The 72,089-nt window shown below is 38.2% G+C and overlaps 3 protein-coding genes across 3 annotated transcripts; 1 reads left to right on the top strand and 2 right to left on the bottom strand.

The window, feature by feature from the left end:
• Positions 1-40,167: 40,167 nt before the first annotated feature.
• Positions 40,168-46,201, top strand: ccnd1 (cyclin D1). The gene is made up of 5 exons (XM_059537529.1): positions 40,168-40,623; positions 41,996-42,211; positions 42,595-42,754; positions 44,154-44,302; positions 44,387-46,201. Exons 1-5 carry the CDS (start codon positions 40,426-40,428, stop codon positions 44,540-44,542), a joined length of 879 nt encoding a protein of 292 aa, XP_059393512.1. The 5' UTR covers positions 40,168-40,425; the 3' UTR covers positions 44,543-46,201.
• Positions 46,202-54,034: 7,833 nt separating this feature from the next.
• On the bottom strand, positions 54,035-56,563 carry lto1 (LTO1 maturation factor of ABCE1). Its single transcript, XM_059523592.1, has 5 exons — positions 56,376-56,563; positions 56,118-56,223; positions 55,104-55,174; positions 54,882-54,999; positions 54,035-54,763 (listed from the first exon to the last, which is right to left on the bottom strand). Exons 1-5 carry the CDS (start codon positions 56,432-56,434, stop codon positions 54,692-54,694), a joined length of 426 nt encoding a protein of 141 aa, XP_059379575.1. The 5' UTR covers positions 56,435-56,563; the 3' UTR covers positions 54,035-54,691.
• Positions 56,564-57,311: 748 nt separating this feature from the next.
• Positions 57,312-60,403, bottom strand: LOC132115184 (fibroblast growth factor 19-like). The gene is made up of 3 exons (XM_059523582.1): positions 60,110-60,403; positions 59,308-59,411; positions 57,312-58,311 (listed from the first exon to the last, which is right to left on the bottom strand). Exons 1-3 carry the CDS (start codon positions 60,309-60,311, stop codon positions 57,997-57,999), a joined length of 621 nt encoding a protein of 206 aa, XP_059379565.1. The 5' UTR covers positions 60,312-60,403; the 3' UTR covers positions 57,312-57,996.
• Between the last annotated feature and the right edge of the window lie 11,686 nt (positions 60,404-72,089).

Below are 72,089 nucleotides of genomic sequence, written 5' to 3'. Positions count from 1 at the left end.
AATAATTAAACATCTAAGAGGAGAAAACGGCTTAATGCAAATATGTACCTTTGATTTTTTACACACATGCTCACCAAAAATTTAATTTAATTCTACATTTGTGATGATTCTACAATAATGCAACATGGGTAGTTTAATATTATTTTGCACTACATGTTCGTCAAAGCGTCATTTACTGTATATGCCATTAGCAAATCGCTCTAATTGTTGGTCAAAGTCTTTGAAAGTAGATAATATATCTCTACTAAGGAGCTGCTGATTGTGGTGCATAATTATTTTTGGACAGGTTAGACTCACTTGACATCAAGACTCAGATCCCAGACTCGCACAGTGCTATTGTCTAACCATCCTTGCTCGGGACTGTTGTAGGAAACGTGAAGTCCCTGATAAAGCCACCCACTTGGCTGATGCTTTTCACACAGCATCTCTCAGCTCTCCTCAGGTTTTGTGCACTGATCCCGGGCTCCCACTCTAAGGGGCCCAGGCACAGAGCCATTCATCACTATTGAACAGAAGAAATCAGCCTTGTTAGTTGTAGCAGGGCGGAAATGCTTAAAAATACAGTTTACAGTTTTCCTCGATCTTGTTTGTGAACAATAACAAAAGGACACTTCATTCTGATGACACTGATATGTTCATTGACATAAATACTTACTTTTAAGAGATAAACTAAAGATTTCTGAAGATTTCTTGATTAGCTGGATCAGGTGTGTTTTATTAGGGTTGGAGCTAGACTGTGCAGAGCTGTGGCCCTCCAGGAATTGAGTTTGAGACCAATGGAGTGGGGAATAGAGAAAGAAATGAAGGAAGAGGAAGAGTGGGAGGTTGAGAGAGAGAATGGAGAGGAGGAGGAGAAAGAGGAAGATGAGGAAAAGAAGGAGGAGGAGGAGAACAACAACATGGAAGAGAAAGAGAAAGGGCAAAGGCAAGAAGACAAGCAGTCTCAGATATTTTAGTTGATGCGTGCCAGGGTTGGATCAAGCATGCAAGAGGATTTAACCCCTGTTGCCTGGCCAGGGCCTATATCTGTGATTATTTTAGTTGTTGTTTGCTGTTTTGTAGTGTACTCTACAGTACCCTAAATTAAGGAATAAAACACTTGGGAAGTACACTTATTACTGGTTTTTGTAGTATTGTCTTGAATTTGTCTCATCAGTGAGTAAAACAGTGTTTTAGTGTGTGTGCGTTTTTGTCATGTCTGAGAGCAGCAAGATTGGGTTGTTTTGAGCAGAGAGCTTCATTTTGACCTGAATATAGGAAGTTTGGGGAATTGAGTTAAAAGTTATGGATTTGTGTTTAGAGTTTCGCAAAAAAAGGCATAATTTTTAAGGAACGTGTTTAATTAAGCAATCGAGAAAAGCTGTAATCCTAATTGTTCCAATATTTTAGGTAACCTTTACACAAAACAGAGAGGGATGACGGAGGACATACAAAGTCTAGCTTGATGGAAGTCACTAAATACTGATTAAAATAAATATTTAATAAAACATTAATGACAAAAATACCCATCTGTTATATTATGAAAACTAATACATTTAAGTCATGTTTATGTCATAAATTTGAATATCATTGCAGATCCTTTCTCTTCTCAGTTTCTTTTCTGTCCACCTGAGTGGCAAAAATCCAATAAATAAATAAATAAATAAAATATTAAATAAAATACAAAATATTTTTTTTTGTTTTGTAAACACTGAAGTCCTGTCAGATGGGGACTTGTTTTTCTCAAACTTTGAGCAATACTAAAAAGGGTTCTTGAATATTTTCACTTAAGTGTTTTTTTTATTATTATTATTACTGGGTTATTATAGTGAATTGAATAATAATAATATTTTGTCTATGTGTAAAGAAATAACTATTTTATGTAAAAACACAACAGGGTGTGTTGTGATTAGAAAAATGAAAAAAGAAAACATGACAACTTGAATAAATATTTTATATTTGTTCACATCTTATTTGTTTGTTTTTCTTTGTGCTTGTGAGGCAAGTTGGTGGGTAAGATGGCTAACATTTACATTATATATTGTGCATTTTTTAAAACACGTTTCCCATGCAACTTTAAAAACCTAATAAGCATAACGTTGTAATAAGCATAAAGGTGAAAACAGAGCGAAAGCATCACAGAGAAACATAGAGAAAGCATCTCACCACATGCAGCACATCAGGAAATTACATGCAGGTGTCTCATAAACCACAAGTCAAACAACTACTACAACAGGAATGCTGAAAACATGGCTAATTAGACTTCATAAAGGTACAACGTGGGTGATGCAGCAGTCGTCATGCTGTTCCTCAGAGGTGGGCTACCGGCGCTGTGATAGTTGCTAATGGATACACAATAACAACCGATGCATTCCCTCCTCCACCTACTGCCCCAAACTACAACACAAGCACAGGCCCTGCTCACGTGGTACCAATAAACGTCCCTTTAGTCCAGAACAAACGTACCAATATGATTCATCATACCTGAAACCATATGATTAATCTCAGGTGAGATTATTAATATAAAAAAGTAATGCATTATAACAGTCACATCACCTGTAAAGGAAAAAAGAAAAAAGAAAAGAAAACCTTAGAAAGTACAAAAATGAGATGGATTATACTAAATAAAAACTACAAGCAATCTATGAATTCCTCATTGCATAGAAACACTTTGCATTTATTAAAAGTATTTGGTTGAACATTAATTTGTCTAGTAACAGTTTCTTATATCTTGCCGTGCATCTTAACACAGAGATAATGACTCAGGAACCTAAGTCCGGATGTCAAAGCAACAGCAGATGCTGTAAGTTGGCAGGCAGCCCGGTGTCTAGCATTAGGTGATAAAACAAATAGTTTCAAGCAAAACTTAATTTTGAATCATCCATTTATTCTTTTAAAGGACACGAGAGTTAAGTAATGGTCTTTTAACAAGATTGTTCAATGTTCAACTTTGTAGCTGAAGCTTCCTTTGATGAATGAAGGGACCTGTACATATAAACAGTGTTTATTTAAGGTTTGCTGTGTAATTACTAACTTCTGTTGTACATGTATGTTATTTACTGGCTCTCTGTCCTGCATTTCAGTGCAAATAGCTTTAGTTCACCCACAAAAAAGAATTTCTGTCCGTTTTGTCATTCTCATGCTATTCCAACTTCCATTAATTAATAATTAACAATTATAGGCATTCAGGTATAAAATGAGTTTCCAGCACACATAACTTTTGCTATGTTTACAAAGACACTGAAACACAACTGCATTACACAAGCATTCTGACAAAAGAATCCTCATAGGGTCACTGAACATTAAATGAATTGAATTAATAGGATGAGTTTATGTTATTTAATAAATAGCATCATTAACTATGGTAAATGCCATCACAATAATAAAACACATTTCCATATTTCTCGTTTTAATAATAAGTACAAGGATCAGCTCTATTCATTCATTCATTCATGCATGCATTGGAACAATAGCTTAAAAATATCTGCAATTTATTTGTATATTATGTGTTATAGGAGCTCTTCTAAATATCTATATAATAGTTAAAAAATTATATATATATATATTATTATTATGTACTTATTTGTTTGTTTGTTTTTGCATGCTTGATGTGTATTGTTTATTGTTGTTCTTGAATTTGTCCTAAAAATGTACAAACAAATACTAATGAGATATGGCAGCTTTTCCATTCGGTGAATTCATTTTCTAAATTTCTCTTGTTCCACAAGAAAGTCGTACGGTTTGGAACAACATAAGGATAAGTGAATACATTTTTAAGTGATTTTTTTTTTATGGCAACTGAATTACAAGCAGTGCAGAATGAGCTTCGGATATTAAACGAGTTAGCAGGTGAAGATAAAAGGAGAGGAAAAAGCAGCTCAGTCTTGAAACAAACCTACTGTGGAGGCCAGCCACAAAACAACTGCATCGACCACATGTAACAAGCAGAAATTTACGGTCATTTAACTGCTCTTTCCTGTGAGGGCTGCTTTAGAAGCTGCACAGAGGCAGCAGGAAGAGGCTTGCAGCCTGCGAGGCAGTCAACTGTGTGTTTTCTCTCGAATGTCACTCTGCAGCACAAAGCAGATGAGTCCAGAGAGGGCAGAGAAAAACAGCGATAGATCAGGGGAAGAGGAAAGTTTGTCTATGTGGGTGTGCATGAATGTGCTCGCACTTTAGTTAAATGTTCTCAGAGGTAACTGCTGCATGCGCTCACTGTGTGGTCATCTAAGCAAGCTGTGATTGGCCAACAGCTACCCAATAGGAAGGCTGCACTTCAGAACCATTCATGAAAAACTGAGCAGATCTAAGTTGGAGTAGTTGAACAAACAGGATGTGCAATGAATGTGAAGGCTATCACACCCCATCATGCCTTCCTTCATTCAGCTCTACAGTACATCTTAGACTTCCTACTATTTGCTGCTGCACTTCTGCTTAATCTATTTATTTTTATGTATATTTTTCACACTTAAACCATAAAAGGGCAGACGAGTTTCTCTCTTCCTCTTTTTAGAAAATTATTTTTTATCTTTCACACCGTTTTTTTTCCTGCAGATTGAAATCATCTTTTTGCAGTTCCCCATTTGTTTAAACTTCACTCTTCTTTAATGTGTGCTACAGATGCTTCTTTTTTCTTTAACACTAAAACTTTTTTCTTTGCTAAGAAATATCCTTAAAAATCGTTCATTAAAATTCTTAATTAATACTTAATATGGTGTTTCTAGTCTAAAATGACCGGCCTTTTAAAAAGTGCTTGGAAATCTCACATTATGCAATACTGCCATCAAATCTTGCTCGGTCTGTTTGTCAACTTCTTTCTTTTTAAAAGCAGAGGTGTTGTATTTCTCTTTGAGTCTGTTTGGTCATAGGCCTCGTTGTTCTGAGCTCATGCATTATTTGTAGATCGTTTAACTCAAAAACTGAGGTGAAATAAGCACTGATCAATGAGGTCTATGACCAGTCAGTTTCAAAATGAAATGCAAACTTGTGATAACTGAAAGAAAACCAGTTGTTAGAAATATATAAATCCATAATTTGTAATAATGTAGAATAACTCTAAATTTATCAGCGCATTTTGGGGTTTCTGGGAACACTAAATAAAAAGGAGGAAGTTGTTATACCCTGTGTGAGCAAAGTCAGCCAGTTTTAGTACAATGTGATAACACTGAAAAAAATAAATACTCTTAGAGTCAATAAGACTGGACATGGAAGCTACGAAGAATTAGAATTTTGTATTGCGATTCGAACATGTGAGATATATTTTCACTAGCATTAGCTGACAAACTGACATATTGAATCTGTTTTTTTTTTTTTGTGTGTTTTGACAAAAACAAAACTTTCCACCCACGCCAGCGACAAGTGGCAAAGAAATGTGTTGCTACTAGTCTAGTGTTTCCCCGGAATCCTGCCATTATCCCTGGACAATAATCATTTCAATCATGCAGTTTAACACAATTGCGTCTTATGGTTGGCCTGGAGCTGTTTCTTAGGAAAGATTCATTCCAATATTTCTTTGAAAAAATTCTATGGAAATCAATGACGCCTTTTTTTCATGGATAAACCTGTCTGGGGTACATTCCAGTGTGAAAACTGCAGAGTCTCCGTGAAGGACACATGCTTCTTCAGTTCTTGGGTTCGAACATGCACCAGTATGAACAATGAGGTGAAGGCGTTATTCAGTTCTACTGATATCTAGAAACATATCTTGGATAATGTAACATTCCTGTCCGGTATAGCAACTCATTGCCCTGATTGCATTTTTGCCATTGTCTTTGTAATTCTCTCGACTGTTTATACTTCTCATTTGTGAGCTCTTCATTGTTTAGTATTTTATTTTTATTAGCTCCTTTTATTCAGTTCCTCCCCTGGAAATCCTGTAGACGTGTGGTGGATAAGTAGCAGGAATTTTTTTTTTTGGGGGGGACCCATGTTGTGCATGCATAAAAATGTTCACTCATAAAAATAACAGTTGGAGGTCTCAACAGGCAGTTTCCTGAAGATAAGATATGTAGTGTAAGGGATGTGGCTATATTACTGTGACATATATGTTTGTGACTATGCATATTATTATCTCACTTGCTCCTGAAGAACTGAAGCAAATTGCAATCTATGGCTTAGCATATGATTTTTTTAATGTTGCTAAAACTGAGCATAAACTATAGTAATTATTTATTATTAGCATCATTATTCGGTCTATATAAAACAGGCTTTCTAAAAAAACAAGTCACTGACTGACTGCCAGCCTTCACATTTCAGACACAGCCGTATTAAGAGACTTTCCCACAGAAGCAGATTTTGTAATTGGACCACTGTTCAAGAGTTCCATCACATTCTAGTTTCCAGTTCTGCATATTTGACCAAAACAGATGGTGCAGATGAACCCTTACCAACATCCAAATGGTTAAAACACATTTTTTTTTTTCAGAGCAAGAAATCAGTTGTTCTAAACGGATGTTGTCTTTGCTTGAGGTCCAGTGGTCGTTAGTTGGTCTGGATGGTGAAACATGGTTGTCATTCACCTGTCAGACTGAGTCACTGCTCAGCAGCGCTGATGGCAGGAACGAGGTAGACGTCTGAGGGAGTGGGGTGGGCACTTTAGGGGGAACAGGGGTCACATTTACCATCAGGATCGGACACAGTCTTGCATACTGAATTGACCTCTGCTGGGGGAGCAGTTGCAACATGCTCCTCGATCCGTAAATTTTGGACCCTTGTCTATTGTTTCCAAACTAGGTCAAGGGCCTGTGCTATCAAAATCAATTTGAGCTGCAGATTGATTGAAAAAGGAGGGGCAGAGTGGTTAAAAACATGGCTAAGCAAATAGCCTGAAAATCCCAAGGTGCTATAGTTAATCTGTATCTAGGGATGCAATTAGTGATGGTGGGCATATGGACCTTAACATTATGAAACTGTATGGCAACCCCTGGGAAACAATATAGACTCGCCACTGAATTGTATGGAAAATGGAGACCATTGTGTTAAAGCTCTCAAATGAAAAATCAGGAAACAAAAGGTGATCGCTAACATGATACATTTACATACATATATTTAGACACACATTGATAAAAGTACCCAAACATGTAAACGACATGCCAGCTCTAAAACAGACATAACCCTATGCACAGCTTCAAAGACCCTATATAATGCATTGTTTTCTGAACAAAGAAAAATGGGTTGTATTTAATTCCAATAGATGAGGTTATATTTTTTGTATTTCTTTAAATGTGAGAAAAACATATTTTATTTTATTTTATTTTACTTTATTTTCACAATCTATATCAGAATCTTTGGATGAGATAATATTTAGTATTTCTTTAAATGTGAGACAACATTTAAAATTTAATTTAATTTAATTTAATTTAATTTAATTTAATTTAATTTAATTTAATTTAATTTAATTTAATTTAATTTAATAATTGAGCTTTTATTTTATTCTTTTATTTAATTTTATCACAGCAATCTGACGTAGAGCTTGGTTTATTGGGTTGTATTTGATTTCACTGGATGAGATTATTTTTTGTACTTCTTTAAATTTGAGAAAATGTATTTAAAATGTAATTTAAATTCATTTTAATCTTTTTTTATTTTGTTTTGTGACAGCATATGGAATAGAGCTTGGCAGTCCAAAAATATTGGGTTCTATTTATTTTAATTGGATTTTATTTTTTATTATATATTTATTTTTTGTTTGTTGTTTTCACAGCTATATGACATAGAGTTTGTGTACTGGGTGATTAATTGTTTTGCTGAGAATCATAATATTTAGGATTCTGGCAATGATAAGAGGTGACAGTAAAAGTATATGCAACTCATAAAGATGTTATTTTCCCTTCAAATAACATGATGACCATAAACGTACAACAGACCCAAAGCCCAGCCTACCCATAACCCCCATTTTCTAGTCTGCTCCTAATCTTGAACTGAGATAATCAAAGAATAAAACTGTATTTGTTTGCTTTTGTTTTAGCAAACACATAATCTCTCTAAACCTTGTCCATTCAATACCCCACTTTACCTCATGATCCCAGATTAGTGTGACTATAGGAGGCGCGTCCTGCAGGATATTAAGGAGTTAATTGATAGACGTGTGATAATCAATAAGTCTGGCATCTGTGTATTGGGATTAGTTTTAGAGGACCAAATGTAATGATATGGATTGCGATGAGCCAGTAAGCAATGAGCACATATTTCTAATTAAATCATCAATGTGGCTGACAGCCATAGAGCCTGTAGTAAAATACTTAAACCTCCCTCAGTGAACACTTTAATGCGCTTTAATTGATTCCTGCCAATAATATAATTAGTTAAGCCAAGGCCTGCTCTGCAAGAAGAAGGGAAAAAATGCCTCTGGGTTCAGCAAAATCTACTTGCTTATTAAAAACATGAGTAACTTAAAGGTCCCATTTTTCGTGCTTTTTTGAAGCTTTGATTGTGTTTACAGTGTGCAATATAACATGTGTTCATGTTTCGCGCGTAAAAAAACACAGTATTTTTCACACAATTCACTTATCTGTATATCGGCTGATGACTTCCTTGTTCTATAAAGTCCCTCCTTCAGAAATACGTAACGAGTTCTGATTGTATCAGCGGTTCCTCTGTTGTGATTCGACAGCAGCTGAGCGCACGCTGCCCTCCTGGAAACGCGATTGGGCTAGTTCTGGACTAGTTTTGAGAAGCAAGTGGGCAGGATTTGTTTTGAAAACCTGGCAATCCTGATCTGAACGCACGTGCTGGAGATGTACTTCTAATCACAGGAGCGTTTTTACTGACGAGATGCGCATGAAAATCACATATGATTTTTTTGCACAGCCCTACCATGTGGTTAACAAAGCTAAACAGCGTTGCCCTTTGTGTAATAAGTTACAGAAACTATTAAACGCACCAACTTAAATAATAAAATACACTTACCGGTTGTGGTCCATAAACAACGCCTTCTCCAGACAAAGAGGGAACTGGTCCATCTTTCAAGAATAATCTTTGTGTGAATCCGGCATCAAACTGATTGAGATTGAGGAAGCTGTACTCAGCAAAATGTGCTGCACATAGTTTTACATGTGGATTATAATTTTCGGGAACCGAGTTAAACATAAATTGTAACCCCTGATCTCGAAGTACAGCGTCCCTGGGAAAGCCAAGCAAAGGTGATTGGACTCCGAGATGAAAATAACACCGTTTCGACGACATGGCGACAAACACAAACGCAACTCTTCCTCTTCTCCGTCGGAGCACAACAAGACCACGCCCCCTTTTTTGTGTATTCATGTGGGGGGAGGTTAGTCAAAAAACGGTTTTAGTGACATCATTCCTGCAGGAACTAGAGGGATGTAGTCCAAACGGGTCGTTCGTTGTAGGCAAATTCTGTTAAATAAAATATCTCGCTTGGCATTGAACTTTGAGCTTTAGAATTTTACAGATATTATTTATACTCTAACAACAACCTTACACACTAACTCAATTTTAAACATGGGATCGTGAAGAACGGGACCTTTAAGTGAGTTTTGTTTTATTATTACAGCTTACAGTTTCACATTGGTTAGTGCTGTGTATGTTTATTATCTCTACTATGCAAGGATGTAAAGGAAAGTAAACGATGTGCACTGCCTTTGTATTGTAACTAAGACTCCACCAAAGTATGAAACCCAGTGCTAAAATTATTGTTACAGTCCCTCATATCTAACACAGCAGAAACAATGAGCTGACTTGGGCTCTATTTCTGGAAGAGCATATTTTTATTACACACATCATAATCTAAATATATTATTCTTTGTTCTTTGTTGTTGCAGTGGCATGCTGTGTTATATCAGTCAGTTTTCAGTAGTGTGTAAATCATTACAAATTCTCAAAGCACAGAATTGTTCCCCAGTACCATTGTTGAACTGTTTAAAAATAATCTATGATCTTAAATATGTGCTATGAGGGGGGAAAAGGAAAAAATAGACTGTTAAAAGTTAAAATATCTTAACAATGGAAGTTGGATCATGGTGCAACTAAAACAGACTTTGCAAGACTGACAGGAGTAGTGTGAAAATACTTTAGATAACCCGGTGTCGATAAATGCGAATAGATCAGCTGATGCTAAACTTATAATATGTCTCTGTAACATAAGAAAGGCTGGGGTAAGAGGAAGACAAGACATTATTACTGTCCAAAGAGCATGAAACATTATCTCGTCCCCTCCCTTCCTTTTTTTGTATGACACGTCGGCTCTTTCTGAAGTTGGTGCTTGCACAACAGATGATATTGAGGTGGCCATCTTTATTAATCATAAATGTATGGAGGAAGTCATAAGACAAGATCTTTCACCTTCCTTTGATTGTCAGCTTGGTATTGTTGGAACATTTGGACATAAACAAACAGTCCAAAAAGTCCAAGCCCAAATGAATTCTGATTCTTATGTAAGAACACAACATTACATCACTATTAAGACACAGGACTTTATTCTTGCTTGCCTGTGCACAAAATTGTGAAGGTAACCCTTACGACAAAGAAGTTTATCCAAGTGTGCTATTTGTATACTTCTTTTAAACTATAAATAGCAAAGTATGCTTTTAGTTTACTTTTTATGTACTTCTCAGAAATGGGCTTTATCCTCAGAAATATACTTAAAATGACATTTAAGTATACTTGACTTATACTTACAAAAAGTCTAAATATATCTGAGCTATACTTGTGCTCCTAGAATCTGTGTTTTAATTATTATATGGTAGAAGAAAAAAGAAACAGATTAAGGTTGTTTAAGGTTATTTAAAAGCCAAAAATGAATGTCCTTTTATTATTATTATTGTTATTATATTCCTCAATATTTCGACATAATACACTAGAACAGGTACATTTAGAATAACTACTACAAAAATGCTCTAATTTACATAACTAGGTAGGAAACAGCACAGGAACTCGACTTGGTTAATAAATTTTGTGAATCTGTCCATTGAAACTAATCATTCTAATGAACTAATTCACTAGATGTATCAGAAGACAGAGTAAACCATATAAACAAGAGTTTATTTGATTACCCCATAAGCTCAGATATTAAAATCAGCGATTTGAGTGTTTAGTCACGCTACACTACGTTGGATCATTAGATAAAGTAACTTGTTAATGGTAAAGCTACAGTATTGTGAACTAGCATTACTTTTATTGTCTTCCTAGAACATCATTTTTATTAAACAAGAGGATGGTTTCTGCTGTCCTGTGTTTCAATGGGTGTCTTAAAGGTGTGTTTGATAATGATTGAGTGTGGCTCAGCTACTTTAGACTAGTTTAGGCTGCCCTGCCATTACTTTAAGTTCTCATGAAGTTATTCTAGTTTGATGGAGGCCTTTGTAAGTTGTGCCCTTGTGGCTAAAGAGATGTAGACTTTTGAATCACTCCCTGCTGAGAGTATGGTGCCATCATTAACGTTGGCCAGTCCATTGAAGACAACGGTCTGAGGGGGTCTCTAAAAAGGCCAGGCATTGTTCGCCCTGGGTGGGGTGTGGGCAAGAGGAATGTGGGCCGAACGTGAGCCATGCAAGGCCTGAGAGAGAGACACCATTGTCCCCAAAGCCACCCCCAAACCCAGAGAAGAGCGAGGGAGGCAAGGGGTCAACTCTCACCAGCCGCATGGCCTTGTGGAAGAACGCCGCTCCACACAGCATTTTGGGGCTTGAACAATTCATGTAGAGTTCAAACTCATTTAGAGTTTCCAAAACGCTGCTCGGTTTTTTTCTCATTGCGATACAGTCCTTTAAATGACACACTCAAGAATCTGCCCCTTTCACGTTTAGTGGAATCAAATGATAAATAAGGACACAAAGACACTTAACAAAAGGGTTTAATGGTTCATTTTATCCTCAGCGTCACTGGATTGGACACTAAAGCCAATGAGAAACAATGACACAGCTGGGTGTTGTTCTTCAGACCGCCGAGTGTGTTTTAATGATAAAAAGATTGTGTTGGGAGGACAAAGTTTGTTAAGAAAACATCCTTTTAGATAGCGCCTGAGAAAAACTAGTAAAGCGACTCAGCAGCGATCTCGCCGTACCCCAAATATTTGCTCTCATAAACATACTGAGGACTTCCGTACGTTACCGTCCAGTCCTGCCGAGCAGCTCATCTCTTATCAGCTCTACATCTTTATCTTGGCATCCTTGTTTATTTTCTTTTTGGCATCAGTGCCTGTGTGTGTGCTCGTGGAAGTGAAGTTAGCCGAAATGTAGAAGCCCCTGGAGGTGAGCCAACTGGGAAGAAGAGGAGGGGGAGAAAACAGAGAAGTGCTTCCCTTCTCTTTTATCATCCTCTAGTGGGAAAATATGTGATAAAGAGAGCTGCTAGTTCAGAGGCACCCGGACTATAAACACAGCTCACAGGGACAAAGACAGAGCAGGTCAGGGGCCACATAGCACCGGGCCAGTGGAAAAAAAAAAAGCGCCAAGGAACTCTCAACAATGGCCAGGGAACAAGCTCCTCTGAGGGCAGAGAGAAGAGAAGAACAGGGAGCACGTTTCTGACAAGTGTTCACTTCACATTCTTCCGCTTTCCCAAGCCACCCCTCTCCCCCACAGTCTCTTCCTCTGTGTCTCATATCACACTCGGACCATATGGCAGTGCAATTATCACACTAGAGTAAGATGTTGGTCATGCACTCACTTGTCGTTTAGTTTATTTTGCTCAAGCTGAGCAAGGAGTGGCACAGGGAATGTTAAAACTGAGTCTTTGCTGATAATTTGCAAGAAGGTGCAAAGTATGTAAGGAATGAGAACAGACCACTGAATTATTGAAATTAATGTACACCCTCAGGGAGTAAATGCAGACAGGTCGCAACTCAGGTGTGCGTTCGTTTTAAGTTATTTGGGTGGGGTTCGTCTCAACACATATTTCTTTCTTTTTTGTCCCAAAAGCTGTGTCAAAAGTGTTTAGAGTTGTCCAAACCATCATTACTAGTTCAAAAGAGCACTCTAAACCATTTCTAAGCAGTTATTGAAGTAATAAAGGCTGTGTTTGTGTGAGAATGAGAGAGACCAAGCATGTGTAATTGCCTGTGTCTGCTGCGGTTCTCAGCATTTTTGGCCACTATAAATTACACAGCTATTGATTTGAGTAAAGTTGTACTTTTTAATTTGTTTAATTATATCATAATTTAACTAAATATTTTAGTTGCAGCGATTTACTGTAGAAGAAAAGGTTTGTTTTGTTTTGAAGAAAGAAAGAAAGAAAGAAAGAAAGAAAGAAAGAAAGAAAGAAAGAAAGAAAAGATGCATCAAATTAATGAAAAAATGGCAGTATATACATTCATAATGTTATGAAAGATTTCTGTTTCTAATAAATGCTTCTCCTCTAGAACTTGCTGTGCATCAAAGAGACTTAAATCATGGGTTCAGTTACACTAAAAACTTTTAAGCAGCTAAAAATGATAATAATAAAAACCTTCGCCATCACAGAAAAAGTAAAAATATATTTAAATAAATTCACATAGAATTTTTTTATTTTAATATGTAATAATATTTCATTATATTACTTTTTACTGTAAAAAAAATTGAAAACTACATTTATATAACTATAATAATAATAATAACTAGATTATTAGATTTGCTTTGTTTCAGAGATCTGCATAGCTTTTTGAATAGATATGGAACTAAAAAGCACTACTTCGTAGTCAAGCAGTTCAATAAAATGAATCAGCATTTTGAAAGATCTGTCAAACAAACAGAATAAGGTTTCATGAATTTTCCTGTGGCGATGTTGATTTCAGCTTTGCATTCATCAGACACAGTGTGGCCATCAGTTTGGCGTGAATGTGCTGACACAAGTGTTTTTGGCGCATGGCGGGGATTAAGTCACTAGATGTGCTCTACACTTCCCAGATGGTGGGGACACCCCGGCTGGCCTGGGCTGCTTTTGAAGGGAGGGTAGAGGGGATAACTAGCTTTTCCACCTGGTCATCTCACCTCAAAAGGCGAGAGAGGGAACAGTGCAAATTAAACGATGATGAAGTGGAGGGGTTATCCATCTGCATCCTCAATGTCAGCCACAGTCCACCCGCACACACCCTCAAAGAGGACTGGACACTCACCACAACCCTCCCTAAATCCCCTCGGGATGATTTAGGCTCGTGTCTGAGGCAGATGGGCTAGGTTGGCGCGCTCTGGGCATGGGTGAGCGGTAAGTGCTAATGCCATAGCAGATTTGTGCCGTTGACCTTTGTGTTTGATCCTATTAGTGGCTGGATGGGAAGATGGACATTGAAATTATGGGGCCCAGAGCTCTGTTCATTTATCCGGTGTGTGGGGGGGTCGGGGTCACTCAGGCTTCAGTCCAAGACCTATCACTGTATAGTCACCCTGACCTTCTGACCTCAACAAAGACACATATACTGACCACAAAACAACATACTGGCTAATGTGTCTTACAAAACCAAATATGGATCACTGTGAACCAACAGTGACATTGCACCTGCCCTTCTAAAATGAAAAATGCACTTAATTGTATTAAATGTGCACTTGTAGTGTACTTAAGATCTTAAAAGTAGATTGAAAAAAAATAGGTAATATAACATTAATGAAATAAAAGGTTAATTGTACTTTAAGAGAGTACACTTTCATTGCTATGTTTGTTTTAATACATTTAAGTACACTTTAAAAAAAAAAAACTTTGTAATATCCAATTAATGGTCTTATTTTCATAAAATTAAGTGTACTTTTTGTTTTAGAAGAGTGGGTGTGATGTTACTGTTGGTTCAAAGTGTTATGTTGCATATATGTTCTGAATATGATGTACGGTTTGGAATGACATGAGGGTGTCAAAAATGTACTGTTTCCCACACTAATTACATTATCAAAGCTGAATTCTCAGATGGTGAGAACTACAGTTTAGCATACTTAAAAAAAAAAACAGTAGGCCTTCTTATTATAGCAATAATAACTTAAGTGAACACTTTATGTAATGTTTTACAGACACTTAATGTATAATGTTAATTGCAATTAAATGCAAATGTATTATAATTTACATGTATATATTAAATGCAGATAGCTGAACAGCAGATTGTACAGTGATTTATGACCCACTTCTTCTACACCAGGGGTCATTTGTCATCTTTACACCTGCAATTTAATTACTTTGTATCTGGCAAGCAAATAAACAAGTATAAGAGACACAGAGAAGCTAAAAGAAAGAGGGGACTAAAGAAGGAATGAAGGCACTTTGGAAACACTACATATGCAGACCTCATTTTAACTGGAAGTCTGTGTGTGTGTGTGTGTGTGTGTGTGTGTGTGTGTGTGTGTGTGTGTGTGTGTGTGTGTGTGTGTGTGTGTGTGTGTGTGTGTGTGTGTGTGTGTGTGTGTGTGTGTGTGTGATGTCACCAGACTCTGCTGCCAGATCTGAGTGTGTTAGAGGAGCGTGGCGGCTGGCTGGCCCCCCAAGCAGGCCGGACTGCTGGAAGCAGAACACAAACCTCATTTCCAAAAGAGAGAGGCAAAAAAAAAAAAAAAAACACACAAGCCTCTCTGATTAGGACATGAGCCCAGATGAAAGTCGGCAGTGCCAATCAGTGATGAGTTAGGGGCACCCAGGGAGGAAGTGGGCCCGCCACAGGCATTCTGGGCCGTCTAGTTGTTACCATTGAAACGGCTCCCAGAAACAGAAACAAATCATAAAAATGGGGTTGGGAGACGAGGATACGTTTTAGAAAATGTTATTATAATCATTTCTCCCCCTTTGCAGCTACAGTATCTGAGATGTGCTCTGGAAGAAAGTTCAACCATTTTCTTTTCCCACAAAAGCCGTGGGCTTTTCCCTCCACTCGCACCTTTTTTTAAATGTTGGTGTAACGGTTAAAGGTCATGATCATTTTTTACTTTTACTTTTTAACTTTAAGCATTGTACTTTCTCCAAACCAGTACTCCCACTTCATGACATCACTCCATCATGACTGATGCCTATTGAACTGCGCTGCCAGATGTGGCTTGTTTCTTATGTAACAATGCGATCCTTTCGACAATAAGCTTAGCTTAGATTAGCAATGCCGTGTTTTCTTTTAGATTCAGTTAATAATGCACTCTGGCCACATTCAAATCTTTGAATACAAGTTGTATTTGGTTTTGGAATACTGTATTGTACTGTCACACATTGTGATGTGTTGAAAGGTTTATTGTAGTTTTGATATGGCTTGTTTTATAACCACCCCTCACTTGTTAAAACACTTGAGCATTGAAGAGAGCATTCATGTCTTGTTGAGTATTCCCATTTGAGATGTACACACCAGTATGCAGACAAGGTGTGAAAGAAGGGTCAGGCATGAGCATGTAGGAAGAAGACGTACAGCCCATGTGGGAAAAGACAGACTCCGTGGGTCAAAAGGTCACTGTCAGTCCCTTTGGACGCCTTTCATCAAATTTGTTGGATAAAACCATCAAGGTCTCTTAGGCCTGATCTGACTAAATAACTAATATGACCAAAAACATTTTAATTATCTTATTTTATTTTTTAATGCAGGCTAATATTGTGAAAGATACATCTTTTTTTTTCTTTCACTATAACACCAACGTTTTGTGTTTTTTTATGTTTACATGTTATTAATGTCTAAAGTATTAAGATCTAATAAATATTCATTTTAACTTATAGGTCTAATTATTTACATGGCATGCTAATTAATTAATGAAATAAATCATATTTAAAAATGTAATTAGAAGTCAATATGTGAGTAAACAATTGCTTAAATTTTAGTTTTATTTATGTTTTATGTTCTTCTTGTAGTGCATTTTGGTGAATGGACAGACAAACAGCTCTTGAAGATAGCAGGTACCATTTCTTTCTCACGTTTCCATAGAAGTGAAGAAAAAAAAAGAGAGGGGAATGAAATGCTTTGAGCATGCACCACAAAATAGTTGTGGATGAAACAGCGGCAGTGCTGGGGTTTTGGACTGAGATTATAAGGCAGTGCTATTACGTTTTCCACTACAGGATTTACCCCTATTCCCTTAACCCAGTCTACACAGCTGCTTGCACGTTTGGTGGGATGCATACTGTGTGTTTCACATTCTGCCACACTCATAAACCAACCTCTCAGACAGACATTAAAACGCTGAGGATGAAAACGATATGAGGTGCAACATTTGATTTTTTTCGCCCTCTTCCAGCCACATAAGATGGATAAGCATAGGATTCTGCCAACCTCACAAACAGCATGTGTTGCCCTCTTTCTTCTTAGTATAGACTTCTACAGAGGCAGCAACTGTTTATTTTTCCTGGTGGTATGGTAGCATTACCAGACTAACGATAAGAGGCTTTTGTAAATACAGTTGTTTATAAGTCTACAAGCTGGCCAGATCTACACCATTAGTATGAGATTTCAGTTTATTCCTGCTTTCTTCTTTGACGGTGCAAGAACCCCTATACATCAATCTGGCTTAATGCAAAGCATATCCAAAATGTTCTTACACCACAAAACCCCCACAAACATTCACAATTCAATTTGATGGTCTCCTTCGATGTCAGTGTTAAGTCAATATCTTTTTTGACTTAATCATATTAGAACAGATAGATCAATAGCCCTCATGTTTTGCATTTGGAGCAAATGGCCTAGTTAAAATCATGCGTGGGGCCCCAATCATTTGTGAGGGGCCCCTCACGTCATAATGAGGCAATCTCTCTCTCTCTCTCTCTCTCTCTCTCTCTATATATATATATATTTTTTTTTTTTTTTTTTTTGAGGAACCAATATATATATATTGTTTTTTTCTATGACATCGCTGGGAAAACACATTTTAAATCTTTATTTTTAAGAATGCAGCTGCTTTACTTTGATGCAGAGTATTTTTTAAAGCAGAGTGTAATTCTAAAGTAGTTTCCTTCTCATTTATATTATTGTAAAATGCATTTAAAATGTAAATCTATAGCACACTTTCTACATAACAGAAATCGAGAAAAAAAAATTAATCAGAACAGTCAGAATAAACATATTTAAGAAATGTCTAAACCACTGTTCTTCTCTATAAAATTATATTATTTAATCTCTGCCATAAACATCCATGCACAATGTCACTATTTGTGGGTGGGGCCTCACTTTAAGGCTAATGTGGGAGGAAAGGAGGAGTCAAGATTTGCAGTTGGTCACTGCTGCCAGTTACAGACAAACATTAGTCAAACACAATCAATAAGGACAATGTGAAAGCTCCAATTATCCTGATTATGGTCTTGACTATGAAGGCGTGAGACAGCCATGTGCAGCATTTCGGGGACAGTTCTGATAGACATATATCATAGATCAATACTACTTGAAGCAAAAACATGCAATAACCATAACCCCCTATCATGGGACGATCATCCGCTGCTTGCTTTCTCACAAACTCAACCTCCAAAAGCATTTATTTGCAAGGTATGGATTACATAGAAATCTTTAACATCAACCATATGACTGTCTGTTTGCAGTCCACATGTTTTGATTGTAAAACATGACTTTGCGAACAAGAAAAAGCTTTGATTTCATCTGGTCCAGACTCTTCATAACATATATCTCCACAAGACCAACTGATGGTCTTTCTCTAAATTGCCTCAAATAGTAGCTTAGGCTCTTAACATAGCACTTTACACAATTATCGCCATAGTAGTAAGTTCACTTGCACCCCATGCAACATATTGGGGGAATTTACAATGAATGAACAGTGCCTGCTGAAAGCATTGCATATTTGCACAAGCTGTCTGCATTTTACAGTCCGATTCATTCAAAGAATCAAACAAATCAGGTAATGACACAATTTTCAGTTTTAAAGATCAGTTGCAGCAGACTACCACAATTCGACATACATTACTGAGACTGTACCTTATCGCCTTGTTTCCATCTATTACTAAGCCTGCCTTCAAGTGCACCTGGGAAACTTGTACTTCCAAGTCAGGCCTTCATTATTATGATATGTCACACACTCAAGTTGGAACCAGTACATTCAAGTGTCCTTAAACAAAACTGGAGAATCATATCGTGAACAGCAAACCCTTATCTGAATTCACAATGGTGAAATAATTGTATATCATCTAGAGTTTCTCTCTTTGCTTTGTCATTCATGTGCTCAGAAATTCTAAGTATAATATTTCTAATGCTTTTCAACTTTTCGTTCATATTTCCTCAATATAATTCCTTTTCATTTCTTTAAATGCTTTACCACTTTTGCAGGAGCGCTGTGTGTGGTGCACGAATACTGTTATCTGCACAAACCCATGTAAATGTGGTTTATGAGAAAAGCAAATGAAAACGATGAAGACAGGCATCTGCAATTTCTACCATAATCTGTGTGTTTTGGTACGACATGGCAAAGATTGTTTTGGTGTGTTTTCTCACAACAAATCCTACAATGATTACACATTAGAGCCAGGATTGTAACAGTCAGCAGGCAAAGAGTAGGCTGTCTTATGTATCTGTTTGAATGCAAATCAAGCACATGAGCATCTAAACTATGAAAACAATTTGGTTAAATACATTTTCAAAAGTGAACAAGTTTAAAACATTTTAGACATGTTTAGATCAATGAAAATGCATCTTTATACCGGGGTAAACAGCACCTTAGGCATATATACTCCTGAAATTATGGATATATTCCACTTACAATTCGCTTCTCACTCATTTAGTCATCATCTGATGAATTACTGCTTTCTTGATTACCAAAAAAAGTGTACAGTTCTGTTGGGCATTGACAGTTCAACGCTAACTGCGCCAGACCAATAGCTCTGCATTTTTTTTTTTTTTTAATAAGGCAAAATATGAGTCTAATTTACTTAAAAAAATAGAAGATTTTTGTGCAAAAAAGGTTGGCTGGTTCCATCCTGTTGTGAATTAGGGCAAATTATGAAATTATATTAAAAAAACAAAAAAACAAACGATGCTTCAGACAAAACTCATAATGACATGAACCAAACAGAGAGTTTTAAAAAGACAGCTTAGCACTAACTTTGACATGATGATGGAACAGGGGCAGGCCACATGCACCTGGAGGCAGCTCTGTCAAAGCCGGTATTGACCTAATTGTCTCCGTTTGGTGGGAGTATATCTGTCAAGAGAGAGGATGTTTAGCACAGACAAGCTTCAGTACACAGCAGTGTCAGTCGTGGTTGTGTGACAGGTAAACCAGCCCTGTGGCAGCAACCGTGCCCCCCACACCTTTATTTCCTTTCGAGCTGAATGACAGGAATAAACCTGGCTTAAACAAGAAGGACTCAAACACCACAGATATTTACAAAGGCATTCGAGGTCAAACATTACCGTTTGCAACAGAGTACAATGGGTATGTATCCAACAGTATGACAGGATTTTTTTAATTGTAAATAAGAACACCCACTACACATCCGAATACGAAACATTAAAATAGTTTGCACAGCAGATTGTTATAGTCAAGCCAAAATGCACCTCTGTATGCACATTTACGCGATGTGTGTTTTCAATTGCACATTTGTACAAATATTTGCTTTCCATTGACATTTGTGCTTGTCTTATCTTATTTTTATGGTTTGCCATGCATGCAAAGACTAGCTTTCATGCAAACATCCTTCTACTGAAATAGAAAAAAACAACAGGTTTTCACACCAATTATACCTGAACTTGCATTTCAGGTAGCGCTTGCAGCCATTGTGTAACATCAGAAAAAGAAGGGGCATGAGAAAACTTACATTGCAACGGGCCATTTTTTCTATGCCTGCTTGATCCGTGTGAACCAGACTTTTCTTTCATCATACCAAACCTGATTACGGTTGTGCCCTATGTGCTGCACAAAATCTGAAACCACTTAGAGGGGCTCCAGGAGTGAGTGAGTGAGTGTTAGGGAGCAGGAAAGAGAGCGAGGTAAAACAGTTGACTCTGAAAAGAATGAAAAGCTCTCTGCCGCCATTAGAAGGCCGTCAGACTCCATAGGAGTCCCGAGTTCTTGGGGGGGTTGGACGGGTCTCATTATATTGGCCCCCCATTTCTAAGTCCGCCAGGATATCGTAAGATTGATTGTAGCAGCCAAAAATAACAGAAGTCCAGTTTCTCTGGTGAGCTGTGGCCTGTTTTAGCTCGTTTTTGAGAATCATTCACGTTGATGTCATTGATTTAATTTTAAGCATAGAGAAGAACGCTGTGTGGGCGGAAGATCAATGTTTCAGTTTTGGGGATATGCAAGCATGTCAGCTTACATATGCGTATGTAGTCAGAGGACAATTAATAAAATGGAGGTAAACTGATGTCATGCAAGGGCATTTTACCCCTGTGGCAATGTTTAGGGTGGTCAGCTCTAGTTTAACTCAGCAGGGCAGCAACAGTTCACAGTAGCCCTGCTCAGGGGTCCCTGGGGGGCCAGAATAATCAGAGTATGGGGCCCACGTAGACTACACGTACTGACCCTCCCCCAGCAATGACTGAGTTCCCACCCAGGTGGCATCCGGAGGTCATCCATCCAACCATTTCTGAGGGCCCCTTTTTGGGGAACATGGAGAACATTGGTCTAAAACTAGACTGAGTGGAAACAAAGGGGAGTTTAGTTATGGAAACTGAAATGGAGTATTTTACTTTGATTGGATGATCAAGATAAGTTGTATGTGTAAGATAAATTGTATCTACATGTTCGCCCTTAATCCAGTATTTGATGCCTGAGACTATGACCAAAAAAGATGTAATTTAGCATTTTTTTCCCTATAATAAAACATTTCTTGTTACAAATTATATTATCAGCATAACAATGAGTACAAAATGAGTTCAAACTGTTTAATTGCACGTGAATTTCAGATTGCCTTAGTATTTTGTCCTGATTTGGTTTAATGACACAAGTGCACAAGTTTTTGCAAAACCTGATGATCATGTTTTACAGCATAATTTGGGAACATGACCTTTTGTGCAAAGTTCACACTGGTCAGTGTCACAACTGTTCTTATGTGATTACTGGCGTAAATAGTGCAGAATCTTATTATTTCTAAATTTCACATCAGATTAGGGTGTTTCTTTGTTCAGAAACATAAAGCTTCTATTGATTTCTTGATTTAAATTAGATTATCCATCCCAGATTTTCAGCGTGGTCTTACATTTTTGGACGCGTCTCTATAAGTGCACACGTTAGCCTAAATATACTATCTATGCTAACGGAGACTTGTTATAGCACTTGTGTATCATTGTTCTTTTGTTGATTATGATTGCTTCCATTGTCCTCATTTGCAAGTAGTTTTGGATAAAAGCATCTGCTAAATGACTAAATGTAAATGTAAAATATACATGTAAAGACACCGCTAGTATGTAATGGACAGTTCAACCAAAAATGTACATTCTGTCAGTTACTTACCCTCAACTTGCCATTGACTTCTATGGTGTGGGGGAACGTGCTATGGAAATCAATGTATACTGTTAACTATTTGGTTTCCAACATTTTTCTAAATATTTTCTTTGGTGGTCAACTTTAGAAAGAAACTCATACAGGTTTGAAACAAGTGGATGATGAGAAAATGATGACAGTTTTAATTTTTGGATAAACTATCCCTTTAAAGGAGCCTGTCCTCCAACAAAAAACGACCATATAGGTCATTTGTGCAAGCACCTTATAACGACCTATATTTACGTTTTAAAGTTAAGCGCCCTCTAGCGGGCGTAAAAATAATGACAGTATAGCGTTGCGTCTGTCGTCATGAAATGACGTATAACGTCATTACCAATCAAAACGCACGTTTATTTAAATGCAATGTGTGGGCTTTTTACACCGATCTCACAGTATTTCCTACATATTTTACTAAGTTGCTTATTCGTTCGAATTACCACACCTAACCCCTTCCCTAAACCTAACCATCACAGAAATCATGCTAAATTATGATTTATTGAGCATATACATTTTCGTGCATGTCCGTTCCCTGGGATCGAACCCATGATAGCATGATTACATATCAGGGTATAACACAATAATCTACCAATTGAGCTACACGAAATGCAAACCAGAGTGCAAATAAAAGAGTACAAAACATTAATATGAAAATGACCTTTCGCCGATAGGGGCGCAATTATAGTATACACTCTGATGGGTCGTATTTCAGGGATTTGGACAAACGACCTATACGAGCGTAATGGTTGGAGGACAGGTTGCTTTAAAGGCTCTCTATCACAAACCTGTTATCAAGGAGGAATAATATTTCAGCTGTCCATCACTCTCAAATTTGTTTGCTTATAGTTTTAGCTTTTAACTACAACTCCTCTTGTTGGTGATAGTTTCAATACGTTTACTGGAATGAGAGAGAGCTTCCCAAGAATTCCTCTTTTATCCAAGGCTTTGGATCCATTTTAATCTATAAACTGATCTGTAAATAAACCTTCACGTCCTAGTTCAGTCAACTGTCTAGTTAATTTGACATTGGATTAATGGACTTCAATACCATATAAGCTTGCTGTGGTTTTCCACTCAGCACCACCAAGTAATAGCCAGATGAAACTGGACCAGACACGTTGAGCTGCAGGCTCATGCTAGAATGAGGAAGTTTTTTCTCTCACTGGACGATGGTGATCTCACATGCTAGTGGAACAAACAGAGAAGGGTGCAAAAACCCCATTCATGTTTTTTCTCCCAAATGTTTCTCATTCTTGTTGCCAGAGACGTTTGTGTTGGAGGTTGAAAGCTGTGAGGGGGGTGTTCTCGCTCAGACTGTGATGGCTTTAACTGCTGCTGCTCAACATTGTAAATGTCTGTCAGAATGGATTATAAAAGCAGCTGAAGTCACCGCTCTTTGCACACCACAACCCTTTGACACAGGTCAAACCTGAGAACGCCAACCAGTACAACATGCCACAACTTCTCTTGAAGCATCCATCAATCAAGCAAAGTATGTTCACACACTGTTCTAAGCACTAAATTAAAACACTGCAGACACATGAATGCAGTCTAGAAGCCAAAAGATATGGACGAATCATGAATAACCCTCACCTATAATATGATAAGTATGTTTTGATTTTACATTATGCCTCAGAAAAAAGATTAAAGGGAAGTTTAAAGACAAAAATTTCAAGATATAATGAAAAAAACCAAACATAATTATTTGAAAGAAACATTTATTATATTTGGAATAATCATTTATTACTTTTTCAATCAACCAATCATTAAATATGTATCTTTTAACCATCAGCTTTTTGTATGTATCACAATCTACTTCAAAAACTTTCACCAACTCAAAATCATCTGGTGCGGCTAACATGTAGAAGAAAAAAAAACTATATATTAGAGACTGCAGACCCTCATGACTGTGTATTAAAGTCAGCAAGGAATTGTCTGAAAAACAGATCATTTGATATTTTTGACAATGCAAGATTAGTTGCAGTTGTAAGATGCTTTTTGGTGCAGTTTCCCAAAAACATAATTATATTTATGAATATGACAAGTGCATGGAAAATATGTTATTATGTTTTACTTAATAGTCCTTGCATTGAAACTTTTTTATCAACTCTTATTTGTACAAATTTCAAAAGCGTTTTCTAATTACATGCACATAATCGTTGAATTACACTTCATTCAAACTACTCTCTAATGGTTCATCCTGATAGGAACTTCTACCACAGGGAGGCAATTGACACATTACACATGGACGAAATGTAAATGAAGGAAAGCTTGCCCAGCCATTCTCACCTTAATCTCTCCAGCTGCATGATAATGTCAACAAAACCCTGAAATCTGGCTCAGCTGGTTTGCACATCCTTGTCTGCTGTCTGTTTACAGTCACAGAGTTCATATGTAAATGCAAATAGGGGGTTCTCACTGGGTGACAACAGTTCTGCTTAGGAAGGCCAAAGGAAAACAAACAAACAAGCATTTCACTTTGAAGAGGGTCCCCAATCTTCACCCAACCACACCAAGAATGACTATCAGCCGCTCTACATAACAAATGGGTGATCTCAAACTCATGCAGCAAGAAAAGTTGATATCACATAACAAATGGGTGATCTCAGACTTATGCGGCAAGAAAAGTTGGCAGATGTCAAGATAATCAGCGAAACGCAACTTTCTGAGGGAGAGTCTGTTTGCACTGGAGCTGATAAATTCAAAATAAAGATGTTTTATTTAAGTGGGGGATATAGAGAGTTCCTGGGGGTTTATGGGAGAGGAACTGGCCCTGGAATGCATCTTTAGATCACTGCACTGGGGTGGGCTTTAAAAGCTCCTTAGAGAAAGTTTGAGCGATTCACAGCCAAAGGTCACATTCTCTGGCTTTAGACTTGAATAATTAATATTTATAAGGGTTTAATACCAGTTAGAAGACCTAACTAACACTCCCACACTCCCACTTCCGTAGCCAAACATGTAATCATGTCCTAAGAGAAAGATTTTGAAGATAATGGGAGGATTAACACGTGATTGAGGATTGATAATGACTTACGATTTCACAGACATGTAACTCTTGAAAATTTATTTATTTATTTAGGGCACCGTGGTAAGTCCAATATTAAGATCTTAATGATGGACAAACTTTGTTTGAGAAAGATATTTTTAATGGTAAATGTATTAGTGTGAAAACCAGACAGGATTAATAAAGTTAAATTATCTGAATTTTTTTTGTATGGTGGAATTCAGTGACCATCATAGCTTAACAAGCTTAAAATATAAGAACATTTATTACAGAGAAATAATAATGTTTGTGTGCTGTCACTACTGTTTTGACTATTGTGTTTTATTGCTTCATATCTAAAACTGTAAAAAATATTTACTGTAAAAACAATGTTTCTTAAACATTATTAGAGTACATTTTACAAGGAACGAGATACAAGATGCAAGTTCAGATATTAAGTAATAAGTAACATATAGTAGTAGTTATGTTTAGGTATAGGGTAGGGTTAAGGGATCTGGATTTTAGACATGTGTAATAACACATTAATATGTACTTTATAAATACTTATAAACAGTCAATTTGCTTGTAATATATTTATGCTAAAAAGCAATTAGCTAATAGTAATTAGTGTTTCCTAATCTAAAGTGTTACCCTTCAAAATTTCATGTTTAATTTATTGAGTTACTTGTCATTTCTTTGTAGTTATTTGTGAAAATCGTTTTTTTTTTTTTATTATTATTATTTTTAGTGTATTTTTAAAATTAAAATAAAAACATTTGTACATCTAAATGGGACAGATATATTGAAAAAAATAATACTAGAGTGCTAGAAGTCCAATGTGCTTAACTTTAAGTGCAAATACCTACGAATTCTAATGAGATCCCATTGGAGTTGTCTATTTTCTAGGGAAGGATGTTTCTTTGATACACATTCCATTAGCGTCTAGTGTCGAGGACAATTTACTTTCAAGAGGGGAACACAAAAAGTGTTTGTCAGTGTGCTGAGATTATTACCATAATTGAGATTACTGGCGATGAGGCCGTCCTGTGTTGTCTTCTTAATAAACACATTGTGGGCATTATTACGAGGCATAAAAAGGGATGGAACGGCGGATGATGGAAACCCCGCGGCGCAGCAGCACTCATCTGCCGCAGTCCCAGCATCCTATGGGCCACAGTGGCGTGAATCACGCTAACCTGATTAGCGGCACGCATCCTTCTTCTGCTTTGTGTGTGTGTGCGTTGCATTTTGTCACTGACCCAAGCGGGAGTTCAAATGCGATTACGTCCCCATGAACAGACGGAACCTCGAGATCGCTCTCCAATGGCTGCGCTCGTAAAACGAGGGGGAAGATAATGAGCCTGTCCGGTGTGCTTCTGACAATCTTGAACGTGCTCAAAAAGACAAGAGTGGGAACTGATAGGCAGAAAAAGATCCAGAAAAGAGCCTCAGAGGAAGAAAGAGAAAGATCAAACCTTCATGCCCTGTTATGGCTCATAAAGGGCACATCACAGGAGGAGCACAGTGAGGGACTGTGTCATTATCTGAGATGGAGAAGATGAGGCCCACGCCTGCTTAGAGCGAATATAAATATGCACATTCCCATGACAAACAATACCCACATCTCAATGCCTGCGAGAGAGTCCCAGTTTACAGCTGTCAGACCTTGTCATTACATAACTCACACTGTACCACCACAGCTAAATATTATAGAATTGTATTGCAAAAAACACACATTTTGCATTCATAATGCCATTTCAAGATAGAGCCTACAGTTTGTGAGCAGAGTAAAAACGTACATTTAGTAATTTTACCTCGCACGATCAGGGGCCGACGGCAAACAAAGACTTCCGTTGGAAGACAGGTGTTTGAAACAACAGGCAGAAGGTAAATAAAGCAAGCCGCTGATGCTGAATCTTGGTAATTAAACCAATAGTTTAAGCCCCAGCCTCAGGTTTAAAACGGTCACACCGAATTGGAGCATCCTGCATAGATCTTCCACTACAGTTAGAAGGCGGGTCTGTGAGTCATAATGTACATTAGCTGTTCTTCATTCTTATCAAGAGCACCTGTACTTGACATATGAGTCAAACTGCAAAGTAAACAAGCTTATTTCACTGTTTGTTATGCTTTGTGTAAAAAAAAAAAAACCTTGGGGAATGTTCTCCACACTTAGCAAACTTCCTTTTTTAAACAAAGAAAAATTATTCCATTTAACTATGCTGTATTTGTCATTTAAATTCATACTGGTACTGTTTCATCTTGCCCTGAAGCTTTTTTCTTGCCTTACTAGACAATTTCTAGTATGCAATACACACAATAAAACCCGTACGATTTGCTTGAGATATGAAAGGCTTGCCTGCTTTACTTAAAACATTCCCGGGGCTTTTCCAGGTTATACAAACAGTTTATTATAAACTTTCAAGGAACAGTCTGCCTTCTTTAGGCGGCCAAGGCAAAATGAATGCAAAATGATGCAAATGAGCTGCTCGGAACGTGCCACAACCGCATCAACATTTTTTTATGAAGGTCAAACAAAAGCTGGCTCTGAACACGCTGCCTTCATCTTCTTCTCTTGCTTTCGTTATGCCTGAGGCACGCTGGTGGTATTGCATTTCCTCAGCAACACAGTCAAATCCATGCTCTAAATGAATTCTACTGAAAGAGGTCTGTATTTCATTTGAAGCAGCCCGAGTCCAGCTGAAGGTAACCTCTCACATCACCACGGTGGGCGGCGAGCTCGAGATCTGGGGTTTTCGACAACCAGTGCGAGAATCATTAATGTATAAAAGGTTGTATGGTTCAAGGATAATGAAATGAAATGAAATTAGAATACATATATTGATTGTACAGGCATAGTCTATTTGTCCACATGTCATAGTAACAAGAAACTGTGCTTTAAACCACAGGTAAACAGCTGTAGTTTCAGCCACACAATTTTATGCTGCTGTTTGTAAATGTTCTTTGGAAGACAGATATGGGAAACACCAAAATCCTTGGACTGTGTTGGTAATGATGGAACTTACGACCATCATGCATTTGGGAAACGTGTTTATGGAATAATGCATATTTCCTTCCTTTAAAAATCAAAGATTGAATGGAGTGATGTATGTTAATACAGTCTGGAGACGGCGAGGCACTTGAATTTCGGGGGCGCAGACAGAGAGCTATGAAGATTTATCAGGTCACCTGGGGCACACTGACAGCCTTTGAGCAGAACATTCAAATGGCTGTTGGGAGAAGGAGCAGGTGATAACGCTCTCCAGCCCCCTCTCCCAGCATGCTCATATTGTGTGTGTGTATGTGTGTGTGTGACAGAATGCAAGTGCTCTTTGTATGTCTACCTCAAGACAGGAAAAAAGAGGGTTACGAGGGCATTCAGAAGCAAATGAGCAGAGAACCAGCGTCCAGAGGCTGTCAGAGCGAGAGAGAGAGAGAGAGAGAGAGAGAGAGAGAGAGAGAGAGAAAGCAGTGTGAGGATTCAGAATCATGAGTCAAGCAGACCGGTGTCACTCGTCAACTTACCTTCTAATGTTGAAATACTGTCAAACCAAAATGTATTCAGACACCTTCAACATTTCTCACTTTATCACAATTTATTAGCTAAAATGGTAATAAATTATGACAAGAATTCAGAACAAATCTATTTTGATAATGCCATCCTGCTGTTAGACTGTCTCACAAATGAATTAGGTTAAATAGCTGTCAGCTGTTAAATTTAAAGGGTTAGTTCACCTAGATAGCAAAAGTATGTAATTAATAACTTATCCTCATGTTGTTCCAAACCCGTAAGACGTTTATCTTTGGAACACAGTTTAAGATATTTTAGATTTAGTCCGAGAGCTCTCAGTCCCTCCATTGAAGCTGTGTGTACGGTATACTGTACATGTCCAGAAAGGTAAGAAAAACATCATCAAAGTAGTCCATGTGACAACAGAGGGTCAGTTAGAAGTTTTTGAAGCATCGAAAATACATTTTGGTCTAAAAATAGCAAAAACGACGACTTTATTCAGCATTGTCTTCTCTTCCGTGTCTGTTGTGTGAGAGAGTTCAAAACAAAGCAGTCTGGATATCCGGTTCGCGAACGAATCATTCAGTTCACCAAATCTAACTGAATCGTTTTAAACGGTTCGCATCTCTAATACGCATTAATCCACAAATGACTTAAGCGGTTAACTTTTTTAATGTGGCTGACACTCCCTCTGAGTTCAAACAAACCAATATCCCGGAGTAATGCATGCACTCAAACAGTACACTGACTGAACTGCTGTGAAGAGAGAACTGAAGATGAACACCGAGCCGAGCCAGATAGCGAACAATGGACTGACTCATTCACGAGTCAAGAACCGGTTGCATCGGTTTTCGGATCACCAGTAGTTCTTTCGGACAGTTCGATTCAATAAACCGGTTGAAGAAAACGGTTCACCAGTTCTTTTGCGCTCGACGATTTTGCGATGATTGCCCTTGATTCAAGCCTTCGGTTTACCCGCGCTCATAACATTAGCACAGAATCAGTTCAGAATCAATCACCAAAAGAATCAGTTCGGTTCATGCGCTCTGTGTGTCAGTCTGCTTCACGCTGAATCACACAACACATGCGCAGTATCATCAGCTCCTCGGTTCTTCTTATCTGGCTCGGCTCGATGTTCATCTTCAGTTCTCTCTTCACAGCAGTTCAGTCAGTGTACTGTTTGAGTAAATGAATTACTCCTTGATATTGGTTTGTTTGAACTCAGAGGGAGTGTCAGCCACATTAAAAAGTTAACAGCTTGAGTTATTTGTGGATCAATGCGTATCAGAGATGTGAACCGTTTAAAACGATTCAGTTCGATTTGGTGAACTGAATGATTCGTTCGTGAACCGGATATCCAGACTGCTTTGTTTTGAACTCTCTCACACAACAGACACGGAAGAGAAGACAATGCTGAATAAAGTCGTCGTTTTTGCTATTTTTGGACCAAAATGTATTTTCGATGCTTCAAAAAATTCTAACTGACCCTCTGATGTCACATGGACTACTTTGAAGATGTTTTTCTTACCTTTCTGGACATGTACAGTATACCGTACACACAGCTTCAATGGAGGGACTGAGAGCTCTCGGACTAAATCTAAAATATCTTAAACTGTGTTCCAAAGATAAACGTCTTACGGGTTTGAAACAACATGAGGGTAAGTTATTAATTACATAATTTTGCTATCTGGGTGAACTAACCCTTTAAGTTCACAAATAGATACTACCAATTTAGGTCAACCAATTACCAAGCAATGCTTAATTTTGTTCAATCTGTGGTGTAAAAAGGTCACATTAGCAATTAAAGAAAAAACACATGGTCAGGTCAAAGTGTTTGAATTATTTTTGGTCCCAATTATCGATTTTACTGGTAGTACACCGTATGAAGAATTTTTGGGTATAATATGTCTATATCTCTATATATGTTTATTTTATTTTGCTATCCTCACTTACATAAATGAACTATATTGTCCTGCACCCACTAGTAAAAAAGAAATGTCAAAAAAAAAATTTGGTGTCTGAATTATTTTGGTTTTGACTGTACATGCAAGGCACTGTGAAATGAGCTGGGAAATCACAAGTGAGATCTGTTTAATATCTTAACTGATTCTCTTTGAAACCATTAAGATTAAATTAAACATTTTCTCTTGAGAAATACACTTAAAACCAAATTATTTGATCTATGATATCTACATTAATTTAAAATAATAATAATAATTAAATCCATTAATTGGTATCTGAAACAAATCTGTTATTTAAATTATCCATAACTGAGATCTGCAGCAACATTTAATAGTTTATATGTATACAAATTTGAATATGTTTTCTCTGTAATATTTGTGACCCCAGACTGAATATTCCAGACATGTATTATAGATTTGAACTAGATGGAGGAGGAGGAATTTACAATTCTCTCACACACCACTGGAAAACAATGATCATAATTATCATATTTTGATTGATATTAAAAATCTTTTGATGAATGGATTAGGAACATGACCATTTGGCTCTAATAAAGGGATTCAAATCTGTTGACAACACATCATGTCTGTTTCACATTAATGTCAGAATATACCATCATGCCCAGCATGGCAACAATATTTAACAAATTGCAATACACTGAAAACTCCAAATGCAAATGGGATTTCCATTTAAGACTACCATGGCATTGTCAGAGTGACTGGAAAACAAGATGGATGATACCATTTCTCCATTCTAATTGGCTTTGAATGTTCTAATTCTCCATCTGGCCCTTTCGGAGGTGACAACATAAACAACAGAAGAAATTGAACGGTGGCAACCCTGACTGAGAGAATGGGACTGCCTGATCAATCAGCCAACATTGATCCCTTTTAGCACATGTGTAAATATGGCCTGTGTGCCTCTGTGTGAGTGTTTAGTCTGCATGTGTGTATGTGTTGGGGGGTAATGGTTGGGGAAAATGCAACGTCCATTTTCAGGGTGTGAATTTTGGGCCGTCTGACCTCCTAATTAAAGATTGAACCCCACTAACAAAAGGTTAGGGGGTCTTGAGACTATGTATTTATTTTACATCTATCTATCTATAGACAGATATCCATTCATATATTCCTCTAGAATCGAACCATGTCCTTAGCGCCATGCTGTATTGCTTGAGCTACATGAATGCTACAGAAAAGTTGCTTTTGTGTCTGTAAACACGAATATATTGCAGTGAAAAGGTTTTAGCCCTATTCCTATTTTTTTACATTTTTTGCATATTTGTCACACTTAAAAGATTCAGATCATCAAGATAATTTTAATATTACACAAAGATAATGCAAGTAAATACAAAATGCAGTTTTAAAATGATGATTTCATTTATTAAGGGGAAAAAGCTGTCCAAACCTACCTGGCCCTACGTGACAAAATAATTGCCCCCGCCTGTTAAATCATGAAAGAACTGTACTTAACCACATTATTTTGGAAAGCTGAGTTAAATTTCACTAGCCACACTTAGGCCTGATTACTGCCAGACCTGTTGAATTGAGAAATCACTTAAATAGAATCTGTCTGACAAAGTCAAACATGCCTAAAGAGCAACACATCATGCCGCAATCTAAAGAAATTCAAGAACAAATGAGAAACAAAATAGTTGACATCTATCAGTCTGGAAAGGGATATAAAGCCATTTTCTAAGGCTTTGGGACTCCAGCGAACCACGATCAGAGCCATTATCCACCAATGGAGAAAACTTGGAACAGTGGTGAACCTTCTCAGAAGTGGCCAGCCTACAAAAATTACTCCAAGAGCACAATGACGCTTCATCCAGGAGCTCATAGAAGAAACCAGAACAACATCTAAAAAACTGCAAGCCTCATTTGCCTCAATTAAGGTCAGTGTTCATGATTCAACAATAAGACAGAGATTGGGCAAAAAAGGCATCCATGGGAGAGTTCCAAAGCAAAAGCTATTGCTGACCAAAAAGAACACAAAGGCTCGTCTTACATTTGCCTTCTTGATTATCCCCAAGAATTTTGGGCAAATATTCTGTGGACTGATGTGACCAACGTTGAACTTTTCGGAAGGTGTGTGTCCCGTTACATCTGGCGTAAAACTAACACAGCATTTCATGAGAAGAACATCATACCAACATTCAAATATGGTGGTGGTAGTGTGATGGTCTGGGGCTGCTTTGCAGCTTCATGACCTGGATGACTTGCCATAATTGATGGAATCATGAATTATGCACTCTATTAGAAAATCCTGGAGAATGTCCGACAGTTTTGTGACCTCAAGCTCAAGCGCACTTGGGTTATGCAGCAGGACATTGATCCCAATCACACCTGCAGGTCCACCTCTGAATGCCTCAAGAAAAACAAAATTTAGGTTTTGGAGCGGCCAAATCAAAGTCCGGATTTAAATCCGACTGAGATGCTGTGGCAAGACCTTAAACAGTCCATTCATGCTCAAAAACCCATGTGGCTGAATTAAAACAATTCTGCAAAGAAGAGGGGGCCAAAATTCCTCCACAGTGATGTGAAACACTTATTGTCAGCTATCGCAAATGTTTGATTGCAGTTATTGCTGCTATCTATGCGTAATATTAAAATTAGTTTGATGATCTGAATCATTCAAGTGTGACAAGTATGCAAAACATGATAATAATAAAAATAAAAAAATGGACTGCATTTATATCGTGCTTTCAACAGACCACATGGCCATCCAAAGTGCTTTACAATTTGCCTCACATTCACCCATTCACACACCGACTGCGGTGTCAGCCATTCAAGGCGCCACCCAGCTCGTCGGGAGCAGCTGGAGTTAGGTGTCTTGCTCAAGGACACCTCGACACTTGGTCAGGTGGAGCCGGGGATTGAACCACCAACCTTCCGGTTTGTAGACAACCTACATGAACCACTGAGCCACTGCCGCCCCCGAAAAAAACACAGGACGGGGCAAAAACTTTTTCACACCACTGTATATAACAAAAATGTTACTCAAGTCAACATCCATGAATAATTTGTAAAACAAAACTAGAATGTGATGTGAAATTAAATGCATGCTCTAAATCTTCAGAGGAAAATGAAGTGGTTGAGCTTTGTCCACTATGTTTGGTCTTCACATGGCCCTCAGCAGCCAGTCCTTCTGCTGCTGTGCCGTCTCTTCCAAGGACCTTTATTATCTTTAGAGTTTTTTCCTCTCCTCAATGCCCTTGGCTTCAATTCGTATGAAGGCCTGACCCAGGCCACCCCTGCACTGCGGCGGAACCCTGTTTCTCTCGTTTGCGGATCACTAAACAGGACAATCACTCTATCCATCTTTTCATGGGCTATTGTACTGCCACCCTGCCTGCAGAAAAGGGCCCTTTTCAGTGGGGAACTCTTTTTTTTCTCTTGCTCGATCTTTCCTCTCCTTTTGATGGGTTTTCTTGGAAGTGGGTGGGGAGGGTTTTGAGGGTGCAAAAGAACCCCCCTATACTTTGTCTGTTATGGTTCTTTTTTAGCACATATCAAAGATATGAAGAGGAGTCAAGACTTCAAAGCTGAAGATGGACTAAGTGTGACACTGACCTCCCCCAACCCAATGAAAGAGGTTAGATCAGAGGTCAGACTTTGGGGACAAATTAAAATATATTTGCTTGTTGGCCAAAACTGAGAAGTCATAATTTCAGATTATTTGAATTATCCAATTTTCAAGTGAAACGATTCCAAGTCATTGTTTTGCCCACAAAAAAAAGAAAATTTTATATATACAATTTTTTTTTTTTTTTTTACAAGTTTCATAACTATTTCAACCATGTTTGTAAAGTGATATTAGATTTATGTATGTGTCTATGTGGTCTGTAAATAAACAGTTATTAGCATTCTTAAATCTAGACCTGTAAGATAAATGGGCTAAAGCAAAGTACTGCTTTAGCAAATCAGGAATTCTTTGAAGAGGATCTCAAATCCTAATCTCATGGGTAAGCATTTGCACTAAAAGATGGTGCATTGTCTGTCATCTGGTCACTGAAGAACAAGGCTTCTCTGCAGTGCAAGGTGACCCTGTGTGCCCTTGTCAACACCCACCCGGCAAATTACAGACTTTAGTCATACAATTATGCATATATATGCATTCCTTACTTGATTAGAGCATGTAGCCAATGTAATGCAGTGTTACTGTATGTATTATTTATTTATTTATTTATATTTGCACCTTAAAATACAAAATGACAAAAATAATAATAACAAAACATAAAATATATGAACAAAAATAAGACAAATATTATCAATTTAATGATGTGCAGGAAGAGGCAAAAAAAAACAACTGGGCTTAATTAACGCCTCCACCTATAGACATAATTACAATAAAATCAAAACAAAAAACATAGAAAATAAAAACATTTTACTACATAAAAGTAACAACAAACTAGTACAAGACTTGCCCCTTGAACTAACAGATACTTCTGGTGTCAAATAATGTGCACGGGATAATGCATTCTTTATGTTTGTGCATTGCTATATCTCCAAGGACCAAGGGTCCATGGATCTCCTTATCATCTTAACAGACTGTCTTTGTAAAGATGACCAGAATACTGAACACAGAAATGTTTTAAGACATTTGGAGAGTTACATAACACTCCCAAATCATCTGCTAAAAGCCATTTATTCTATATCATATCTGATCACTGAAAATCAACATTGTGTACAATGCAATTATTGATTTAAAAAGCCAGTAAAATGTGAAGGTGTGTGAAAAGGGTTTAAAATGTCAATTGTCTTTTTTTGAGGGTGATGGGCCTGCTGGTCTACCTCCTGCATGGTTCTAGGGAAATCCATTTGCTTTCATTTGGCACCACATTAATCTTAATCACCATTAGTGGAATAAAAGTTAGCCACTGGGAGAGAGTGCACTGGCTTTGGGGTTTAGGGGGCAAAGAGGCTGCAGGACTCCACTTGGAGTTTTGCACACTGCTCACTATTTCTGCTCAAAAATGTGCTGATGAGCATTATGGAAGTGGTATGATCGCAGAACTAAACAGGGAATCTTCAGATTATATCACCATGCTTATCTTTCAGAAAAAAAGGGGGAACACTTCATCCTTCCTTTTTCCTGAATCAGAATTCAGCTGTGAAAGGACACACTGCTGGGCCTTAAAAATACTCTTTTGGTTGTATCTTAAAAGTTACTGTTGTTGTTTAAATATTTTTGCAATGCATGGGCATCACTATATGAGAATGTACCTGAAAAAAAAATGCAGTTATGCTTCTCATTCATCTTGGATCCCTGTTATATGGCGCTGTACCATACCGTTGTAGTTGTTTTTCCATTATAAAGATTTTATCAAGGCTAAGAAAACACGACTTTTCATCATGCCTTTCATCATGAAGTCCTGTTCATCTCTATTTTACGACATTGTAAATTCTCAATAATTACATTCCAAGCTGTTGTGCCATAAACAAATTTCAATTTGAGATCGTACAAGGTTTTCATGCACTAATTTTAAAAAGGCTGAATGAATCCAATTTGATTTCAGATTCTATGAACCCTTTTTTGCAATACGATGTTAATCACATTTTAGTTTACATGTGCATGTATGTATTTTGGACAAATTGTCAGCACAGTGCAAATAGCCAATACTGTGAATATTCAGTTTCCTCCAGTCACCAGTTCAGAAGACTTAAATATGTTTGCATGAAGTAAAACTTACTGGAGATCTCATTATAAAAGTGCCCTGGTAAAGAAACACATCGCATCATGGGCACAAGGTATTTTTTAATCTCACTGAAAAGATAGCATTGAACCATTTACATGCTTACATTTTTGCTATTGATTGGAGTTTTAGTTTTCATTCGGATCGTATTGATTGAGTATAGCTTTCATGAAGACTTTTCAATCCGACTGAGCTTTCAAATCAAATAACAGATTATTATAATCAATTCAGTATTCAACAGATTACTTTGGTTCCTATAGACATGGCTAATAAAAGCACCTGAATTGAACTGTGTTCAAGCAAGCATCCCATCCCTAGAGCTAGAGATTATCAGTCTATTGTATGCTACAGGATGGACAATATCAGTACTTGTACACCTGAGGGCACAGGACAAATAGTCAGGGCTTAATGAGTAGTAATATTCAGTAAGAAAGACGAAGACTACAGAAGAGGAGAGAGCCTGCAGGTTAATGTGATAGGTGGAGGGATTAGCTCAAGTGATTGATGACCAGCACTCTGCTCATTAGGATAGCCGTTAGCTCAGCGCTAACAACTGAGAATTACAATAGCTGTGCTAGCACTATGATTTATTGCTGATTTACTGCAGGGTGTTTTAATATAATGAACTAAGTCATTTTTACCTTTCAGGGTTTGATGTTACTTCTAAACCACCATGGCAAATTAATTTTGACATTTAGTCATAATTCTATTTAAATGTTAAAGCAGAAAGTTAAAGGAAAACAATATGTAACTGTTAAATATAAAACAACATAAATACTAAATGACTCTGTAAAAAATGTTTTGTCAGGTATTTTAAAGCATGTGCTTTATGTGGTAACATCTAAATGAACCACGTTTAATTAAAGTGAAATTTGTTTTATTATAACTGAATATAGCCAATAACGGGGTACTTTAAGGTTTCAATCAAAACCCTTAAAATTCCAAAAAAGTGACAATTAATGTGACAAATTGTCACTGTTGTTACAGTATGGTGATGCACAAACTAACTCTCAGATACTTTGTTGCAGTGGACAGATGTCCCGCTCTCTCAAAATATATTATTAAGAAAGAAAAGAAAAAAGATTGGGAATGAGATTGCACTCTTGTTTTGAATTAAAAATAAATAAATTAATAAATTAATTAATTAAATAAAATAAATGTTCCCTTTGTGATTTAAAGTAAGGCACCCAGGGCTATGTTTAAACAAACAAAATGCATATGTGCATGCCTGGTACAGTATATGTGCCACTGGCATTATGGAGATCGAAGGAAAGGAAAGTGTAACTGCACAGGTAAAGGTATAAATGATCTTGAGTCGGGGGAGGAGATGGGCACTCATTGGCAATTAGACCAACAGCCTGTTTGAATCCTTGAAAGAAAGGATAGTCCTTTTGTTTCTTAATCTCAGTGCTCCCCAGGACGGAGTCGTTTAACTCTAGGAAGCCAGAGAGAGTTATTTATTGTTCCCTCACCCTTACATTCATGCGCATGCATCCACATTCACCTTAAACCTCCCTAATGTGTAATGTGCTTAAGACTCCACCTGAAAATTAGCAGATGAAAAAAAGAAAAGAAAAAAACTCAGCTCTTTGTTATACTTTTAAATCCAGTTGTTTGTGTAGAAAATCCTTATAAATGTCATATATGTGTGTCTATATATTTAACATAATATAAAAGAGGAAAAAAGTATTTCCATTTTAAATCAGAAAATGATTGTGCATTATTTTTTTCATTCAAGATTCAATGTAAACATTACTGAATTAATTTAGATTTTTTTTTAAAGATGAATATCTATTCATATGAATTCAATTTTATATTTACAAATATTTCCACGTTTCCATGACTGTGGGAAACCTGTTAAAATTAAAAATACAGTATAGCTTGCATTCATTGTAATTTCCTCCGGACCGACGGCACTTGTTTTCTATGAAGCAGAAGAAAGAAAAGTTGTGCTAATTCTGTCGGGTTATGGATTGTGATCGTTTCAGTCACTTGCAATATGCTACCTTAAAATCTCCATCAGTAATCCACAAACATCTAAACATCTTATGAATTCGGATACTTGTTGATATTTTGTTATCTAGTTTTTAAGAGTGAAATTGAACTTGAAATGTACATGCACTGTCTGTAGACAGGACAGAGCGATTTCCGATTGGACCGCAGCACTACAACTTCCTACTTTTTCTGCCGTGCTTATTGTAATATAAGTACAAGTAAAAACTCACATGGTCGGTCATTCATTGTTAGCAACACTTTTGTAGCCCAAGAAAGCTATCAGTAATGATTTACTGTCTATTTACAATAGGTTAGTTTCGAAACTTTCCTGAAACGGATTCTGACAGTTTGTTATTGATAGGTTGAGCTCATGTCTTTTCAAGTCTTTAGTTTATTATTATTATTATTATTATTATTATATGTGTGAGTGAAAAAAAATTCTTGAATAATAATGGAAAATAGTAAAAAAAATTTAATACATATAAACCTATAATGTATCGATTAGCTTAAATTTATTTTTCCACTAGGGGTGGAAATAAAGGTCTAGCATTTGATCTCAAAGAGCACAAAGTGAACTAATGTTTAATTGATATAGTGTGTCGGTGTATATCTGTATTATACAAGATAATTAAACCAAAAAAGAAAACGTTGTAATATGAAGAACTTGTTCCCCTTTTTTTTTTTTTGTTTTTTTTTTTTGCTAGCGCCTCTCTCAACGGCAAAGTTTTTGGGACAGCCAAATTACTTGTATTACGGTACTGAAAGTGGAATGTGTGGAATTTGTAAAGCTTCAATTCATCCTGAAGATACAGCAGTGAGGCAGTGAGCTCTTTAAAGAGAGAGCCCCCCTATTTGATCAAACTCTATCAAGCAATTTGTGTTGTTAACGCTTTGTGCAGATATGTCTAAACTCCATAAACAAGCCAGCACTCTTTAACAGGAGGAACACTTTTTTTTCCACGATTTGAAAAAGTGTAATGACATTTTTTCAGTATTTTCTGAAATATGTAATAGCCTACTGACATAAACACGCATTTTATTGAAACTTCAGGAGCTATATTTCGTTATTAAGTTAGGATTACAAGTGGAATACCTCTCGTAAGATTTCTTAAAATTGTACAAAATATTTTGTACGTTAGGCTATAGCCTACATCTGCACGAGGAGTTTTCAGATGAAAGCTATGCCGCAGTTCTGCCTGGCAACAGGCGTTCTCGTTCATTGGTTTAGGATGATTTGTGCTTCCTTCTTTTAGAGTAGCCTAACCCAAAAGAGTAAGCTTTTTTTCCCCCAACCAGACCACACATTTGTCTCATATAGGCTACGGAAACCACATTCAAGTTTATGCATAAATAACAGTAGGCTAATATAAAACTTCGTGAAGTGATTGTGCCATAGGCTACTAAGGTCATAAAGAGTTGAAACAATCTAAAAAGGTGCAGAAAACAATTGTTAACAGACTTTGAATTTGACATAAATAAATCTTTGCGTCCTGAACGCAGAGTTTCTCAATGCGACAGTGCAGGGCACCTTGATTTGGGCTATTATACCGCCCCCTACCAACACTACTTCACCAATACACATCTTCAGACCCTTTTACCCCGTCTTTCCACCCCCGATACCCACAACACTAGCAGCTTGCCCCTTGCACCCCCACCCAAGCCCCAGCCTACCCCCACCAATTCTACTTGGTCACTCGTCACCCAGCATAGGACCTCCTATTTCCCTACTGCTAAAGAAAGGAGCCCAAGCTCGAGAGAAGATAGTTCTTTAAGATTGATCCTCCGCCCTGATCAGACAGCCTCTCGCGCTCTCACAGGCTCGCAGCTGCTTTGATCTTCCCTTAACAACAGGCACGTCATAGGGGAGTTTTGTCAAGCGGAGCTGCAGCGAGAGTTTAGAGGGTTCAGCAGAGGCAGCAAAGCATCCACGGGACCAGTGTCCGACACGAGATCCAGTTTTCTTACTTTTTGTCACTGCTAAACCTCGGGCGCCGCTGAAGACATGGAGCACCAGCTGTTTTGCTGTGAAGTGGATACCATTAGAAGAGCTTACCAAGATAGCAACCTGTTGAATGACCGAGTCTTACAGACAATGCTCAAAGCAGAGGAAAACTACCTTCCATCACCAAATTATTTCAAGTGTGTTCAGAAAGAAATTGTACCTAAAATGAGGAAAATCGTCGCCACATGGATGCTCGAGGTTTGTTTTGGATAATAGCTGTCTTTTTTTGTATTAGCTGCACAAGTTTGCCTCATGATGATTGTGATTTTTGCTCTTTGGACCCCAATAACTGTTTAATAAATCTAAACGTGTTTAAATGTAACTTGAGTTCTTCAGCATTGTTATCGATCCCAGAACTTGCACACTGAAATATGCTGTCCGATTATTATTAGTGATTTTAGTAAAAATAATGGTTTATTACGAAAGTAATATCAATCCTACACCTGGGAAGTTTTCTGTGGTTTCCGCTAACACATTTTTTAAGTCAATTATTTTTACCCATTCATATGTTTCGTTTCTTATTAATCTAAAGAAAATATAAATCAATATATATTTTATTTCGATTTAATACCAATGTACACGTATGCATTCTCACTCGTGCCAGTAGGCTATTATACGCCATCTTTGTTGTCGTTTGCTTAAGTTTTTTATAAATCTAAATTCTAAAATGGAAACATTATTGACATCACTTGCGTAAAGACGCTTACTAGTTGTGCTTTAAATCACAGCTATAATTAAAACCTAATTTTTGCAAGAAAATGTCATATTTGTATCTTAAAAGTTTTGTTTCAGTTTGCCATACACCTCCTGCACGACGGTCTAAAAATATAATATTTTTTAAGTTTCTAAATTCAATATTGTAATATAAACGGTCGGATTATATTTCCCATCGAATGATTTGGATTTACAGATGTTTTACATTCGATTTAATGCTTTGGAATAATTTATATTAATTTTTGAAGCACCCGCTAATCGCAAATGTCGCATGCTTCTCTTTGTATGTTGGGGCTTTAGAAATCAATTCATTTCGCATCGTTTTTGTCATTGAATTCGAAAGATTGTGCTTTTATCCAATAAAGCATGCGTTACCCAACATTTACATGTGTTTTAAGTCGAGCGAAACAATTTTCTTATATTTTTTTATATTTTTTGAAAAGATGACGAACTAGAAAATTGTTTCCTGAACCTAGCTTGGACGCCACCTTTTTGCTTCGGAAAGCAACGACTGCTAGCATAAGCAGCAAATTGCAATATTTATACTTTGTCCAATGCTTTAAATTTGTATCAATTAACGGATAAAGTAGCCTACTAGTTTATTTAGCGTTCGCAAAAGTCTCTTTTCTAACTTAACCCTTTCTAGTGCAAATGCACGACTCAGCAGATGCTAAACACGTGGGGCGACTCCATAAGATGAAAGTATAGCAAATAAAAATATTCACTTCGTTTATTTAATTCATTTTCACCAAAACATTGGTTTCTTTCGATTCTTACCGCATATTTAGGGGGGAACGCAGCCAATTATTCGAGATCTTTGTTTAATTAGCCTATATGCACTTTGTTTTCATTAAAGGTCTGTGAAGAGCAGAAATGCGAAGAGGAAGTCTTTCCGCTGGCTATGAACTACCTGGACAGATTTTTATCTGTGGAGCCCACCAAAAAGACCAGATTACAGCTGTTAGGAGCAACTTGTATGTTTTTGGCCTCTAAGATGAAAGAGACCGTGCCATTAACAGCAGAGAAGTTGTGCATATACACGGACAACTCCGTCCGTCCCAGCGAATTATTGGTAATTATTCAACACTTCATAATTATACAGCTTGATGCTGTTTTATTATATTGCATACCTTAAGTCAATTAAAGTCATGCAAGTAAAGTAATTTTGCTCAAAGATGTGTCGCTACGTGAATGGCTTGGATTAAAAACCTAACCAAATATATATAGGCTAGCCTAATTGGATTGGTCTGCAAATGTAAAGCCACCCCTCAGACATAAATATAAACGCGCATGTTACAAACTTCTTTGTACTTTTTATGTGTCCGCTAATTGCATGTAGGCCTTGCTTGACTGTGCAATTAATCGACATCTCCATCTAGCGGGCAAAGAGTGTAAAACCGGATATGGAAAATGCGCCTTTATGTAAACTTGGGTCTTTTTATATCTCCCTCGCAGCAAATGGAACTGCTGGCGCTAAATAAACTCAAGTGGGATCTGGCCTCAGTGACACCACATGATTTCATTGAACATTTCCTAGCCAAACTCCCCATACATCAGAGCTCCAAGCAGATACTACGCAAGCACGCCCAGACATTTGTGGCCCTCTGTGCAACAGGTATGTTTAACCGTTTGTGTTCAGTTTTACTTTGTGCATATTTATTAATGTAAGAGAATTTGTCTTCGTATAAATATTGCAGACCAGGCAAAAGTATTGAGGGCTTTGTAACGAACATGCATTGAAGAACCTCCACTTACCTCACCCAGTACTTTGCTATCAGGCAGACTTCTTTATTGCAATGGAAAGAGCCATCTCGCTTGTCCTAATTCCTCACTCGCGGTTATTGTAAACCAGTGTGAGGCTTTGCAAGAGAGAGGAAGTCTGTTTCCTTTTGTGGTGATTGCTGTGACTGCACCATGGCTCCTGAGGAGCCCTGCCTGTTTCCAACCCCACTGCTATGCATGCAGGGAATGTGAACCAAAAAGAGGAAGCTGTTTTCTTAAATTTTTCTTGGAAAAAGGGCTTTGTAACCTGATATTTTCCCATGCCTAGACGTCTTGTAGTCCGGGCATCTTTGATTGAGATCATGTGCTCAGATATTAGGCTGCCAATCCACTTTTTTTGCCCATACACGGCATTGTCGCAAAACCTACAGCAGTCAGTTTATCACCTGCTAGAATGAGCCAGTAATGCTACAGGAAGGAACTACTCCAGTATATTCCCCACTCACATTTACATGGTGGGTATCACCGCAGCTCGCTCCCCTTTTATGTTTATGACCTGCATTTCTTTGGGAAGTAGCCTGGGATCTCAGCCAGGGAGAGTGTGGTTGGATGGATACTGGGAAGGGGGTGGGCGCTGCTGAATGAAATGAATGGGCTGGGGTGAAGGCTCCCGTGCTTTTATGCTCAATTTGTCTTGACAATTGCCCTCTCGTCTCTGAGCTAGCAATGTTAGATGACTTCCTATAAGAAAGGCAGTTGTATTTCTCTGTTCGCCATGTGTGGGCGAAGCACAAAGTGAGAGTATAAGGGAAAGAGGCGGCATTGATTTATAAGCTCCGCTTATTGTCTGTTCAGGTTCTGAACGCACCAGAGACATTTTGAGCAAGTTGTGTTTTATGAACTGGGAGATTGTAATATCTTGAAAACCCTAAGATTTTTTATGCATTTTTGGCATTAACGTGCGAATAGAGGCATGATTTATGGGACGTTTTGGGAATGAGAAGGCTGCAGTAGGTGGTAGCTTGCCCAGGACCTACAGCAAAGTCCTCTGCCTCCCCACAAAGGCTTTGAGCTCTGCTGCAGAATAGTGTGTCAGGCCCCAAATGTCACGGACTGTCCCCTACCAACCCTGCTCTCATTATAGTTTAGTCATGCTATGCTTCATTATGAGCTCAATCCCAACTCTGTCTTCTGATCCAGTATTGCCCATTTTATTCCTCTTATTCTTTGGGCCACTTACATTTTGGTGTCTTTTTTTGAGAATTCCCAACCAATGGTACGTTTATTTTCAGATGTCAACTTCATCGCCAGCCCTCCGTCCATGATCGCGGCCGGCAGCGTTGCAGCAGCAGTGCAGGGGTTGTACCTCAAAAGCAGCGACAGTTGCCTCTCATCCCAGAACCTCACCAACTTCCTCTCACAAGTCATCAGAAGCGACCCTGTAAGTATTCCAACTTCCGCACTCTGTATCACTCCAGAAGACCCAATATGTCATTGTTGCTAATCTCCCCGTTTCTCTTCAAAGGACTGTCTGCGATCTTGTCAGGAACAGATCGAGTCCCTGCTGGAATCTAGTCTCAGACAAGCTCAGCAGCAGAACATCTCCACAGAGACCAAAAGAGCAGAGGAGGACGTGGACATCTCTTGCACTCCCACAGATGTCAGAGACATTAATATCTGAATGGATCACTATTCATCTTGTGTGCGATGAATCTCTTCGTCTTTGTTTCTGTTGGGTATGGGCTTTGGCCAAAGGCTTCATGGGACAAATGGAAAACAGGCTCACACCTGCACCCCACCATCCGACCAATACCTCGACAACTTGTCCCTCAGCGCGCCCTAACTGTTGACCGCTGAGCGGCATCCCCTGTGGTTTTGACGATTGGGCTATCGCTGGCCAGGACCACCAGTGGAGCACAGGGAATGAAAGGAAATCTCAATTCTGTCCTTCGGCTCCCCCTCTATGTCCTAAGTCATAAATAAAACAAGCGAAAAATGATATAGGCTATCTAGGATTTTTAAATCGTATAAACGACAACAGTAGTTGTGACTTGCCCTGACTTGTCGCTGAAAAGACAACGCTGGGTATTTTATTTCAAGTGTGTCAGAAACTATTTTTGAAAGAGAAGAGATGTAATTTGTATATCTTCGATTTCTTTCTCTCATAGATAGTACCTTGTTACACTTGCTACGAGTGCTCTTTGTTTTGTCTGCAGCCTAGCCGTGTAAATATATCCCCGCTTGCTATGCCTTTAGTCACTTTATTATAATTCCTAGACAGATCCCCTAACAAGATTCTCTTCTCTTCCAAAATGGTTTATGTAACCTTAGTATATTTTGTACGCATGTATTTTTGCTATGATCTAGAAGGCTGTGGATTGCCAGGGGCTGAGGTGCTAACTTGAGGCCAGACGAAAACATTTCTTCGAATCGTTGCCTTCACTGCCATTAATAATGTATATCGTCATCACTGCCATGACACAATAAGCTTATGTTGTACCTGCTCCCCGGCTGAGCTTGCTGTGCGGTCCACAGTCTGCTTTTTTGTTTAGATTCATGTATTATCTAAAACCATTCCATTTTAAAAAAGAAAAAAAAAGCACTTTCAGTCCGTCGTTTAAGGCTGGCTTTTAGGAAAGAAAAAAAAGAAAGAAATTGTTAAAACAATGAGGGGGAAACATGGAATGGAGGACGGAGCAGGTCTCTTTATCTATGGTATTAGTGGTCTGTTAGAGAAAGAGAAGAGGGGGACATTGAGAAGATATTTGCGGTGTAGTTTAATGGCTACACGATCCTCTTGCCAGAACGGATGGATGCTAGGGAATGTTTAAGTTGCGATCCAACAGAACGCACGTAGAGCGGTAGAAACACTACGATGTTAAATCAAAGAATAAGAACTATTTATTTTTTCAGTTCCCCTCTTAAGGCCAGTATGCACGAATGCCCAAGTGTACCTATCTTTGAAGTATGTATAATGATCCGCTAGTTGCTAACTCGTGACACCATAGTTAAAGTATTTTTTCCGAGTTGATGTACTCTGGACTAGTTATTGTTAAAACAAAAGTTGTGGCTTCAAGTAGATTTTGCACAAACCCAGAGATGTCAGTTTGTCTTGTGGATCTCTGGAAGGGGAGGAAGATGAGGAGGAGAGGTGGTTGAGGGAGGCAAAAAAGGGTGATGGCTGGACATCAAAGAGTTAAAGCAGAACTGAGACGTTTGTACCGTGAGGAATAACTTAAGAGGAGAACCTGGGAGAAGACACTCCTCATATTTAGCTGCTATGGAGGGATTTCCAGCAAGTATGAAACTTTCAAATGGAAAACAACAAAAAAGAAAAAGATATGCTTCTTTCTCTTGTCTTGTTTTGCTGCTATTTTTTGGTTTTGTTTATATGAAATGTCAATACAATGCCATGTAATAGGTTTTAATTTTCTCATAGAAAATTGATATTATTGACAACTTTGGTTCTTTTATTAGTTTTTTTTTTTTTTTATGTGATCAATTTTTGTTAATGTGATTTCTACGCTATGCTATTCCCAAAACAAAGAAAAAGAAAAAAAAAATGATAATAATAAAAAAAAGCAAATGAAAAAATAGTCAAATGTTCCTGTTATACCCACAATACCTCAATCTACAGTCGTGATTTAGCATTGATTTAGTCTGGGATTTTTCTTTAGTTCTATTTTTATGTTATTTTATTTTATTGTTTTTTGGTTTATACCGTGCCTGTTAGTCCTGTTGTAAAATGCAAATGAACGTTAATCATCATCCTACTGGGTCCTGATGCATGCGAGTAGAAAGCACATTGAATGGAATTGGTGCCATAAACTCTTGAGTTTTTTTTTTATTTTTTTAGCTTTTTTCATTAAAGGAGACTATATCCCCACTTTAGCCTCTTCTAGTCCATCTGGATGAGTTTATGAAGATTTTATTTGAAAAATGACACCGTTATACTGCCATGTGCAGATATTCATGTATAAGTGGCTGCATGTCTTTATCTGAATACAAGAGACTTGGCATTTCCACATCAAGTCATTGTCTTAATAAATGCTACGCAGCTACAATCACCAGTGGTGTTTCCCTTCATCTTCTTTTTTTGCATAAACCCATGAAATTGGTATCCTTGTAAAGATCCATATATTCAGTGCTCGTGGGATGTTTTACTTGGTTTAGTTCACTCCCTTTAGCCTTTGACATGGTGCTGCTATATGTTTGCATTGAGTCTAGAAATGATTTGCTGAAAGAGATGTGGCGATAAGCTAGGAATGATGGAAGAAGTGATTCAGGACCCAGGGGACACAGATATATTATCCCCTGTAGTATCAGGAATCTATTTTACCTCAAGGTGGATACAACTGAATGATGAAAACTAGCATGTATACTGATACACACACCTAGAGTCTGTCATGCAATCGAGGAAAAGAGACTGCGGAGGTCCCGAGCTTTTCTCTTGAATGTGTTTAGGGGAGAAATGAGAAATGATTGAGTGCATCCTCCCATCCCCACACCATGAAAGCTTGGCCTTATGGCTTGATTCTGTTGTAAACAAACCTGTAGTGTCTTTTAAGTTCAATGTGCCATTTATTCACAAGGGTCAATGTGTGTCGATCCTGAAATACAACGTCATGGTTTGATTTTTTGTTTGTTTTGTTTTATTGTTCACAAACCGGTCACTGGTCTGAAATGCACAATCTTGCTGACCCATCTTAGACATGAGGTTAACTAGAATAAAACTTGAGCTTCAAAAACCACTTGTCTTGCGTGATTTGTATTTTTATTGTGCTCGCACAGCTTATTAAGTGTTAAAAAATGAACCTTTGGACATTTCCTCTACCTCATATTTCAAACGAACATGTGCATACCTTCAATGTCTATCCTTTTAAGTCAAAATATGTTGTTTTTTTCTTAATATACTAATCAGAATAAAAAATGCCAGGGAAAAAGCGTACAAAAGAAAAACTGAATATTGAAGTCCCCCAATTTATTTGAGTTTATCTATGGCACATGTAAAACTATTAAGTGCTTAAATGTGAAATACATCAGCAATTGCTTATTAAGGTCGTCTTTGTGTCACATGCCTCCGAAAAAGAGCAGCTGAAAACTGGTTGTTCTTGTTTTTGCTTAAAAACTTTTAGAGGCACTAAATATTAATTGAGCTGGAAGCTGAAGATGTGTACAGCTAAAACAGATACTGAAATTAACATTTTCAGAGGATGTGCCAACCTTGCTGAGGTGAGAAAGGATTGGTCTGTTGAGTAAATAATTGCTGTCCTCTCATGTATCAAGCAGGTGATACCCTTCTTTAAGTATTAACTGGCATCCCCAACAGACAGTCTTTGATAATTGGTTTTGAAACACACTGTGGACAGGCCAGCAGGCATCATTCAGGAGACTGCAAGAAAGAAAGAACTCTGACTATTTCACGCACCTTTGCTACCGACTGAGGTTTGAGATAATACTGTGTCTTTGGCTTTTGGCATTTCAGTGTCTGCGGTTTCAGAGGAAGGAGCAACATTGCTCCCCTCATACATACTGTCCCAAAGGCTAAAGTGCTAAGGTTTTCCCTTCCAAGATCTGACATACAAAAACTGAACTCTGTTCACATGTGAAAAGTGCATAGGTAATGTATGTCTTGATAAAAAAAATTATACAGATAAGTTAAATTACTTTTAAGGTCAGTGTTACAACTTTTCAAACTCTTCGAGGGATGACCCACAAACTATAACCAGTCTACTTTTGAGCAAGACATTGTCCCAAAAAGTATGACCAATGTATGAGGCTGAGACTACTATTATGTTAATGTGAATTTAGAGACTCTTTCTGTTCTGTCAGGTTTCCAAGCGGAGTAATCGTAGGCATAGTTCATTATAACCGTGAACGTGTTTCAACATTTGACTATGACTGCATCTGAAATTGCAAACTCTCAGAATAAGTTCATTACATCGACATGTGACCTACAAAACCATCCAAAATAGTTGGGACTGTACAAATTGTGAATAAAAACAGAATGCAATGATGTGGAAGTTTCAAAATTCAATATTTTATTCAGAATACAACATAGATGACGTATCAAATGTTTAAACTGAAAAAAAGTGTATCATTTTAAGGGAAAAATAAGTTGATTTTAAATTTCATGGCATCAACACATCTCAAAAAAGTTGGGATAAGGCCATGTTTACCACTGTGTGGAATCCCCTCTTCTTTTTATAACAGTCTGGAAACGTCTGGGGACGGAGGAGACAAGTTGCTCAAGTTTAGGAATAGCAATGTTGTTCCATTCTTGTCTAATACAGGTTTCTAGTTGCTCAACTGTCTTAGGTTTTCTTTGTCGCATCTTCCTCTTTATGATGTGCCAAATGTTTTCTATGGGTGAAAGATCTGGACTGCAGGCTGGCCATTTCAGTACCCAGATCCTTCTTCTACGCAGCCATGAAGTTGTAATTGATGCAGTATGTGGTCTGGCTTTGTCATGTTAGAAAATGCAAGGTCTTCTCTGAAAGAGGCGATGTCTGGATGGGAGCATATGTTGTTCTAGAACTTGGACATACCTTTCAGCATTGATTGTGCCTTTCCAGATGTGTAAGCTGCCCATGCCACACGCACTCATGCAACCCCATACCATCAGAGATGCAGGCTTCTGAACTGAGCGCTGATAACAACTTGGGTTGTCCTTGTCCTCTTTAGTCCGGATGACATGGCATCCCAGTTGTCCAAAAAGAACTTCAAATTTTGATTTCGTCTGACCATAGAACAATTTTCCACTTCACCACAGTCCATTTTAAATGAACCTTGGCCCAGAGAAAACACCTGCGCTTCTGGATCATTTTTAAATATGGCTTCTTTTTTTGACCTGTAGAGTTTTAGCCGGCAACGGCGAATGGCACGGTGGATTGTGTTCACTGACAATGTTTTCTGGAAGTATTTCTGAGCCCATGTTGTGATTTCCATTACAGTAGCGTTCCTGTATGTGATGCAGTGCCGTCTCAGGGCCCGAAGATCACGGGCATCCAGTATGGTTTTCCGGCCTTGACCCTTACGCACAGAGATTGTTCCAGATTCTCTGAATCTTTGGATGATATTATGCAGTGTAGATGATGATGATCATTTCAAACTCTTTGCAATTTTTCTCTGAGAAACTCCTTTCTGTTATTGCTCCACTATTTTTCAGCGCAGCATTGGGGGAATTGGTGATCCTCTGCCCATCTCGACTTCTGAGAGACACTACCACTCTGAGAGGCTCTTTTTATTTGCAATGTGTTGCTCTCATGAAATCCAAAATGAGCCAATATTTGCCATGACATTTCAAAATGTCTCACTTTCAACATTTGATATGTTATCTATATTCTATTGTGAATAAAGTGTCAGTTTATGAGATTTGTAAATTATTCCATTCCTTTATTACTCACAATTTGTACAGTGTCCCAACTTTTTTGGAATCGGGTTTGTACCAGTAATCCACTGCCATTCACAAATCCTCTTCTGTGACATGATGGGATAGTAAAGTGTCCATTGGATGCACACTTCAGAATCTAGCCAGAAATAGTAGGTTATCCAGAGACTTGTTGCCTACTGTTTTATGTATACTGTTAATTCAGACATAGTACTCTGTTCATATAGGCTGTTGTTACAATTTAGTAGGGTATTGTGTAATTGCAGATGGAACCAAAGTGCCAAATATTTTTTGCCTTCATTTTAAACAGTATTATTATATTGTTTATTCATTTGAAACTTAACAAATTTATTTTTTTAGAAATTGATTTTCATTTCAGTGAGTGAAATAATTATTTGATCCCCTACCAACCAGAAAGAATTCATTGCTCCCACTGACTGGTTATGTGCCCATGTGGAGCACAGATTAGTCCCGTCACTTTAAGAAGTTATTTCTAATGTCAGCTCGTTATATGTATAAGACACCTGTCCACACAATCTGCATCTTCCACTCCAACCTCTGCCACCACCATGGGCAAGACCAAAGAGCTGTCAAAGGATGTCAGAGACAAGATTGTAGATCTGCACAATGCTTGAATGGACTACAACACCATCAGCAAGAAGCTTGGTGAGAAGGAAACAACTGTTGGTGCGATTATTCAGAAATGTAACAAATATAAAACAACCATCAATCACCTTTGGTCTGGAGCTCCGTGCAAGATCTTACCTCATGGGGTAAGGATGATCATGAGAAAGGTGAAGGATCAGTCTCGAACTACACTGGAGGAACTTCTTAATGATGTTAAGGCAGTTGGGACCACAGTCACCAAGCAAAATATTGGTAACACACTACGCCACAATGGACTGAAATCCTGCAGTGCTCGAAAGGTCTCCCTGTTCAGGAAGACACATGTACAGGCCCATTTAAAGTATGCCAATGAACATCTAAATGATTCAGAGGAGGCTTTGGAGAAAGTGCTGTTGTCAGATCAGACCAAAATGGATCTCTTTGGCATTAACTCAACTCACTGTGTTTGGAGGGAGAGAAATGCTGACTATGACCCCAAGAACACCATCCCTACAGTCAAGCACATAGGTGGTAACATTATGCTTTGGGGCTGTTTTTCTGCTAAGGGTACAGGACGACTTCACCGCATTGAGGGGTAAATGGACAGGGCCATGTACTGTAAAATCTTGAATGAGAACCTCCTTCCCTCATCCAGAACACTGAAGATGGGTCATGGGTCTTCCAGCATGACAATGACCCAAAACATACCGCCGAGGCAACGAAGCAGTGGCTCAAGAATCAGCACATTAAGGTCATGGAGTGACCTAGTCAGTCTCCAGACCTCAATCTTATAGAAAATCTGTGGAGGGAGCTGAAACTTTGAGTTGCCACAGATGTGTGCAAACCGGGTGACCAACTACAAAAAAAGTGTCTTACCTTTTTTTTTGCTTGGGGATCTAATACTTATTTCCCTCACTAAAATGCAAATCAATTTCTAACCTTTATATAATGTGTTTTTTTCTGGATTTTTTGGTTTGTGTTTTGTCTCTGTACATCAAAATAAACCTGCCATAAAAATTACAGACCCTTCATTTCTTTGTAAGTGGGCAAACTTACAAAATCAGCAGGGGATCAAATAAATATTTTCCCCACTGTATTTGATTCACATTTTTTTCAATCATCATTCAGTTTCAAGACACAGATGATCATATTCCAGGACTACAATGACTCTGATCTGTGTTACATATGACCGTGAAGATTCAGTTTGTCAGTTGAGATCACTACATCAGAAATGAAATATTATATCAGCGTATACAATATATGACCGCTAGTCAAAACTCAATCAGCCTCCCTCATGAAAGTGGCTGAACCTTTCTTGTCTGTGCTGTGAATAGGAATTGCACATTTATCATCCACATCATGAACCATGCGAGGAAGCAAGCAGCTCAATGCTGAGATTGGAGCATGTGTGTGTGTGTGTGAGGGAAGGAGTGGGGGGTATGAGGCACCAAGGCAAAAAAGGGAGATACTTTGCCACCATTCAAATTGAGGCCTTTTTTTTTTCAAGTGCCCGTCGGTTGCATTTGTCACGTCCTCCTTTCATGTCACCACTCGCCACCTGCTCCTGAAATTCCTGAACATTTTCTGAAAACTTCCAGCGTCCTGCTTCATTTTCTCAGCCTCCCTCCCTTTCGCTGGCCCCATCCACTCTGTTCCACAAGTGAAAGGAAACCAAAGAAACATTGCTCCTCTAACTCTCTTTCACAGACTCGGCCCTCTGTCTTACACCCCCCAAGTTCATGTTCTTCTGTTCTGCATTTGGAATAAGTCTCCCCCTCGCTCTATACCTCAAACACACACACACACACACACACACACTATCTGAGAAAGATGATGTATCATTTATGGATCAAACAAATAACAAAGAGAAACCTGACTCTACTGCCACTCATGGACTTTAAATGTGAGATCACAACATGAAAACGTTAAAGGGATAATTCACCCAAAAATGAAAATTCTGTAATTATTTACTCACCCTCATGCTGATCAAGTCAGTGGGATCCAGTGTTGCTTCAAACCCAAAATGTCATCTTTTATACAGGTTTGGATTGACAGAAGATGAGTAATTGATAACAGAATTGAAATCTCTGGATGATACAATTTCTTGAACATAATATACAGTGGCACCAAAAGTATTTAGAAAAATGAATCATGTTATTCCATATCGATTGACATTCTTCTAGATTAAAAAAAACAACAACCTTTGAATGAAAAATTTGTATTGTATCCAAAAAATGAAATTCAATGTAATCTGTTGTTGTTTCAACCATCAAAATATCTTCTTTTATATAGGTTTTGAATGAGAGACTACGGGGAAATAATGATAACTTTTTATTATTATTATTATTTCTTTTACATGCAATGTCTCTAAAAAAAAGTATCCTGAAACTTGAACCATAATTAAAATGCATCAGAATCCTTCATTGTTTAGATTGCCAAAATATCAAACCAAGATGGGTTTATTTTTAAAAACAACAGCATAGGATTTAGATGATAAACCAACAGATTATTTGAACTATTTTAGTTATTTTCTGATTATATTAATTTCCCATTACTGTATAATATATGTAGTTCTGGCTTCCTATTAATGCCTAAACAAAACTTTGTATGACTCCACCAGCACAAAATGACCGATGTAGCAGCTGACTAGAGGTCTTCAGGGAAGAGCAGGGTTTTATCTGTCAGGGCTCAGAAGATGCCGCCAACAGGCCTAGTGTTTACCTGCTGCTGCCCACAGCGTAGACCAGCTGCCATCTCTAGAAACACCCTCTAATATGCTGCCAACTCCTGTCTGCCTGAATTCTGATCTGCACCTCGGACTTCAAATGTGAAGGGAGCGGGAAAAAACCAGAGTACGTCGTGCAGCCCCCTGGCCTCTCGCACGGGCCCCACATCAGCATTGTTGCGGCCCAGTAGAGAGGAGGAAAACTATCCGTCAGGAGACTCTGCTGACCACCAATATGGGATTTCCGCAGATGGCAGATGTGTAATGTCAAATCACTAGCTCTCACTCTCTAGCTCCAAATTATTTAATAAAATATCTAATAGATGTATGATGAATTGATATAAAGGACAAACAACATGCAACATCAGCATAAACATAATAATTTGAAAGTATTGTTATTAACAATGAAATTTAACTAGTAGAATCATAATTTAGACAGCTACACATCAATTTAATTAATGTATTTATTTTATTCTGAAATGTCTCTTATTATAGACATGGAATTAACAATATAGCATTTGAAGAATCATAAACTGTATGTAAAATGTATAATTGCTAAACTGTCTGTGCTGCTTATATCCAGTTAAATACTGATTTGACAAATAACAATCCTGCAGTACTTGCAGTTTACCAGCAGGCGACGCCACCTGATGGCTAAAACCTTTCTCCCAATTTCACCACAAGATGGTGTTCATAGCCACCTTCTTTTTAGAAATCAACACACAGATGGGTTAAAATTGATAAAAAAAACAAAATAAAATTAAAAAAACATCTTGGGAGATGGAATCTTATGAAGATGGTGGTTGTATATTAAATTAACTCAAATCACCGCCATGGCTATTTCACTCCTCTTGGTCTCACTTTAAAACCCTCAAACACCTAAGAATAGCACTCAAATTCTTCCACTCTGTGTTTTCTAGAATTCAGTTTAAAGAGCTGTTCCAGAATCCAGAATCCTGCATCACGAGTCCAGAGTGAGATTGATAACGGTCCACTCTTATACACATGGCACGTGAACATCACAAACCCCTTCATCAGGACTGTCTGTCATCACAGGAGGACTGGAGGCGCTCTGAGTTTGCCTCGGCTGCTGTAAGGCTCCTGCCATCTCAGAAGGACATTCCCGTTGATCCACTTACATATTCTTTAAAGTCTGTTGCCACGTTCAGTAAAGAGCACACCTGTAGAGGTGAAATGTGTCAGGCGGGTAGTATTTTGTTGATTTTACAGTTAAAATAAGCAATTAGAAACAGCTTGCATTTTAACAAAGAGATGATGGGGCATGTTTGATGACATTACCTGTCTAAACTTGGCACGCACCCTTTCCATGTCCTCTTGAAGTTTCTCATACTGAGGATCCTCATATGGGAAGTTTTGGATCACGCCAATCAAAGATTCCATAGCTTTCAGCCTTTTTCTAGAAGTAGAGAGAAATTTAGCAGTGAGAGAAATGATCTCACTACCTAATAATCGTACTACTACTGAGGAAAAGCAGTGTTTGTTATGTGTTAAAGAGCATACCTTGCTTTAACATCACTATTGTTTTGAAGGAGACATTTCCATGCAAGGGCAAATCCATAATAAAAAGAAACCTGAAAAAAAAAAACAACAACAACAGAAGATCAGATGTTTCATGCATTTACATAGTTTAAATAGCTTACTAAAAGTGAATATTACACTTGAATGTGTAGTGTATAAAACTGTAGGCTATATATGTGACCCTGGACCACAAAACCAGTCTTAAGTTGCACAGGTACATTTGTACATTTTAATAAAGTCATAATTTTTTGTTATTTTTGGACCAAAATGTATTTTCAATGCTTCAACAAATTCTAACTGACCCTCTGATGTCACATGGACTACTTTGATGATGTTATTCTTACCAGCTGCTTCATTCAATGTTTAGTGCAAAACTTGCCAAACTGAAAGATGCTTATGTCTAATGAAATAAAATGTTTTTTGTAATGCAGTGAGACAGTTTTTAATGTGTTAGAAGTTATATGCACAAAATCTTATGTTAGAGCTTCAATGCTCAAGATTGTCAGTTTACAGGTTTCTGAGACCACTAATGTTCAAATAGTGCTTCTGTTCAAATGAACTGCAAACTAGCCCATACATACATTTACAATAGAGGGACAAAAAGCTTCCGGACTAAATCTAAAATATCTTAAACTGTGTTCCGAAGATGAACGGAGGTCTCACGGGTTTGGAACGACATGAGGGGGAGTCATTAATGATATAATTTTAATATTTGGGTGAACTAACCCTTTAAAATCTTTGAAAATGGATTTATGCATGATGACAATGCAGTCATTCATGTCAGCTGCGTGTTTAGACGGGAGGCCCCAGAATTTGGAAGTCATTGTAACAACAGCAAAAAAACCTGACACTGCTTTTCCAGAAAGCTACTGCTTACATTATTCAAACAGAATCATTATAAACTCCAGCCAACTGAAAATCTGTGAAACGTGCTGTGCACAGCCTTTAATCTAGACGCAATGAATCCGGCATCATGTGTGTATCAGTCATCATCACCTCTGCGCCGAGTTTAGCTCCGTGTAGCAGACCGTGGTTCCTGCCCTCGAATGTTCCCTGACGAGTGCCCTCCTCAAAGCCTTCCTGATACCCTTCATCATGAAACCTTAAACAAGAGGGAAGTTATGAGAACAAGTACATCAGCATTCACAGCGACAGTCACTGAACTAACGCTAAACACACACTGAACTACTGAGAGAGAGAGAAAAACTAATGAGACGAATAAGTTTATGTGTATAAATGACGCGCTGATTTTACCTGTCATCAGCCATGATAATGGAGTCAAATAAATCATCACTGTTGGACACAAAAGCCATTTTACAGTAAAATAATTTGTTTTCTATCCCGAAGTCTTCGCTGATGGACACTAACTTCCGGAACCGTTCTTCTTCGTTGCAGTTTGCCTGATGTTTACATGATGCGCCGGGACCTCAATGGCGCCTCTTCCGGAACGGAAAGTAAAGCAAAGCATGTTTTATGCTCGATCAAAATAAAGTGAGACGTCACATTTATCAACTGAAAGAACGACTTTATCTTGAAATTCAAGGCAGAACATGTCATTTAATCACACTTGCATGTTTTATTTACCTTCGTTATACTTTATTTACATTCAGAGCTACGCTGAGAATAAATATTTATTATTGTCAGATTGTGAAAACTTTTTGTGTTTTGGGGACATACTAGCATGATGCTAGTTGGTGCCACTAATTATGAGACAATATCTACCAGCACCTTGGAAATGACTGAAGCATAAAATCAGCCACATATTATGTTTACATTCATATCAAGGGTATAAAATGTGTCAGTATACTAAATCTAATGTCTGATTTCGCAAATTAGAATTAATGATTTGTAAACTGTACTTGGCATGGCTTTTCAAGCATTGGTCCATGTCTTCAACTTTATTTTTAGAAAATGCATTTGTTTGTTTTCATTAATTTACTGTACAAAAAAAAACATTTATTTCTAAAAAATATTAATTTAGTTTATTAATACATGTAGACCTAGCCTACTTTGCTTGCTTACAGGACAACACGTGTGGGCTTCGGTTGAGCTCGAATGAGACTATATTACATATAACAACCTGTTTTTACAGTCTATAACATTATCTCAAAATGCAACTAAATTCTATGCCAGTAGAGGGAGCCACAATCTTACAAAAAAGTTATTGATATTCAAGGCAAGGGTATCATGCAAGGACATTAAAGTATATTCTGCTGTTTTTTAGGCCCACACATATGTACTATACATCAGTATTTTGTGGAAGTACCATGCAGTCAACAATATCAAGAATAAAATATCTCGTCAGTTTTGAATTGTGTTATTTTGGTTTGTTCTGGCAATGAAAGATGAACAGCTGCTGCTTATATTGAAAAAAAATCGATCAGTTACGTTTTTCTGTAGAAAAACTATGTAACCACGTTTAGCATATCCTTTATTTCAAAAGTAATTTAATCATTATGTACTCTTTCAGAAAGAACAAATAGTTCTATATTTATGAAATACTAAAAAAGGTAAACAAAATGTGTTTACAGTGCATTCTAGATTATGCTAGTATATACTGTATTAACTAAAATTTTAAACAATAATTACAAAGCAAGGTCATCACAGACACATGGAAAAATAAATACATTCAAGTTGAACCATTATGGTTGATTACAACAATCTTTAACATTTGGAGTGATTTTGTTTTTGTTTCCAGTCTATAACTCTACATTTGTCCATTGACTGTTTTTCAGTGTGCAGGTTGCTTTCACTGAACTTTTTCTGAAAGTCTAGCCCTGTGCTCTGGTTCAAAGCAGAACTGATTTTAAACAGTCTTCTGTTTCTTGACCTCTGGGTTGTTTCCTTACAACATTCACAGGGGATTGTTCAGTTCTCATCTTTTGTTGAAACTGGGACTCTGGATCACAATTTGGGAGATCTTTCCAAAAGGGTCCATGCTGTCTATTTCAAGGCCCAACTGATGGTCCTGTTCAGGGTCAACAGAAAAACGCTGCTCCCCTGAAAGGTGGTTGGTAGGTTCCTGAGAAAGTGTGTTGACCATGGGCAGAAACTGGGATGCAGCATTCCCGTTGTTACTTTTTGCACCACCCAAATTCACAAGGGCTCCGTGTTTGCTTGAGATGTAGATGTTGTAGCCGTCTGGCATGATGTGTTCCAAAAAAGAGCAGTCCTCCTTTGTGTAAGTGTGCTGCAAACAAAAGCAACAGCATGAAAACTCACAAAGTTATGCAAAGAACCACAATATGGATATCTCACCAACCTGCCCTGCCCTGCATGTGTTTTAGGTTTTTTGATAGCTGTCTGCTCACCACATAGAGAGGTCAAGGTTGTTATTGCTGTTTCTTTTCAATGAGGGTTTTAGCTATGCAAACATACCCCGCCGTGGGCAAAGGTTGATGCAGTGACTCCACTCAAATCAGCGTATTTGGACATTTTTGTGAGAATCATTTTTGCATGGTCATTCAAGTAAATCGAACAGTCATGTACTCCTAAAGTCATATTTTCACTATTCATAATTTGTGATCAGTTGTTTTAATTGGCTTGGCAGCTGTTATAAATATCAGTTCAGTATCTAAGAGTGAAGGACAGATTTCTAGGACATTTACTCAAACGTTTATTCATTTTTTCATTTTGGATGCATGCTGATGACTGTTGTTCCTCCTGCCCTAAAATAATGTTCTTGGTTATAACGTCAGATGGGAGTAATGAACCCATGACCAGAACACAATGTCAATAAAGCTAGTTGTCTGTGGCGAAATCGGCTTGTCTACGCTTCCGCAGTCATAAAGGACATTGTGAGGTGACCTTAGCACAACAAGGTTATCTCTGATGAATGTGGGTAGCTTGTATTATAATTGGTGGCAGAGTGCCAAAGTTCCGCTCTCTAAGAATTTAATTATTGCAATGAGTATGTCACTGTTATAAAAAGAGTTTTAGAAAGTGTCCAGACTTGTAGCCTCAGTTGACCTCTGTCAGTAAGACAATATAGGCTACATGAACTCTACTCTTTTTGAAATAATGGACATTATCTTATGGGCAGGAATCTAAAGGCACCTGCAAATAGCCTTAGACCCTCAACACAAATTATTTCAGTTAATATGGTTCGTAAGGTAGATATGATTCCCAATAGAATTGCTAATAAAAAAAGATTGTACATTCTCTTGCGTCGGATTGTCAAACCTACCGATCCGTACAGTTTTCCCATTCTGTCCATGCAGAGGAATCTGGTGCTTGCAACACCTTTAATGGCAACACAGCCTGTATCCACCGGTCGTATCTCAACCAAACCTTTAGGAAACAAAACATGGTTTTTATTGAAGGCAGTGACAATAAAGATTGTTATTTTGTTTGCGCTGAAATAAAAAGCTCTCAAATCTTTATTTAAACATTATTGGTCGGAAAATGTCTCACAAATATGGGTTTGACATCAAAAGGATAATGGGAAGATAACTTCATTTAACTTCCAGTCGCAGTTCTAGGCCTAAAACTTGCATCCAATTGCGTAGCACCGAAAAGCATAGTGCATGTTGCAGAATAATATAATGATGCATGACATGCAGTGAGGGAGTGAGTCAAAATAATAATAACAATAACAACAATAACTAATAATAATAGTGCAATTCACAGAAAAGGTGACTTAAGTTAATTCTTTTTAAATAATAATAATAATAATAATAAAAATTTTATAGTTTACTAAACCCACAAATCAGAAAAAAAAAAACAAAAAAAAACAAAATTCAATTGTGCACCCACGTGTTTTACTTGATGGTTACACGACTTGACATTTTTGTATAGGCCTAATAATACACATATTTCAAATCAATATACATTTCAAAAATACACTTCTAAGGAATCGACATGTGTTTTAAATTATATTTTAAAAGATTTTCCCTCTTTATCATCTCAGACATCCTTATTCGCCATTGACCCATATACGTGAAGCGCTGATACGCGTATAGTAACTACATGACATGACTGTCACTTACTGTTCGAACTTTGCATGTACGATCCGCTTATTTCCCCGTCTGGGTTTATTTGCAGATGTAGACCGTGTCTGGCTGCATACAGATGTCGGAGCCGGACTGCTTCTCCCCAGTCATTTGCCAAATGTGGACCAGAGTCAGGCAACGGGACGCTCTCCACGCCGATACTACTTCCACAAACAGTGACAAAGAGTAAGAGGAGCATTATTAACTTGTATATGTAGTAATTATAGGCTGTCTTGTTCTGATATGAATCCTGCACACTCTGTCTCCTTTGTATTGCTCTGTTTTGGCGCAAGCTCTGCAGCTGACCTTTTAAATTGTCCTCTTATCAGATCAATCGATAAGCATTTCCCCTCTTTGGCAGTTCTGAGAACAGGGCAACACACCCCCGTGGGACATCCAACAGACGATGAAGACAGAATAAATGAGCAAAATTGATCCTGTTATTGTTTTATTGTAATGCATCTGTCATGCATACTCCGATAACTTAGTAACCATTTACTCTCAGAGAGGCATTTCGAGGAGTCATCGTCAATCGAAGTGCACTTTCAAATTGCGTTTCATATCTTTCATATATATATATATATATATATATATATATATATATATATATATATATATATATATATATATATATATATATATATATATATATACACACACATTTTTCATATCCATGGAAGAAATTTAAGAACAGTTGAGGACTATCAAAATAATTTAAATGAATCGTTCTAAAATAAATAAATAAATAACATTGGCAAATATTAATGATATGTTGTGGGGGAAAAAAACTAACTTTAAGATGCTACAAAATAGCATGGTAGATTACTTTTCTCTCTCTCTCTCTCTCTCTCTCTCTCTCTCTCTCTCTCTCTCTCTCTCTCTCCCTCTCTCTCTCTCTTTCTCTCTGTCTCAAAAATTCCATTCAATGCATTTTCTTTTCTTTTTTTTAGATTTTTTTTGTGTTTTGAAGATTGCTTTTGAATTTTTAACATAGGCTATTCTTGAATAATTCGAAAGGAGGGAGATGAATGTTCACCCATAGTTGATTCGGAAAAACCCCGTGAATCTGTTTAATTTAACACATGCGCACTCTGGTGAAGACAACCTACTATAACAGATTTGCTCTGTTTTGTTTATTTATTTATTTTGCGTCTTGTGTCTATTTTATGAATTGCTGAGGCAGCTGCATTTACATGGAAGTTAAAGAGTAATTCTGAGTAAATATTCCCATTCATGTAAATGTTGAAAATGACCTATCCTTATATGTGCTTTTCATTGTAGACATAAGGTTGATCTTGCATAAAAAAAATCTTAATTCTGTATTTTTATCTTAATGTTCTTAGTTAGCCTTTATAAGGCTTTACGGATATGTGACAGTAAATCTCTGTGCAATACATTCTCACCAGACAGCTTTTGCAGGATTCTTGCAATTCTACTTCCCTGCAGTGATCGCTAGATGGCGCACTGTAATCGCCGCACTTTGGCAATTTTGACGCTCCATACGATTTTTGGACTCGAATGACTCATTACAAACAAGATTCAAATAAACGACACGTACTGAATGAAAAGGCATTCCTGATGATAATAAAAAATAACTTTTAATTCATTGTCATTTAAGAAGATCCATCAATAATGTTCATCATTGATTTCATCATTATGGCTGTTCAGCACACATCACATTCCCAAGGGTTTACTCATTATTTCATGATGGATAATATATATTTTAAAACAGGTCATATCAAGCAAAGCCTAAACAAATCAGTTAATATCATACAAAACTTAAGAAATTAAATGAGAAATGAATGAATGGTTCATTTGTTCTGCTAAGTTTGCAAGTTACCCTTAAAGTTTCCATCATCTCATCATTTGTGTGACATTTATGTATTCATTACTGTTCATTACTAAGTATTCAGTGATGTCACATCACTTTGAAAGCTTGGCTTTGTGCTGTTTGTCAAAAATGTGCAGAGGAAGTGATGTAAATCTGAACGCTGGCCTATGCTGTCATTCAGTTTGGTGCCTCTGAACAGAAACACTATAGTAATTACAGAGGAAATCTCTAGTTCACGCACCAGTCCCAGGTCATTGATTGGTCCATCTGTATTATCTAATAATCACATTCATTCATGAAATATGCTAGATCGAACCAAACCCACTGTTCTGTGCAAGAAAATGATGTATAATTGATTTTGTAAAGCAGACCGAGTTGATCAAAGGTCCTTGTCTGGATATATTTTGTAATACTTCCACATTGCCTCTTAATGAACTCTATTCTGAACAAGCAAACAAGGGATGTTAAATCATGACAGAAGTATTGTAGGTACGATAACCCTTAAAGAGAGGCTGTGAACTTGTTATTTTTGTGTCTCTTCTTCTCAAATGTGCAGAGTTGTGCATTTTGAGCTACGTGGGGAGATCCCCTGTTAAGTAAACAAGGATAATTACATGTAGTGTTGACTTTTGGGTCAATGCTGCTTTATGACGCACATAAGAGTAAATGACATATTGCCAGTGGTTTGCACACTTTGACCTCCTTCATTTCAGATGCCCCCTTTATTGAAGTGAAAGCTCACCTAGAATGTAACAGTTCTAATGAAAAGTAAAACCTGTCATAAATTCCCACAATATATACCAATGTAATCTGGATTACATCATCAGAATTGTATTTCTTATTAGATTATATTATGTTTTAAAACGCTCCAGTTACTTTTTTATTAATTATAGGGTTACTTAATATTCAAAAACTGCCAATAAATTATTCTTAAATCACAGATTTTCCCTAATTCATCTGTTTTATATCTAAAAACTTTCTTTGTTTGGGAAGTCTTCCAGTTTTGACTAGTCAGTATACTTACACAGAAAATCAGAAACACATACAATGTTTCAGCATTTTTTTTAAATGGTTTTATTTTGTTTCCTTTTATATTTAAAATAATTTCTTTTAATTTAACACTTTTTAAGATTTAATTATTATTATCTTCATCTTGTTGAAAACAAATAATCAGATAAGTTTTTGTTAAATATATCTTTATGGTTTAAGATTGCATTATTCAAAAGTGATAAATGATAGGTCAAAAGTAATCGAAGAGTAATTTGTGTCAGTAATGGATTACAATTTGTATGTAATCTACCCAAAATTATAGTTTATATACATTGTTTATATTTAAAGAGAAAATATATGAATATATAAGAACTCTAAGTGTTATTATATTTGTGTTCAAATAACACTACAAGTGTTCAAATGTCTGTAAAACTACTTGTAGAAAGGTTCAGGGAATGGAAAGGAAGAGGACGAGGGGTCGGCTTGTCTGCTGACGATTTTATTCACTAAAATAAACATAAATGGTGTATCAAACACGAGCATCAAAGACTTTCGCTTCCGGTTTACTTCTTCCGGCTCTGGCAGTCGTCAGAAGACCTTCTCTCTCTCGCTTACTCCTGTTTCTCCTGCCATTAAATACTCTCTCCACGCCAATAACTGAAACAAGAGACAGGTGTTGATTATTTCCGTCCAGCCCGCTCACTCACCGTTCGTCTCCCAATTCTCTCTCCCGCTGCAGACTTCGCCAAACCACGCCTCCGCCTCCACATACCCCCACCGGTGGAGCCATTACAGGGGGGCGTGGTCTGAACAGAGGGTGAACTCCCGTCCCAGGAGATAGTAGCGGAGGGTGAGGATGGCCCAACTGATGGAAAGGCATTCTTTCTTAATGGTGCTGTACTTAGTCTCTCTCCTAGAGAGCTTGCGACTAATGTACAGCACCGGCCATTCCTCTCCCTCGATCTCCTGAGACAGGACTGCACCCAGCCCCCTGTCCGACGCGTCTGTCTGCAACAGAAAAGGGAGAAAAAATTAGGAGCGTGTAACAACGGCCCGCCACATAGGGCAGCCTTCTCTTGGGTAAAGGCCTGCTGACACGGCTCCATCCACTGGACTGTATCAGGTGCCTCCTTTTTAGTAAGATCAGTCAAGGGGCTGGTGAGGTCCGAATAATTAGGTACAAACCGTCTATAATATCCCGCCAGACCCAAGAACTGTCTCACCTCCTTTTTGGTCTTAGGACGCGGACAGGTAGCAACCACGGCTGTCTTATCAATTTGGGGACGCACCTGTCCATGCCCCAAGTGGAAGCCCAGATACCTTACTTCCACATTTCCAACCGCACACTTCTTCGGGTTGGCCACGAGTCCAGCCCCTCTCAGTGACTTCAATACCGCCCTCAAATGTTGCACATGCCGCAGCCAATCATTACTAAATATAATGATGTCGTCCAAATAGGCAGCGGCATAGGCAGCATGGGGTTGCAGGATCTTGTCCATGAGCCGCTGGAAGGTGGCCAGAGCCCCGAACAACCCGAATGGAAGGGTACTACCACGCCCGGCTCCGTCTCGATATGGTGCTGAATTAGGTTTGTACGGCCGAGTAGGGGCGAAAACACGTCGTCAAATTCAGCCTGCAATCTTGTGACGTCAGTGAGCTGGGACGGCGGGAGGTGATCTCCCCCAGGGGCCAGGGTGAGGGATTGCGTTTTGACACTCGCCTCCGGCCCAAGATCGTCCTCTCCACTAATCACCGTCGCCAACATCACTGCCTCCACCTCCTTCCATTTTTTAAGGAGATTGAGGTGGTATATCTGACGTGCCCCATTCCTATCTGACCGTATAACCTCATAATCGAGCTCTCCGACTTGTCGTGCGACCTCAAACGGCCCCTGCCACTTTGACATTAATTTAGAGTTTGATGTTGGAAGCAATACAAGTACTTTCTCTCCCGGTGCAAATTTGCGTAGCTTAGCGCCCCTGTTGTATAGCTGGCTCTGTTTGTCCTGGGCTTGTAACAAATTCTCCCTCGATAGCCGCCCCAAAGTGTGAATTTCATTTTTCATTTTTGCTTTGAGACGGTCCCTCCTCCCAAGTTTCTCTCAGGACATCCAGCACCCCGCGGGGCTGTCGTCTGTAGAGAAGCTCGAAGGGGGAAAACCCCGTGGAGGCTTGTGGGACCTCTCGCACGGCGAACAACAAGGGCTCTAACCACTTGTCCCAATTCTTGGTGTCTTCCCGGACGACCTTACGAACCATTGATTTAAGCGTGCGATTAAAGCGTTCGACCAGGCCGTCGGTCTGTGGGTGATAGATGCTGGTCCGAATCGATTTAATGCCCAACAATTCATAAAGTTCGCGTAACGTACGTGACATAAACGCCGTGCCTTGATCGGTGAGGATTTCTTTCGGAACCCCCACCCGGGAGATTAAACAAAACAGGGTATCCGCAACACTCTTAGCAGAAATGTTGCGGAGGGCCACTGCTTCAGGATATCGTGTTGCATAATCGACTATGACTAATGCAAAACAATGTCCCCGTGCAAATAGCTCTAATGGCCCGATGAGGTCCATACCAATTCTCTCGAAGGGGACCTGCATTAACGGAAGAGGGTGCAATGGCGCTTTTGGAGTGGTCGGTGGGTTTACCAACTGGCATTCAGGACAAGATGCGCACCACCTGCGCACATTCTCGTGAATGCCCAGCCAAAAGAAACGGGTCATGAGGCGATTTAGTGTGGCAGCCTGACCCAAGTGGCCCGCCATTGGATTCAAATGAGCAGCTTGGAAAAGCATTTCCCTGCGGCTCCTTGGAATTAACAGTTGGGTTGTATCTTCTTTTGTCCGAGCGTCTTGGGTCACTTGACACAACCGGTCTTTTAAAATGGCAAAATACGGATAGGTGAGCGGTTGGGGAGGATGGAGAAGCTGGCCGTCGATGGTACGGACCTGTTGGAACACATGTTTCAATGTCTCGTCTCGAGACTGCTCCAGGGGAAAGTCATCGTGCTCCGAGAGCTCCCACCTCTCGACTTCACGCCTTTCCCCTGAAGCAGGACTTGGCGGACATGGCTCAGTTTCCCCCACCTGCACCGGCGCGCCCACGCTCCGTGCCTTATTTCCCCAAGAGGCATCCGCGCACAGAGACCCCAATAGAGCAGTGAAGGCAGCCCAATTCGTACACAAAATTATCGGATGCCGGAGGTGCGGACTAACGGCCACCTCAATGCTATGCTTTTGACCCGAAATTGGATAACGACGGGCATTACCGGGTTTTCCCTTATATCCCCATGCACACACCGCACATTAACCACGCGGCTTGTATCCAATGCCCCCGGTTGAATCAGGCTTTGATGGATCGAGGTTTGGTTACATCCTGAATCCACCAAGGCGGGATAAATACCCCCCTTGATACCCACAGGTATTTGGTATTCGCCGGCCTGACCGGGGGTGACCCGGATCATTGTCCCCACATCCATTATTGGACACCGGTCTACAAATTGGTCCGGGTCCCCGCAATGCCAACAGGCCAGCCCAGACCTTCCCCCCACTCCAGCGATGGGGAGTGGGCTGAACGATTGGCGTGGAGAGAGCGGAGAAACAGAAGCGCTGTCGCCTCCAGCGGTCATCAGTCCCGCCCCCCTGGATGGGGCTCTGGAACCCGCGAAGGACACATGGTACTTCCCGCCTCGCCCCCTGGGCGGGATTTGAGGAGGGCCGGCTGGCCAGGACCTAGGGAGAGGGACAGGGCGAGAGAGAGAAGGAGGGGGAAGAGAGGAAGAGAGAGAGGTAGACGGTAAGGGTTCGCCGACCCCTGGGCACGCCACCATGTGGTCCTCCACCAGATATTTGATCTTTGGTAGCCGAGCGATGAACTGCTCCAGCACCTTCTTCCTTCCCGGGTTTCGGCACCAGTGTAGAAAGGTTCAGGGGTGGAAAGGAAGAGGATGAGGGGCCGGCTTGTCTGCTGACGAGTTTATTCACTAAATTAAACATAAACGGTGTATCAAACCCGAGCATCAAAGACTTTCGCTTTCGGTTTACTTCTTCCTGCTCCGGCTGTCGTCAGCAGACCTTCTCTCTCTCGTCTACTCCTGTTTCTCCTGGTGTTAAATACTCTCTCCACACCAATTACTGAAACAAGAGACAGGTGTTGATTATTTCCGTCCAGCCCGCTCACTCACCGTCCGTCTCCCAATTCTCTCTCCTGCTGCAGACTTCGCCAAACCACGCCTCCGCCTCCACACTACTACAATACAATGTAAAATTGTTTAAAATTATTTAAAAACAATTGTGGTAAAAACAGTGTTATGTGTAGATATGTTATAAAGGCCACATTTTGGGATCATCACTATTTAACTTAATTTTAATCATAATTTTCCATTAGAGATATTTAATTATTTTGTAGTACTAAAAGCAAAACTGTGTTGCCACTGCAAGTTAAACCCCCTCTAATGATACCAAGGTATATGCAAGGTATATGTATATGTTTCATTCTTTTTCTTATGTCATACATTTGAACTGTTTCAAATGTTTAAGCAATGGATTTGTGTGATGAATGCCTTTTGGTGTCTGGACAACACAAAATCACAAAAGATTGTGATTTGTCAGTTTTCAGCTCAATAGTCTCAACAAAAACTTAAAGATCAGGTAAAATATAGTATCTGGATTTTCAAAAAGCTTAAAATTGGTATCTGTAAGTTGCATATTTGTTTCATAAATGTCTCATGACAATTTCTGTATAGTAAGAAACAGTTCTATTTTCGAGGCCAATACATCTTAACACAATTTACTTATGTGTTGCCCTCTTGTGGAAACCTCAAAGATTTGTTTCAAGTGTAATATGGAGAAGAGACTTGCAAAGTCATATAAACAAAACTGGTTCATATAGCCTTTTATATGTTTATTCTTAGTTTCCTTAATAATCCAAAGGATGTTTTGCAATTAATGCCAGTGTTAGATTACACGCTTGAGTTCTTTATGGTCATAGGGTTGGATGAGGTGGTTTTTGTTTATGTTGGGGAAACACAGGTTTGATTAAGCCTCTGAAGTATTTGCATGTTGGTGCTGCATGCAGGTAGTCACTATTCCCTTTGAAGCCCTCAAAGTGTGTTTTGACTAGGTGTCTCTTGTTCCATGTTGTGCCAACATGACCCACTTTGTTGGTGTTACTTTAATTAAAGCCATGTGAAATCCTCCGCTCTTGTTCTGTACAAAGGTCTGGGGCCTTTAAAGCTATAAAGATCAAGGAGCTTTACTGTTTTTTTTTTCTTTTCTTTTTTTTCAGTTTATCTTAGCTGAAAATAATGGTTCATACACTGAAACACACATAAATATTTTCATAAGTTGTAAATACAGCAAAGATACTGGAGTATGTTTTACAAGAAAATACTATTTTACTCTTTCTACTTAAAGAAAAATCATTTAAGCGGATAGTTCATGCAAAAAATGAAAATTCTGTCATCATTTACTCTTACTCAAGTTGTTCCAAACCTGTATGAGTTCCTTTCTTCTGTTAAACATGACGATATTTTGAATAATGTAGGTAACCAAACAGCTGCTATTCCCTATTGACTTCCATAGTATGGAAAAAAAAAGTACTAAGGGAGTCAAAGGGGACCAGGAACTTTTTGGTTAGCTATACCCCTGGCTCTTGATGATATACTGAGATATTATGAAGCAAAACTATCAAATTCAGTTAAATTCAATTCAAGTTTATTTGTGTAGCGCTTTGCACAATACAAATTATTGCAAAGCAGCTGTACAATATATGTTTCTACAATATATTTAGTAGTAGCTTACCAGTGGTGACTATGAACACAATTTACAGCAATTATTATGTTGCAATCAAAGCAAAATTTAGTGGTGCTGTTGGTGGTTTCAGGTTTAGCATCATCTGAGGTACTCTGAGATCATTTCTTCTCAGGTGTTCTGGATCCAAACTGAAGCTTGTGTAAATCCTGTGGCAAAACAGACAATCAAACAGAAATAATTAGCATAGCTATAGTTCCAACCAAGCATAATTGATTTATTTTACCCCAGCTAAAGAATAATCATGTGCATTTGATCAAATATAACTGCAGTACAAGATTATGAGATGCATTATTTGAATGCTTGGCCAAAGAAATAACGTCTTTAATCTAGAGTTAAACAGAGAGAGTTTTTAACACACTCTGTTAGCTTAGATAGTTTAGAAGTTTTATCTGGTCTTGTTGAGATATATAGTTGAGTATCATCAGCATAACAGTGGAAACTAATCCCGTATTTTCTTATCATATTAACAAGGGGCAACGTGTATATTGAAAATAGCAGAGGACCTAGGATAGATCCTTGGGGCACTCCATATTTTACTGGTGATAATTTAAATAAACAGAGATCTAGACCATCTTAAAGGTAGGATCTAGACCATCTTAAAGCCTGCCCTTGAATATCAATATAGTTTTGAAATCAATCTATGAGTATGTCATGATCTATGGTGTCGAACGCAGCACTAAGATCAAGTAAAATAGCAATGAGATGCAGCCTTGGTCTGGCGTAAGAAGCAAGTGCAGTTTCTGTGCTATGGTGGGGCCTGAAACCTATCGGTGTTTTATTGATTGTACATTAGCATTACCTGTAATCCATAGCCTTAACATAAATAAAATGTCATTTAGGAGAAAAGGTCTTCACTGGGGATTTGTCTCTGGGGCTCATCTAGTTGTCCTGGTCTCCACTGACATTCATTATCATTATCAAATTGCCATAGTTTTGAGAACACAGTGGATGTGGAGGACTATAAGGCAATAATTTCAAAAAAGCTTATTCAAAAACTGAGGTGATAAACCATTCAGGGCTTTATAAGTAATAAGCAAGATTTTAAAATCTATACAATGCTTAATAGGGAGCAAGTGCAGTGTTTACAGAACCAAGCTAATGTGGTCGTACTTCCTGGTCCAACTCTAGCTGCTGCATTTTGGACCAGGTGGAGTTTTTTACTAAAGAGCAGGTCATGGGTTTTTGAAAAATATCTCTTTTGCAGTATAACGTAGCTATCCTTAAAGGGTTAGTTCACCTGAGAATGAAAATTTGTCTTCTACTCCTCTACTCACCCTCGAAGCATCCTAGGTGTATTCGACTTTCCTCTTTCAGAATAATCCAATCGAAGTTATATGAAAAATTTAGGGTTGCGCCGATCACGATCGGCCGATCGTTATGCGCATCTCCTCAGTAAAGCCAGTTCTCTAATCAGCGGTAAATTCCATCAGGTGCGTGATTTCACATAGAGCAGCTGTTACTTCACAGAGCCATTGTTAACAGAGAAGCTGCGCAAATCCACGTTCATTTTCAGCGTCTATTTGCGCATCTTCTCAGTTAACAATGGCTCTGTGTAGTAACAGCTGCTCTATGTGAAATCACGCACCTGATGGAATTTACCACTGATTAGAGAACCGGCTTTACTGATGAGATGCGCATTAACGATTGGCCTTTAAACGGGTGTAAGCGGCTGTTTGTTGTCAACTGTTCAGAAGACGTGAAATAAAGTGCACGCATCTGTAATAAAAAGTCCCTCACATGGCTCCGGGGGGTGAATAAAGGCCCCCTGTAGCGAATCCATGCATTTTTGTAAGATAAAATATCCAGATTTCAAACATAATAAACACTTTTTTTCTCACTTAACTGGAACTGGAGGGCTGGTGCTCCTGTGATACAGCTGTTCTGCATTCTGGTTAAAATTTAAGACAGGCCGTCATTTGTCTGTCGTTCTTCAAACATTACAGTAGACATATTTTGATTTACAAACTGTATATTTTCATCAGTTAGTAACATTAGCACTCGGCTAGCATATCCACAATTATTGTTTTAAGTGTTTACAGTTTAGCAGCTAAACTTTAGCTGTGGGCACGATTCACTTCCATAAGTGTTTTTGTATTTTATGTTATTATTATAAGAACGGATTGGAGCATTATATTATTGTTTTATGTAAAGGTGCTTTGTCAATGGTAGCACTCACTGGCTGAAGGACTCCTCTCTTTGCCAATCAAACAGGCTTGGCCATCTGACCAATCAGAGCAGAGTAGGCTTATGGAAGGGAGGGTTTTGCTCCAAACTTGCTTAGAACAAATCATATTGAAATCATTGGCGAATGATTTTTACATAACTTTAGATGCATTTAAACCTGTTGTAGGGGACTCCAACACAATATTAGGACACTTTAAAATGTTAAATTACCTGCTCTTTAAGCGTGCAGAACAACCACCCAATAAAGCATTACAATAATCTTACCTTGAGGTCATGAACGCATGAATTAATGTTTCTGCATTTGACACTGAGAGCATAGGTCGTAATTGAGATATATTTTTAGATGGAAAAATACAGTTTTACAAATCCTAGAAACGTGGCTTTCAAAGGAAAGATTGCTATCAAATAGGACACATAAGTTCCTAACTGATGACGTAGAATTGACAGAGCAGCCATTGAGTCTTAGACAGTGTTCTAGGTAATTACATAGAGAGGTTTTAGGTTCGATAATTAACACCTCTGTTTTTCAGTATTTAGCAGTAAGAAATTACTCATCATCCAGTTTTTTTATATCGGTTATGCATTCCGTTAGTTTTTCAAACTGGTATGTTTCGCCGGGCCACGAAGTTATATAGAGCTGAGTGTCATCATCATAACAGTGAAAGCTAACACCATGTTTCCTGATGATATCTGACAAGGGTAGGTCCTCCATATTGCTCCATATAATATTAATTATTCTTTTATACCAAAGCCTTGAGGTCCTCCATATTGCACTTGTGTTCGATATTTGTAACTCTAATGAGAGCAGTCTCAGTACTGTGATACGGTCTAAATCCTGACTGGAAATCCTCACAAAAACCATTTTTCTCTAAGAAGGAATATAATTGTGAGGATAACAATTTCTCTATCTTGGAAAGAGAAGGGAGATTCGAGATCTGTCTGTAATTAACTAATTGAGTAAGTACTTGTCTGTTTTTTAATTAGAGGCTTAATAACAGCCAGATTAAAGGTTTGGGGACATATCCTAATGACAATGACAATTTAATAATTTTAAATAATAATTAATAATAATAAAAAGACGCTTCTGATGTTGTCTGTGGTTCAGGAGTGGCTTAACAAGGGGAATATGACAACTGTAGCCAGTTGTGTGGTGGATCTT

Source organism: Carassius carassius, chromosome 3, assembly GCF_963082965.1.
Source record: "Carassius carassius chromosome 3, fCarCar2.1, whole genome shotgun sequence".
Taxonomy (NCBI): domain Eukaryota; kingdom Metazoa; phylum Chordata; class Actinopteri; order Cypriniformes; family Cyprinidae; genus Carassius; species Carassius carassius.
This window is presented reverse-complemented; position numbering and strand designations above follow the sequence as displayed.

Coding starts and splice junctions, on each gene's coding strand:
- ccnd1 (XM_059537529.1), top strand. CDS start 40,426: ATGGAGCACCAGCTGTTTTGCTGTGAAGTGGATACCATTAGAAGAGCT. Junction 42,755..44,153: donor TGTGGCCCTCTGTGCAACAG/GTATGTTTAACC, acceptor GTTTATTTTCAG/ATGTCAACTTCATCGCCAGC. Junction 44,303..44,386: donor AAGTCATCAGAAGCGACCCT/GTAAGTATTCCA, acceptor TTCTCTTCAAAG/GACTGTCTGCGATCTTGTCA.
- lto1 (XM_059523592.1), bottom strand. CDS start 56,434: ATGGCTTTTGTGTCCAACAGTGATGATTTATTTGACTCCATTATCATG. Junction 55,175..56,117: donor GAGCTAAACTCGGCGCAGAG/GTGATGATGACT, acceptor TTTTTTTTTCAG/GTTTCTTTTTATTATGGATT. Junction 54,764..54,881: donor TGCGTGCCAAGTTTAGACAG/GTAATGTCATCA, acceptor TCACCTCTACAG/GTGTGCTCTTTACTGAACGT.
- LOC132115184 (XM_059523582.1), bottom strand. CDS start 60,311: ATGCTCCTCTTACTCTTTGTCACTGTTTGTGGAAGTAGTATCGGCGTG. Junction 59,412..60,109: donor GTACATGCAAAGTTCGAACA/GTAAGTGACAGT, acceptor TGTTTCCTAAAG/GTTTGGTTGAGATACGACCG. Junction 58,312..59,307: donor TGGGAAAACTGTACGGATCG/GTAGGTTTGACA, acceptor TTTTGTTTGCAG/CACACTTACACAAAGGAGGA.